Source organism: Pseudophryne corroboree, unplaced genomic scaffold (assembly GCF_028390025.1).
Source record: "Pseudophryne corroboree isolate aPseCor3 unplaced genomic scaffold, aPseCor3.hap2 scaffold_724, whole genome shotgun sequence".
In the NCBI taxonomy this organism is placed as follows: Eukaryota; Metazoa; Chordata; class Amphibia; order Anura; family Myobatrachidae; genus Pseudophryne; species Pseudophryne corroboree.
Genome location: NW_026970305.1, coordinates 66082 through 138170, shown reverse-complemented (window position 1 = coordinate 138170; position 72089 = coordinate 66082). Strand labels below are relative to the sequence as shown.

Below are 72089 nucleotides of genomic sequence, written 5' to 3'. Positions count from 1 at the left end.
AAAGGATTTACCGGTAGGTATTAAAATCCTATTTTCTCTAACGTCCTAGAGGATGCTGGGGACTCCGTAAGGACCATGGGGATAGATAGGCTCCGCAGGAGACATGGGTACTTTAAGAAAGACTTTAGTTCTGGGTGTGCACTGGCTCCTCCCTCTATGCCCCTCCTCCAGACCTCAGTTTGATACTGTGCCCAGTGGAGACTGGGTGCTTTTCAGGAGCTCTCCTGAGCTTTCTGACAGAAAGTATTTTGTTAGGTTTTTAATTTTCAGGGAGCACTGCTGGCAACAGACTCCCTCATCGAGGGACTGAGGGGAGAGAAGCAGCCCTACTCTCTGAGTTGCAAGGTCCTGCTTCTTAGGCTACTGGACACCATTAGCTCCAGAGGGATTGGTACGCAGGATCTCACCCTCGCCGTCCGTCCCAGAGTCGCGCCTCCGTCCCCCTTGCAGAGCCGGAAGATAGAAGCCGGGTGAGTATGAGAAGGAAAGAAGACTTCAGAGGCGGCAGAAGACTTCATGATCTTCACTGAAGTAACGCACAGCACTGCAGCTGTGCGCCATTGCTCCCATACACCTCACACACTCCGGTCACTGTAAGGGTGCAGGGCGCAGGGGGGGGGGGGGCACCCTGGGCAGCAATATAAACCTCTTTTTGGCAAAAATATAACACATATACAGCGGGGCACTGTATATATGTATGAGCCCCCGCCAATTTTACAGTTTAAGCGGGACAGAAGCCTGCCGCCGAGGGTGCGGGGCTTCTCCCTCAGCACTCACCAGCGCCATTTTTTCTTCACAGCACCGCTGAGAGGAAGCTCCCCGGACTCTCCCCTGCTTATACCACGGTAGACAAGAGAGTTGAAAAGAGGGGGGGGGGGGCACATAATTTGGCGCAAATTACATGCTGCAGTACTACTGGGCAAACATTAAGTTACTGTGTATTCCTGGGTTATATAGCGCTGGGGTGTGTGCTGGCATACTCTCTCTCTGTCTCTCCAAAGGGCCTTGTGGGGAAACTGTCTTCAGAAAAAGCATTCCCTGTGTGTGTGGTGTGTCGGTACACATGTGTCGACATGTCTGAGGAAGAAGGCTATATTAGAGAGGAGCAGGAGCAAATGAATGTGGTGTCTCCGCCGACAGCTGATTGGATGGATATGTGGAATGTTTTAAATGCTAGTGTAAACTCATTGCACAAAAGATTAGACAAGGCTGAAGCTTTGGGACAGTCAGGGTCTCAACCCATGCCTGATCCTATGTTGCAGGGACTGTCAGGGTCTCATAAGCGCCCACTATCCCAGATTGTTGACACAGATACAGACACGGATTCTGACTCCAGTGTCGATTACGATGATGCAAAGTTACAGCCAAAATTGGCAAAATCCATTCGATATATGATTATGGCAATAAAAGATGTTTTGCACATCAGAGAGGAACCCCCTGTCCCTGACAAGAGGTTACATATGTACAAGGTGAAAAAGCCTGAGGTAACCTTTGAGGGGGTCACACGAGCTGAACGAGTTATGTGAAAAAGCTTGGGAATCTCCAGATAAAAGACTGCAGATTTCCAAAAGGATTCTTATGGCGTATCCTTTCCCATCAATGGATAGGTTACGATGGGAATCCTCCCCTAGGGTGGACAAAGCATTAACACGCTTATCCAAGAAGGTAGCCCTCCCGTCCCAGTATACGGCTACCCTCAAAGAGTCTGCTGACCGCAAACAGGAGATTACCCTGAAGTCCATTTATACACATTCAGGTACCTTACTCAGACCGGCAATTGCGTCGGCCTGGGTGTGTAGTGCTGTAGCGGCATGGACGGATACCTTATCTGAGGGGATGGATACCCTAGATAAGGATACTATTTTATTGACCCTGGGGCATATAAGAGATGCTGTCCTATATATGTGTGTATGCAAACTACAGGTGGTGCTGCAGGGCTCACACCCTTTTACTTGTCTTGTAGAGCAACTCTGGAGCTGTTTCTGGGTCCAGCTGCTGCAAGAAATCAGCTTGAATGCTTCAGGGGCTGGGGCATGGCCAACATGAGCCCACACTGATGGGGGGTGGGGGTGTATAAAGCGATTTAGGGGTCATCCAAGCGCAACCCCACAAAGGCCGCCATGCCCTGCGTGACCCTTTTCTCTTTTCATATGCAGACGAGGGTTGCAGCCAACTATGCCCACTGCTTGGATGACATCACTATATGCAAATCCATCTGCTGCAGGCCTTCCCCCAGGAATGCTTGCAGTAGTTGTTGCATTTGGTTTGTTGTTTGGGGGTGCTTCAGTATTAGGCAGCCTTCTGCCCTCCCACATTCGTCTGAAAATGTGTTCTCCCTGCAGTTGTTGTTCCCAGATGAGAGTTCCCTTGTGCTTCCTCAGTTGAATCTCCTTAACTTGACAGGGGTGTGCCCGAGCAGCCGCCCTCCACAGCCCTATCCCAACACATACTTATCTTGCATATGAGATCTCTTGATCATGAAGATAGTTCTCACAGGGTGAGGTTCATCCATTACATTTTAAAGTAGGAAGGTACAAATTACATATTCAAATTACATATATGTGCTGGATTCAAATGTTTTCCCCCCTTCCTTTCTCAATTGTGCCCATCAGCAGCTATTCTAATGTTGCTGCCAATGGGTGTGACGCATTCATTTCTTCTGTGGGGTACACTGGACTCCACAAGGATTCACATTGTATATGTACACCAGAGTAGGATCTTGATCTGAGGCACCAACAGGCTCAAAGCTTTTGACTGTTCCCAAGATGCTCAGCGCCCCCTCCTCTATAACCTCGCTTCCATGAACAGGGAGCTCAGTTTGTAGTTGGTGCCTTCAGTAGCAGGCCACTTAACAGGGGGCTGCCTCAGGCAGCCTATTCTTAGCTATTAATTTTGGCAAGAAAAGAAGAACTTTTTTTATAAGAATCTACAAGGGCTGCAGCAGGCTAGGTCTAATAGACCTCTTTACTGCAGCTCCATCACTCCCAGTGGCGCAGTATACTCCCGTGCCCCGGTTGCTGGGTCACTGCAGCGGAGGCTCCGGTTTCTTCCTAAGGTCAGTCACACACACACCGCCCTCCGGGATCACGAGGCCGCTGATGGGGGCGGGCCGTGTGCGCACTGGCGTGGACACTGATTACTGGGCAGCCGCTCCACTAGCCACCTTGACAGGCAGAGGCGGTCACTGGGCAGGAGGAGTCGGGCCAGCGGCGTTGTGCCGCCATTTTGGGGGCACAGTCAGGACAACGCAGACATGACCGGACCGTATGGGGGCGGGCTGTGACGGCTGCGTGACCCGGACAGCAACGGGCCTTATTTACTAAAATCTCAGATAAATTTTATGGCATTTATGTGCAGTCTAGTTTGCACAGTTGATAGAGTGTTGATCTTGCACTATCAATGTAAGCCTCACATAGGTTTGATACACATGTAAGTTTGTTTTTATTTTACTACATTGTGGTTTGTGGCTCTATACCATGTAATGCATGTCTTTTAACAGTAGTCAAGTCTTCCAATGTGCTTGTTAGTGAAACCCAATAGATAGCTTTATTTTATTTTGTTTCTTCAAATATTGAATGCATATGTCTTATAACTTTTTTTTTTTTCAATATACAGGTTGAGTATCTGTATATACATTTTTATTATAAGATTTTCAATGACAGAAGTACATCCAAGTTGCAGATTATGGATTGTGAAGGACAAATCAACCATATAAACAATTTAAGCAATTTAAATTGCATGCAGGTAGTAGAATATCAAACTCCTTGGATGAGAGTTGGTCGTAATAAACTAGGATAGAAAAGAATAAAGTAGAAAATAAGATTTTAAACCTACCGGTAAATCTTTTTCTCGTAGTCCGTAGAGGATGCTGGGGACTCCGTAAGGACCATGGGGATAGACGGGCTCCACAGGAGACATGGGCACTTTAAGAAAGACTTTAGTTCTGGGTGTGCACTGGCTCCTCCCTCTATGCCACAGTTAGAGAAACTGTGCCCAGAGGAGACGGACAGTATGAGGAAAGGATTTTGTTAATCCAGGGCAAGATTCATACCAGCCACACCAATCACACCGTATAACTTGTGATAAACTACCCAGTTATCAGTATGAAAAAACAACATAGCATCAGTGCAGGACCGATGCAACTATAACATAACCCTTATTGAAGCAATAACTATATACAAGTATTGCAGAAGTAGTCCGCACTTGGGACGGGCGCCCAGCATCCTCTACGGACTACGAGAAAAAGATTTACCAGTAGGTTTAAAATCTTATTTTCTCTAACGTCCTAGAGGATGCTGGGGACTCCGTAAGGACCATGGGGATTATACCAAAACGGGCGGGAGAGTGCGGATGACTCTGCAGCACCGATTGAGCAAACATGAGTTCCTCCTCAGCCAGGGTATCAAACTTATAGTATTTTGCAAAGGTGTGTGAACCCGACCAAGTAGCAGCTTGACACAGCTGTAGTGCCGAGACCCCTCGGGCAGCCGCCCAAGAAGAGCCCACTTTCCTCGTGGAATGGGCCTTGACCGATTTCAGTAACTGCAATCCAGCCATAGAATGCGCTTGCTGAATCGTGTTACAAATCCGGCGAGCAATAGCCTGCTTTGAAGCAGGGGCACCAATCTTGTTGGTTGCATACAGGACAAACAGCGCTTCAGTTTTCCTGACTCTAGCCGTCCTGGCCACGTAAATTTTCAAAGCCCTAACCACATCAAGTAACTCGGAATCCTCCAAGTCACGCGTAGCCACAGGCACCACAATAGGTTGGTTCATATGAAAAGATGAGACCACTTTTGGTAGGAATTGAGGACGGGTCTGCATTTCCGCTCTATCCACATGGAATACCAAATATGGGCTTTTATGTGACAAAGCCGCTAATTCCGACACTCGCCTAGCCGAAGCCAAGGCTAATAACATGACCACCTTCCATGTGAGATATTTTAACTCCACTGTTTTAAGTGGTTCAAACCAGTGTAATTTTAGAAAACTTAACACCACGTTAAGGTCCCAAGGTGCCACCGGAGGCACAAAAGGAGGCTGAATATGCAGCACTCCTTTTACAAAAGTCTGAACTTCTGGAAGAGAAGCCAATTCTTTTTGAAAGAAAATGGATAAGGCCGAAATCTGGACCTTAATAGAGCCTAATTTTAGGCCCAAATTCACTCCAGTTTGTAGGAAGTGAAGGAAACGGCCCAGATGGAATTCTTCCGTAGGAGCATTCCTGGCCTCACACCAAGAAACATAATTTCGCCATATACGGTGTAATGTTTTAACGTTACATCCTTCCTAGCCTTTATCAGCGTAGGGATGACCTCAACCGGAATGCTAGGATCCGGCATTCAACCGCCATGCCGTCAAACGCAGCCGCGGTAAGTCTTGGAACAGACAGGGCCCCTGATGCAACAGGTCCTGTCTTAGAGGGAGAGGCCACAGATCTTCTGTGAGCATTTCCTGCAGATCCGGATACCAGGTCCTCCGTGGCCAATCTGGAACAATGAGGATTGTTCTCACTCCTCTTTGTCTTATTATCCTCAACACCTTGGGTACGAGAGGAAGAGGAGGAAATACCGACCGGAACACCCACAGTGTCACTAGGGCGTCTACAGCTACTGCCTGAGGGTCTCTTGACCTTGCGCAATACCTCTGTAGCTTTTTGTTGAGCCGGGACGGCATCATGTCTATCTGTGGCAGTTCCCACCGACTTGTAATCTGTGCAAAGACTTCCTGATGAAGTCCCCACTCTCCCGGATGTAGGTCGTGTCTGCTGAGGATGTCTGCTTCCCAGTTGTCCACTCCCGGAATGAACACTGCTGACAGTGCGCTTGCGTGATTCTCCACCCAGCGAAGAATTCTGGTGGCTTGTGCCATCGCCACTCTGCTTCTTGTGCCGCCTTGGCGGTTTACATGAGCCACTGCGGTGACGTTGTCTGACTGGATCAGAACCGGTTGGTCGCAAAGTAAGGTCTCCGCTTGACGTAGGGCGTTGTATATGGCCCTTAGTTCCAGGATGTTGATGTGAAGACAAGTCTCTTGACTTGACCAAAGACCTTGGAAATTTCTTCCCTGTGTGACTGCTCCCCAACCTTGGAGGCTTGCGTCTGTGGTCACCAGGATCCAGCCCTGAATGCTGAATCTGCATCCCTCGAGAAGGTGAGCACTCTGCAGCCACCACAAGAGTGATACCCTGACCCTGGGGGACAGGGTGATCAACCAATGCATCTGTAAATGTGACCCGGACCACTTGTCCAGTAGGTCCCATTGGAAAGTCCTCGCATGGAACCTGCCGAATGGAATGGCCTCGTATGATGCCACCATCTTTCCCAGGACTCGAGTGCAGTGATGCACTGACACCTGTTTTGGTTTCAATAGGTTCCTGACAAGAGTCATGAGTTCCTGGGCCTTTTCTATCAGGAGATAAACCTTCTTCTGGTCTGTGTCCAGAATCATGCCCAAGAAAGACAGACGAGTAGTAGGAATCAACTGCGACTTCGGGATATTGAGAATCCAGCCGTGTTGCTGTAACACTTTCAGTGAAAGTGATACGCTGTTCAGCAACTGCTCTCTTGATCTCGCTTTTATGAGATCGCCCAAGTACGGGATAATTGTGACACCTTGCTTGCACAGGAGCACCATCATTTCCGCCATTACCTTGGTGAAAATTCTCAGGGCCATGGAGAGACCAAACAGCAACGTCTGAAATTGGCAATGACAGTCCTGTACCGCAAATCTGAGTTACGCCTGATGAGGTGGATAAATGGGGACATGAAGGTATGCATCCTGTACACAAATGCGGACAACAGGTGTCAAGCCGTGTGTTGCCTTTGTCAAGCTGTAATAAGTAGGGATAAGGACGTTAACCACCTCGGAACATCCTCCCTTATACGTCACCTGCAGCGCATTCATCATAAGTCAGTGACAAGTTCAAAAACTTTGGATGACAGCGGAAGCAGTCCACTAACCACTAAATCCCTTCCTCTTGTAACCAAGCTCCTGCAAACCACACCACCAACTCCCTCAGTGTCAATTTCCTCCTTAGACAGGAGAGCCAATAGTCCTGCAGGCCATGTCACTGGCAAGTCTGACGAGTCCTCTCCTGCCTGGGATTCCTCCGATGCATCCTTGAGTGTAACGCCTACTGCTGCTGGCGCTGCTGTTGTTGCTGCTGGGAGTCGATCGTCATCCCAGAGGGGAAGTCGGAAGACCACTTGTACTTCTTCCAGTAAGCAATTGACTGTCCAACAGTCCTTTGCGAGGAAGATGAAATATCACAGCAGTCATCCTGCTGCAAAGCGGATAACTCAGGTCTGGGTGGTGAAAAACGTGGTTCCGGTATCCATCGTTAATTTAGAGGCAACTAGAGACTTGATTGAGGTACTGTGTCCACGGTACCAAATACCCTCTAGGTTCCATTTCTCTAGGCAGGCGATACCGAAAATGTACACAGACCTCAGAAAAAGAGTCACCAGTGTCCTAAAAAATGCAGTTGTACCCAATGTCCACTTGTCTGTGGTTAAGTGGAGCAGGGCAGACTCAGGACTATATGACTGTGACAGCCCACTGGGTAGATGTATTGCCTCCCGCAGCAAGAACAGCAGCGGCGGCACCAGTAGCAGCATCTCGCAATTGCCAACTCGTTCCTAGGCAGGCTACGCTTTGTATCACCGCTTTCCATAAGAGGCACACAGCTGACAACCTCTTACGGAAACTGAGGAACATCATCGCAGAATGGCTTACCCCAATTGAACTCTCCTGGGGATTTGTGACATCGGACAACGCCACCAATATTGTGCGTGCATTACATCTGGGCAAATTCCAGCACGTCCCATGTTTTGCACATACATTGAACTTGGTGGTGCAGAATTATTTAAAAAACGACAGGGGCGTGCAAGAGATGCTGTCGGTGGCCCGAAGAATTGCGGGCCACTTTCTGCCTTCAGCCACCGCATGCCGAAGACTGGAGCACCACCAAACATTCCTGAACCTGCCCTGCCATCATCTGAAGCAAGAGGTGGTAACGAGGTGGAATTCAACCCTCTATATGCTTCAGAGGATGGAGGAGCAGCAAAAGGCCATTCAAGCCTATACATCTGCCCACGATATAGGCAAAGGAGGGGGAATGCACCTGACTCAAGCGCAGTGGAGAATGATTTCAACGTTGTGCAAGGTTCTGCAACCCTTTGAACTTTCCACACGTGAAGTCAGTTCAGACACTGCCAGCCTGAGTCAGGTCATTCCCCTCATCAGGCTTTTGCAGAAGAAGCTGGAGACATTGAAGGAGGAGCTAAAACAGAGCGATTCAACTAGGCATGTGGGACTTGTGGATGGAGCCCTTAATTTGCTTAACCAGGATTCAATCTGTTGAAATCAGAGCACTACATTTTGGCCGCCGTGCTCGATCCTAGATTTAAAACCTACATTGTATCTCTCTTTCCGGCAGACACAAGTCTGCAGAGGTTCAAAGACCTGCTGGTGAGAAAATTGTCAAGTCAAGCGGAACGTGACCCGTCAACAGCTCCTCCTTCACATTCTCCCGCAACTGGGGGTGCGAGGAAAAGGCTAAGAATTCCGAGCCCACCCGCTGGCGGTGATGCAGGGCAGTCTGGAGTGAGTGCTGACATCTGGTCCAGACTGAAGGACCTGGCAACGATTACTGACATGTCGTCTACTGTCACTGCATATGATTCTGTCACCTTTGAAAGAATGGTGGAGAAAAAGAGGCAATTTGGAGGCCCTTGCACAAACTGGCTTTATTCTACCTAAGTTGCCCTCCCTCCAGTGTGTACTCCGAAAGAGTGTTTAGTGCGGCCGCTCACCTTGTCAGCAATCGGCGTACAAGGTTACTTCCAGAAAATGTGGAGAAGATGATGATCATCAAAATTAATTATAATCAATTCCTCCGTGGAGACATTCACCAGCAATTGCCTCCAGAAAGTACACAGGGATCTGAGATGGTGGATTCCAGTGGGGACGAATTAATAATCTGTGAGGAGGGGGATGTACACAGTGAAAGGGGTGAGGAATCGGAGGATGATGAGGTGGACATCTTGCCTCTGTAGAGCCAGTTTGTGCAAGGAGAGATTGATTGATTCTTTTTTGGTGGGGGCCCAAACCAACCAGTCATTTCAGTCAGTCGTGTGGCAGACCCTGTCGCTGAAATGATGGGTTCGTCAATGTTTTTCTTTTCAATCTAAACCCCTGCAGTTTTCTGTAAGCATCTGCTTCGCTATGATGATCAACAAGTCACAAGGGAAAACACTCAGGGCTGGAGGCGTAGATCTTAGGACCAGCTGCTACAAGCATGGCAGAGGTGTCACTATCACTGGTGACACCCAGAGAGGCGGCGAGGGAGATTGTAATGCAGTGCGCGCAGATAAGCAGCGCAATGGTAAAAAGGAGGCATGGTCTCATAGGTAGGGGCGTGGCCTGAATCACCATTTTGTTGCTGCGGGTATCCCGGGGGTTGGGGGCTGTACCCGGGGACTAGTGTGTGAGTGGTGCTGGCTCCTGCACAGTGACAGAAACTGGGTATTGCACGTAATGTCACAGTGAAACACCCATATTCTGTCACTGAAGAAGAGCCGGCACTTTTGTGTCACCCCACTTGGCGGGTGACACTCGGGTGTGTGCCGCAACCCCGTTGTGATGCCACTGACCCATGGTAAGCTTTACGTGGCTTACCCATGTGTTAGTAGCCCCAAGCATCTTTTGTGTTAGTCCCTGAAGAAAAACTTCAAATATTGTTTACAATTTTGTAATCAATGGCCTAATTCAGTAAGGATTGCAAATTCTGCTAAGTAACAGAATTTGCAATCCTTTGGTTCGCATGCTGGGGCCACCCATCACAGGGCATGGCCTCCCAGCATGCCGCCTCCCTTCTTGACCACGCTGAAATTGCAGTCTCAGTGCAGTTCAGCGTGATCATAAAAAATGGGTTAGCCTCCTGTTGGTGCAGACTGTACGTGTGCGCAGGAAGCCGCCACCATTTTTGTGATCGCAACGGCTGCATGTGATGTCATGCAGCCGCTCTGACCACGCATCCTGTTTCTCCGTTGAAGCCCTGCCCCCGCACCGCTCCATCTCCGACTTTGAAATGGAGTGTTGCTGACCCCCCCCCCCCAGCATTTTTTTTTTGCCAGCATATTTTTTTTCTCTGCAACCCACTACTAAATTGTGCTTCCTAGCTGTTTTTTATAAAATCACTGAATCAAATCTAACTCTGATTACATCAGAGAAGGCCAGGTACCCTACACAATAAGAGGGGGTTTGAAATTTTGACTTGTCTACTTAAATATCACCAAAATCTGATCACAAGGTCAATTACATTCCTGGGTGGGATTGAACCACCAACCTTTTGGTTAATAGCCTTACACACTAACCAATTGCACCACAGAGACACTTTGCAAAAAGTACATACTGACAAAGGCTAATAAGCATTCATCAAGAACGTTTCCTAGAAAAACTTTAAAAAGTCAATAATCTGGAGAGTTTTTGTAAGATGTTTCTTCCATCAACCAATGAAGAAACACATTGGTACTTTCCCATGATGAGTGAGTGCTTCAGGATCTCTTGCACTTACATGTGCAGCAGAGTACTGCAATGGAAGCATGCTGGGCCCATAACCCAGAGATAGGCAGATTGAAACTATCCTTTGCTATATGCATTTTTTTTGTTAATTAAAGTAATCCAAAACTGGGATTGATATTTTTGCTCTTTTATTTTTACTTAAAGTACAATAACTTTTACCATTTTAATTTGTTTTAATAGTATATTGACAGTATTGTTTTCTTTCAAAAATCCACTTAATTTTCTTTACCCTATTATTAAAATGGTAATTGACAAAAACAAACTACATTGTCACCAGAAGAGCAATACAAAATGTACAAGTGATATATTAAAATCATCTTTCCAGCTTGAATTTCAATGATGCATTTGGGCAACGATTTTGTGAGAAACATCTTCACCCTTAAATAAAGATTTTCTTAATTCCTTACCTGTGTGCTAATTAGATATCACCTTGTTTTCACATTAAACAGACTTCCACATGAGAAAGCAGCAAGGATGCAGTGGCGTTAATGTTTCCTGGTGTCAACCTGTATTATTTCAGTAGACATTGAAATGAGGATGCATCTTGCTGCCTTTCCAATGAAGCAAGTTTAATTTAGTAATAGGTGAAAAACCATCCCTACAAAGGTGTTAATCAGAGACTTGGCTTTGTGGACACTTTTCAGAGAACAAATTTGTTATCATAAAAATAAACCAGAAAATGAAGAGCTGTTTAATCACTCAATTGGATTTTTTTGCCAGCATATTTTTTTTCTCTGCAACCTACTGCTAAATTGTGCTTCCTAGCTGTTTTTTATAAAATCACTGAATCAAATCTAACTCTGATAACATCAGAGAAGGCCAGGTACCCTACACAATAAGAGGGGGTTTGAAATTTTGACTTATCTACTTAAAGATCACCAAAATCTGAACACAAGGTCAATTACGTCCCTGGGTGGGATTGAACCACCAACCTTTTGGTTAATAGCCTTACACACTAACCAATTGCGCCACAGAGACACTTTGCAAAAGTACATACTGACAAAGGCTAATAAGCATTCATCTAGAACGTTTCCTAGAAAAACTTTAAAAAGTCAATAATCTGGAGAGTTTTTGTAAGATGTTTCTTCCATCAACCAATGAAGAAACACATTGGTACTTTCCCATGATGAGTGAGTGCTTCAGGATCTCTTGCACTTACATGTGCAGCAGAGTACTGCAATGGAAGCATGCTGGGCCCATAACCCAGAGGTAGGCAGATTGAAACTATCCTTTGCTATATGCATTTTTTTTGTTAATTAAAGTAATCCAAAACTGGGATTGATATTTTGGCTCTTTTATTTTTACTTAAAGTACAATAACTTTTACCATTTTAATTTGTTTTGATAGTATATTGACAGTATTGTTTTCTTTCAAAAATCCACTTAATTTTCTTTACCCTATTATTAAAATGGTAATTGACAAAAACAAACTACATTGTCACCAGAAGAGCAATACAAAATGTACAAGTGATATATTAAAATCATCTTTCCAGCTTGAATTTCAATGATGCATTGGGGCAACGATTTTGTGAGAAACATCTTCACCCTTAAATAAAGATTTTCTTAATTCCTTACCTGTGTGCTAATTAGATATCACCTTGTTTTCACATTAAACAGACTTCCACATGAGAAAGCAGCAAGGATGCAGTGGCGTTAATGTTTCCTGGTGTCAACCTGTATTATTTCAGTAGACATTGAAATGAGGATGCATCTTGCTGCCTTTCCAATGAAGCAAGTTTAATTTAGTAATAGGTGAAAAACCATCCCTACAAAGGTGTTAATCAGAGACTTGGCTTTGTGGACACTTTTCAGAGAACAAATTTGTTAGCATAAAAATAAAGCCAGAAAATGAAGAGCTGTTTAATCACTCAATTGGATTTTTTTGCCAGCATATTTTTTTTATCTGCAACCCACTGCTAAATTGTGCTTCCTAGCTGTTTTTTATAAAATCACTGAATCAAATCTAACTCTGATTACATCAGAGAAGGCCAGGTACCCTACACAATAAGAGGGGGTTTGAAATTTTGACTTGTCTACTTAAATATCACCAAAATCTGATCACAAGGTCAATTACATTCCTGGGTGGGATTGAACCACCAACCTTTTGTTAATAGCCTTACACACTAACCAATTGCGCCACAGAGACACTTTGCAAAAGAACATACTGACAAAGGCTAATACATTCATCTAGAACGTTTCCTAGAAAAACTTTAAAAAGTCAATAATCTGGAGAGTTTTTGTAAGATGTTTCTTCCATCAACCAACGAAGAAACACATTGGTACTTTCCCATGATGAGTGAGTGCTTCAGGATCTCTTGCACTTACATGTGCAGCAGAGTACTGCAATGGAAGCATGCTGGGCCCATAACCCAGAGGTAGGCAGATTGAAATTATCCTTTGCTATATGCATTTTTTTGTTAATTAAAGTAATTCAAAACTGGGATTGATATTTTTGCTCTTTTATTTTTACTTAAAGTACAATAACTTTTACCATTTTAATTTGTTTTAATAGTATATTGACAGTATTGTTTTCTTTCAAAAATCCACTTAATTTTCTTTACCCTATTATTAAAATGGTAATTGACAAAAACAAACTACATTGTCACCAGAAGAGCAATACAAAATGTACAAGTGATATATTAAAATCATCTTTCCAGCTTGAATTTCAATGATGCATTGGGGCAACGATTTTGTGAGAAACATCTTCACCCTTAAATAAAGATTTTCTTAATTCCTTACCTGTGTGCTAATTAGATATCACCTTGTTTTCACATTAAACAGACTTCCACATGAGAAAGCAGCAAGGATGCAGTGGCGTTAATGTTTCCTGGTGTCAACCTGTATTATTTCAGTAGACATTGAAATGAGGATGCATCTTGCTGCCTTTCCAATGAAGCAAGTTTAATTTAGTAATAGGTGAAAAACCATCCCTACAAAGGTGTTAATCAGAGACTTGGCTTTGTGGACACTTTTCAGAGAACAAATTTGTTAGCATAAAAATAAAGCCAGAAATGAAGAGCTGTTTAATCACTCAATTGGATTTTTTTGCCAGCATATTTCTTTTTCTCTGCAACCCACTGCTAAATTGTGCTTCCTAGTTGTTTTTCTAAAATCACTGAATCAAATCTAACTCTGATTACATCAGAGAAGGCTAGGTACCCTACACAATAAGAGGGGGTTTGAAATTTTGACTTGTCTACTTAAATATCACCAAAATCTGATCACAAGGTCAATTACGTCCCTGGGTAGGATGTAACCACCAACCTTTTGGTTAATAGCCGTACACACTAACCAATTGCGCCACAGAGACACTTTGCAAAAAGTACATACTGACAAAGGCTAATAAGCATTCATCTAGAACATATCCTAGAAAAACTTTAAAAAGTCAATAATCTGGAGAGTTTTTGAAAGATGTTTCTTCCATCAACCAACAAAGAAACACATTGGTACTTTCCCATGATGAGTGAGTGCTTCAGGATCTCTTGCACTTACATGTGCAGCAGAGTACTCCAATGGAAGCATGCTGGGCCCATAACCCAGAGGTAGGCAGATTGAAACTATCCTTTGTTATATGCATTTTTTTTGTTAATTAAAGTAATCCAAAACTGGGATGGATATTTTTGCTCTTTTATTTTTACTTAAAGTACAATAACTTTTACCATTTTAATTTGTTTTAATAGTATATTGACAGTATTGTTTTCTTTCAAAAATCCACTTAATTTTCTTTACCCAATTATTAAAATGGTAATTGACAAAAACAAACTACATTGTCACCAGAAGAGCAATACAAAATGTACAAGTGATATATTAAAATCATCTTTCCAGGTTGAATTTCAATGATGCATTGGGGCAACGATTTTGTGAGAAACATCTTCACCCTTAAATAAAGATTTTCTTAATTCCTTACCTGTGTGCTAATTAGATATCACCTTGTTTTCACATTAAACAGACTTCCACATGAGAAAGCAGCAAGGATGCAGTGGCGTTAATGTTTCCTGGTGTCAACCTGTATTATTTCAGTAGACATTGAAATGAGGATGCATCTTGCTGCCTTTCCAATGAAGCAAGTTTAATTTAGTAATAGGTGAAAAACCATCCTTACAAAGGTGTTAATCAGAGACTTAGCTTTGTGGACACTTTTCAGAGAACAAATTTGTTAGCATAAAAATAAAGCCAGAAAATGAAGAGCTGTTTATTCACTCAATTGGATTTTTCTGCCAGCATATTTTTTTTCTCTGCAACCTACTGCTAAATTGTGCTTCCTAGCTGTTTTTATAAAATCACTGAATCAAATCTAACTCTGATTACATCAGGGAAGGCCAGGTACCCACACCATAACAGGGGGTTTGAAATTTTGACTTGTCTACTTAAATATCACCAAAATCTGATCACAAGGTCAATTACATTCCTGGGTGGGATTGAACCACCAACCTTTTGGTTAATAGCCGAACACACTAACCGATTGCGCCACTGAGACACTTTGCAAAAAGTACATACTGACAAAGGCTAATAAGCATTCATCTAGAACGTTTCCTAGAAAAACTTTAAAAAATCAATAATCTGGAGAGTTTTTGTAAGATGTTTCTTCCATCAACCAACGAAGAAACACATTGGTACTTTCCCACGATGAGTGAGTGCTTCAGGATCTCTTGCACTTACATGTGCAGCAGAGTACTGCAATGGAAGCATGCTGGGCCGATAACCCAGAGGTAGGCAGATTGAAACTATCCTCTGCTATATGCATTTTTTTTTAATTAAAGTAATCCAAAATTGGGATTGATATTTTGGCTCTTTTATTTTTACTTAAAGTACAATAACTTTTACCATTTTAATTTGTTTTAATAGTATATTGACAGTATTGTTTTCTTTCAAAAATCCACTTAATTTTCTTTACCCTATTATTAAAATGGTAATTGACAAAAACAAACTACATTGTCACCAGAAGAGCAATACAAAATGTACAAGTGATATATTAAAATCATCTTTCCAGCTTGAATTTCAATGATGCATTTGGGCAACGATTTTGTGAGAAACATCTTCACCCTTAAATAAAGATTTTCTTAATTCCTTACCTGTGTGCTAATTAGATATCACCTTGTTTTCACATTAAACAGACTTCCACATGAGAAAGCAGCAAGGATGCAGTGGCGTTAATGTTTCCTGGTGTCAACCTGTATTATTTCAGTAGACATTGAAATGAGGATGCATCTTGCTGCCTTTCCAATGAAGCAAGTTTAATTTAGTAATAGGTGAAAAACCATCCCTACAAAGGTGTTAATCAGAGACTTGGCTTTGTGGACACTTTTCAGAGAACAAATTTGTTAGCATAAAAATAAAGCCAGAAATGAAGAGCTGATTAATCACTCAATTGGATTTTTTTGCCAGCATATTTCTTTTTCTCTGCAACCCACTGCTAAATTGTGCTTCCTAGCTGTTTTTATAAAATCACTGAATCAAATCTAACTCTGATAACATCAGAGAAGGCCAGGTACCCTACACAATAAGAGGGGGTTTGAAATTTTGACTTATCTACTTAAAGATCACCAAAATCTGAACACAAGGTCAATTACGTCCCTGGGTGGGATTGAACCACCAACATTTTGGTTAATAGCCTTACACACTAACCAATTGCGCCACAGAGACACTTTGCAAAAGTACATACTGACAAAGGCTAATAAGCATTCATCTAGAACGTTTCCTAGAAAAACTTTAAAAAGTCAATAATCTGGAGAGTTTTTGTAAGATGTTTCTTCCATCAACCAATGAAGAAACACATTGGTACTTTCCCATGATGAGTGAGTGCTTCAGGATCTCTTGCACTTACATGTGCAGCAGAGTACTGCAATGGAAGCATGCTGGGCCCATAACCCAGAGGTAGGCAGATTGAAACTATCCTTTGCTATATGCATTTTTTTTGTTAATTAAAGTAATCCAAAACTGGGATTAATATTTTGGCTCTTTTATTTTTACTTAAAGTACAATAACTTTTACCATTTTAATTTGTTTTGATAGTATATTGACAGTATTGTTTTCTTTCAAAAATCCACTTAATTTTCTTTACCCTATTATTAAAATGGTAATTGACAAAAACAAACTACATTGTCACCAGAAGAGCAATACAAAATGTACAAGTGATATATTAAAATCATCTTTCCAGCTTGAATTTCAATGATGCATTGGGGCAACGATTTTGTGAGAAACATCTTCACCCTTAAATAAAGATTTTCTTAATTCCTTACCTGTGTGCTAATTAGATATCACCTTGTTTTCACATTAAACAGACTTCCACATGAGAAAGCAGCAAGGATGCAGTGGCGTTAATGTTTCCTGGTGTCAACCTGTATTATTTCAGTAGACATTGAAATGAGGATGCATCTTGCTGCCTTTCCAATGAAGCAAGTTTAATTTAGTAATAGGTGAAAAACCATCCCTACAAAGGTGTTAATCAGAGACTTGGCTTTGTGGACACTTTTCAGAGAACAAATTTGTTAGCATAAAAATAAAGCCAGAAAATGAAGAGCTGTTTAATCACTCAATTGGATTTTTTTGCCAGCATATTTTTTTTATCTGCAACCCACTGCTAAATTGTGCTTCCTAGCTGTTTTTTATAAAATCACTGAATCAAATCTAACTCTGATTACATCAGAGAAGGCCAGGTACCCTACACAATAAGAGGGGGTTTGAAATTTTGACTTGTCTACTTAAATATCACCAAAATCTGATCACAAGGTCAATTACATTCCTGGGTGGGATTGAACCACCAACCTTTTGTTAATAGCCTTACACACTAACCAATTGCGCCACAGAGACACTTTGCAAAAGTACATACTGACAAAGGCTAATACATTCATCTAGAACGTTTCCTAGAAAAACTTTAAAAAGTCAATAATCTGGAGAGTTTTTGTAAGATGTTTCTTCCATCAACCAACGAAGAAACACATTGGTACTTTCCCATGATGAGTGAGTGCTTCAGGATCTCTTGCACTTACATGTGCAGCAGAGTACTGCAATGGAAGCATGCTGGGCCCATAACCCAGAGGTAGGCAGATTGAAATTATCCTTTGCTATATGCATTTTTTTTGTTAATTAAAGTAATTCAAAACTGGGATTGATATTTTTGCTCTTTTATTTTTACTTAAAGTACAATAACTTTTACCATTTTAATTTGTTTTAATAGTATATTGACAGTATTGTTTTCTTTCAAAAATCCACTTAATTTTCTTTACCCTATTATTAAAATGGTAATTGACAAAAACAAACTACATTGTCACCAGAAGAGCAATACAAAATGTACAAGTGATATATTAAAATCATCTTTCCAGCTTGAATTTCAATGATGCATTGGGGCAACGATTTTGTGAGAAACATCTTCACCCTTAAATAAAGATTTTCTTAATTCCTTACCTGTGTGCTAATTAGATATCACCTTGTTTTCACATTAAACAGACTTCCACATGAGAAAGCAGCAAGGATGCAGTGGCGTTAATGTTTCCTGGTGTCAACCTGTATTATTTCAGTAGACATTGAAATGAGGATGCATCTTGCTGCCTTTCCAATGAAGCAAGTTTAATTTAGTAATAGGTGAAAAACCATCCTTACAAAGGTGTTAATCAGAGACTTGGCTTTGTGGACACTTTTCAGAGAACAAATTTGTTAGCATAAAAATAAAGCCAGAAAATGAAGAGCTGTTTATTCACTCAATTGGATTTTTCTGCCAGCATATTTTTTTTTCTCTGCAACCTACTGCTAAATTGTGCTTCCTAGCTGTTTTTATAAAATCACTGAATCAAATCTAACTCTGATTACATCAGGGAAGGCCAGGTACCCACACCATAACAGGGGGTTTGAAATTTTGACTTGTCTACTTAAATATCACCAAAATCTGATCACAAGGTCAATTACATTCCTGGGTGGGATTGAACCACCAACCTTTTGGTTAATAGCCGAACACACTAACCGATTGCGCCACTGAGACACTTTGCAAAAAGTACATACTGACAAAGGCTAATAAGCATTCATCTAGAACGTTTCCTAGAAAAACTTTAAAAAGTCAATAATCTGGAGAGTTTTTGTAAGATGTTTCTTCCATCAACCAACGAAGAAACACATTGGTACTTTCCCACGATGAGTGAGTGCTTCAGGATCTCTTGCACTTACATGTGCAGCAGAGTACTGCAATGGAAGCATGCTGGGCCGATAACCCAGAGGTAGGCAGATTGAAACTATCCTCTGCTATATGCATTTTTTTTTTATTAAAGTAATCCAAAATTGGGATTGATATTTTGGCTCTTTTATTTTTACTTAAAGTACAATAACTTTTACCATTTTAATTTGTTTTAATAGTATATTGACAGTATTGTTTTCTTTCAAAAATCCACTTAATTTTCTTTACCCTATTATTAAAATGGTAATTGACAAAAACAAACTACATTGTCACCAGAAGAGCAATACAAAATGTACAAGTGATATATTAAAATCATCTTTCCAGCTTGAATTTCAATGATGCATTTGGGCAACGATTTTGTGAGAAACATCTTCACCCTTAAATAAAGATTTTCTTAATTCCTTACCTGTGTGCTAATTAGATATCACCTTGTTTTCACATTAAACAGACTTCCACATGAGAAAGCAGCAAGGATGCAGTGGCGTTAATGTTTCCTGGTGTCAACCTGTATTATTTCAGTAGACATTGAAATGAGGATGCATCTTGCTGCCTTTCCAATGAAGCAAGTTTAATTTAGTAATAGGTGAAAAACCATCCCTACAAAGGTGTTAATCAGAGACTTGGCTTTGTGGACACTTTTCAGAGAACAAATTTGTTATCATAAAAATAAACCAGAAAATGAAGAGCTGTTTAATCACTCAATTGGATTTTTTTGCCAGCATATTTTTTTTCTCTGCAACCTACTGCTAAATTGTGCTTCCTAGCTGTTTTTTTATAAAATCACTGAATCAAATCTAACTCTGATTACATCAGAGAAGGCCAGGTACCCTACACAATAAGAGGGGGTTTGAAATTTTGACTTGTCTACTTAAATATCACCAAAATCTGACCACAAGGTCAATTACATTCCTGGGTGGGATTGAACCACCAACCTTTTGTTAATAGCCTTACACACTAACCAATTGCGCCACAGAGACACTTTGCAAAAGTACATACTGACAAAGGCTAATACATTCATCTAGAACGTTTCCTAGAAAAACTTTAAAAAGTCAATAATCTGGAGAGTTTTTGTAAGATGTTTCTTCCATCAACCAACGAAGAAACACATTGGTACTTTCCCATGATGAGTGAGTGCTTCAGGATCTCTTGCACTTACATGTGCAGCAGAGTACTGCAATGGAAGCATGCTGGGCCCATAACCCAGAGGTAGGCAGATTGAAATTATCCTTTGCTATATGCATTTTTTTTGTTAATTAAAGTAATTCAAAACTGGGATTGATATTTTTGCTCTTTTATTTTTACTTAAAGTACAATAACTTTTACCATTTTAATTTGTTTTAATAGTATATTGACAGTATTGTTTTCTTTCAAAAATCCACTTAATTTTCTTTACCCTATTATTAAAATGGTAATTGACAAAAACAAACTACATTGTCACCAGAAGAGCAATACAAAATGTACAAGTGATATATTAAAATCATCTTTCCAGCTTGAATTTCAATGATGCATTGGGGCAACGATTTTGTGAGAAACATCTTCACCCTTAAATAAAGATTTTCTTAATTCCTTACCTGTGTGCTAATTAGATATCACCTTGTTTTCACATTAAACAGACTTCAACATGAGAAAGCAGCAAGGATGCAGTGGCGTTAATGTTTCCTGGTGTCAACCTGTATTATTTCAGTAGACATTGAAATGAGGATGCATCTTGCTGCCTTTCCAATGAAGCAAGTTTAATTTAGTAATAGGTGAAAAACCATCCCTACAAAGGTGTTAATCAGAGACTTGGCTTTGTGGACACTTTTCAGAGAACAAATTTGTTAGCATAAAAATAAAGCCAGAAATGAAGAGCTGTTTAATCACTCAATTGGATTTTTTTGCCAGCATATTTCTTTTTCTCTGCAACCCACTGCTAAATTGTGCTTCCTAGCTGTTTTTATAAAATCACTGAATCAAATCTAACTCTGATTACATCAGAGAAGGCTAGGTACCCTACACAATAAGAGGGGGTTTGAATTTTTGACTTGTCTACTTAAATATCACCAAAATCTGATCACAAGGTCAATTACGTCCCTGGGTAGGATGTAACCACCAACCTTTTGGTTAATAGCCGTACACACTAACCAATTGCGCCACAGAGACACTTTGCAAAAAGTACATACTGACAAAGGCTAATAAGCATTCATCTAGAACATATCCTAGAAAAACTTTAAAAAGTCAATAATCTGGAGAGTTTTTGAAAGATGTTTCTTCCATCAACCAACAAAGAAACACATTGGTACTTTCCCATGATGAGTGAGTGCTTCAGGATCTCTTGCACTTACATGTGCAGCAGAGTACTCCAATGGAAGCATGCTGGGCCCATAACCCAGAGGTAGGCAGATTGAAACTATCCTTTGTTATATGCATTTTTTTTGTTAATTAAAGTAATCCAAAACTGGGATGGATATTTTTGCTCTTTTATTTTTACTTAAAGTACAATAACTTTTACCATTTTAATTTGTTTTAATAGTATATTGACAGTATTGTTTTCTTTCAAAAATCCACTTAATTTTCTTTACCCAATTATTAAAATGGTAATTGACAAAAACAAACTACATTGTCACCAGAAGAGCAATACAAAATGTACAAGTGATATATTAAAATCATCTTTCCAGGTTGAATTTCAATGATGCATTGGGGCAACGATTTTGTGAGAAACATCTTCACCCTTAAATAAAGATTTTCTTAATTCCTTACCTGTGTGCTAATTAGATATCACCTTGTTTTCACATTAAACAGACTTCCACATGAGAAAGCAGCAAGGATGCAGTGGCGTTAATGTTTCCTGGTGTCAACCTGTATTATTTCAGTAGACATTGAAATGAGGATGCATCTTGCTGCCTTTCCAATGAAGCAAGTTTAATTTAGTAATAGGTGAAAAACCATCCTTACAAAGGTGTTAATCAGAGACTTGGCTTTGTGGACACTTTTCAGAGAACAAATTTGTTAGCATAAAAATAAAGCCAGAAAATGAAGAGCTGTTTATTCACTCAATTGGATTTTTCTGCCAGCATATTTTTTTTCTCTGCAACCTACTGCTAAATTGTGCTTCCTAGCTGTTTTTATAAAATCACTGAATCAAATCTAACTCTGATTACATCAGGGAAGGCCAGGTACCCACACCATAACAGGGGGTTTGAAATTTTGACTTGTCTACTTAAATATCACCAAAATCTGATCACAAGGTCAATTACATCCCTGGGTGGGATTGAACCACCAACCTTTTGGTTAATAGCCGAACACACTAACCGATTGCGCCACTGAGACACTTTGCAAAAAGTACATACTGACAAAGGCTAATAAGCATTCATCTAGAACGTTTCCTAGAAAAACTTTAAAAAGTCAATAATCTGGAGAGTTTTTGTAAGATGTTTCTTCCATCAACCAACGAAGAAACACATTGGTACTTTCCCACGATGAGTGAGTGCTTCAGGATCTCTTGCACTTACATGTGCAGCAGAGTACTGCAATGGAAGCATGCTGGGCCGATAACCCAGAGGTAGGCAGATTGAAACTATCCTCTGCTATATGCATTTTTTTTAATTAAAGTAATCCAAAATTGGGATTGATATTTTGGCTCTTTTATTTTTACTTAAAGTACAATAACTTTTACCATTTTAATTTGTTTTAATAGTATATTGACAGTATTGTTTTCTTTCAAAAATCCACTTAATTTTCTTTACCCTATTATTAAAATGGTAATTGACAAAAACAAACTACATTGTCACCAGAAGAGCAATACAAAATGTACAAGTGATATATTAAAATCATCTTTCCAGCTTGAATTTCAATGATGCATTTGGGCAACGATTTTGTGAGAAACATCTTCACCCTTAAATAAAGATTTTCTTAATTCCTTACCTGTGTGCTAATTAGATATCACCTTGTTTTCACATTAAACAGACTTCCACATGAGAAAGCAGCAAGGATGCAGTGGCGTTAATGTTTCCTGGTGTCAACCTGTATTATTTCAGTAGACATTGAAATGAGGATGCATCTTGCTGCCTTTCCAATGAAGCAAGTTTAATTTAGTAATAGGTGAAAAACCATCCCTACAAAGGTGTTAATCAGAGACTTGGCTTTGTGGACACTTTTCAGAGAACAAATTTGTTATCATAAAAATAAACCAGAAAATGAAGAGCTGTTTAATCACTCAATTGGATTTTTTTGCCAGCATATTTTTTTTCTCTGCAACCTACTGCTAAATTGTGCTTCCTAGCTGTTTTTTATAAAATCACTGAATCAAATCTAACTCTGATTACATCAGAGAAGGCCAGGTACCCTACACAATAAGAGGGGGTTTGAAATTTTGACTTGTCTACTTAAAGATCACCAAAATCTGAACACAAGGTCAATTACGTCCCTGGGTGGGATTGAACCACCAACCTTTTGGTTAATAGCCTTACACACTAACCAATTGCGCCACAGAGACACTTTGCAAAAGTACATACTGACAAAATCTAATAAGCATTCATCTAGAACGTTTCCTAGAAAAACTTTAAAAAGTCAATAATCTGGAGAGTTTTTGTAAGATGTTTCTTCCATCAACCAATGAAGAAACACATTGGTACTTTCCCATGATGAGTGAGTGCTTCAGGATCTTTTGCACTTACATGTGCAGCAGAGTACTGCAATGGAAGCATGCTGGGCCCATAACCCAGAGGTAGGCAGATTGAAACTATCCTTTGCTATATGCATTTTTTTTGTTAATTAAAGTAATCCAAAACTGGGATTGATATTTTGGCTCTTTTATTTTTACTTAAAGTACAATAACTTTTACCATTTTAATTTGTTTTGATAGTATATTGACAGTATTGTTTTCTTTCAAAAATCCACTTAATTTTCTTTACCCTATTATTAAAATGGTAATTGACAAAAACAAACTACATTGTCACCAGAAGAGCAATACAAAATGTACAAGTGATATATTAAAATCATCTTTCCAGCTTGAATTTCAATGATGCATTGGGGCAACGATTTTGTGAGAAACATCTTCACCCTTAAATAAAGATTTTCTTAATTCCTTACCTGTGTGCTAATTAGATATCACCTTGTTTTCACATTAAACAGACTTCCACATGAGAAAGCAGCAAGGATGCAGTGGCGTTAATGTTTCCTGGTGTCAACCTGTATTATTTCAGTAGACATTGAAATGAGGATGCATCTTGCTGCCTTTCCAATGAAGCAAGTTTAATTTAGTAATAGGTGAAAAACCATCCCTACAAAGGTGTTAATCAGAGACTTGGCTTTGTGGACACTTTTCAGAGAACAAATTTGTTATCATAAAAATAAACCAGAAAATGAAGAGCTGTTTAATCACTCAATTGGATTTTTTTGCCAGCATATTTTTTTTCTCTGCAACCTACTGCTAAATTGTGCTTCCTAGCTGTTTTTATAAAATCACTGAATCAAATCTAACTCTGATTACATCAGGGAAGGCCAGGTACCCACACCATAACAGGGGGTTTGAAATTTTGACTTGTCTACTTAAATATCACCAAAATCTGATCACAAGGTCAATTACATCCCTGGGTGGGATTGAACCACCAACCTTTTGGTTAATAGCCGAACACACTAACCGATTGCGCCACTGAGACACTTTGCAAAAAGTACATACTGACAAAGGCTAATAAGCATTCATCTAGAACGTTTCCTAGAAAAACTTTAAAAAGTCAATAATCTGGAGAGTTTTTGTAAGATGTTTCTTCCATCAACCAACGAAGAAACACATTGGTACTTTCCCACGATGAGTGAGTGCTTCAGGATCTCTTGCACTTACATGTGCAGCAGAGTACTGCAATGGAAGCATGCTGGGCCGATAACCCAGAGGTAGGCAGATTGAAACTATCCTCTGCTATATGCATTTTTTTTTAATTAAAGTAATCCAAAATTGGGATTGATATTTTGGCTCTTTTATTTTTACTTAAAGTACAATAACTTTTACCATTTTAATTTGTTTAATAGTATATTGACAGTATTGTTTTCTTTCAAAAATCCACTTAATTTTCTTTACCCTATTATTAAAATGGTAATTGACAAAAACAAACTACATTGTCACCAGAAGAGCAATACAAAATGTACAAGTGATATATTAAAATCATCTTTCCAGCTTGAATTTCAATGATGCATTGGGGCAACGATTTTGTTAGAAACATCTTCACCCTTAAATAAAGATTTTCTTAATTCCTTACCTGTGTGCTAATTAGATATCACCTTGTTTTCACATTAAACAGACTTCCACATGAGAAAGCAGCAAGGATGCAGTGGCGTTAATGTTTCCTGGTGTCAACCTGTATTATTTCAGTAGATATTGAAATGACGATGCATCTTGCTGCCTTTCCAATGAAGCAAGTTTAATTTAGTAATAGGTGAAAAACCATCCCTACAAAGGTGTTAATCAGATACTTGGCTTTGTGGACACTTTTCAGAGAACAAATTTGTTAGCATAAAAATAAAGCCAGAAAATGAAGAGCTGTTTAATCACTCAATTGGATTTTTTGCCAGCATATTTCTTTTTCTCTGCAACCCACTGCTAAATTGTGCTTCCTAGCTGTTTTTTTTATAAAATCACTTAATCAAATCTAACTCTGATTACATCAGAGAAGGCCAGGTACCCTACACCACAAGAGGGGGTTTGAAATTTTGACTTGTCTACTTAAAGATCACCAAAATCTGATAACAAGGTAAATTACGTCCCTGGGTGGGATTGAACCACCAACCTTTTGGATAATAACCAAGCACGCTAACTGATTGCGCCACAGAGACACTTTGCAAACGTACATTCTGACAAACGCTAATAAGCATTCATCTAGAACGTTTCCTAGAAAAACTTTAAAAAGTCAATAATCTGGAGAGTTTTTGTAAGATGTTTCTTCCATCAATCAACGAAGAACATTCAAGCTGATTTCTTGCAGCAGCTGGGCACTGTAACAGCTCCAGAGCTGCTCTGTAAGGCAACTAAAAGGGTGTGGGCCCTGCAGCACTACCTGTAGTTCGCATTGTGCGTTGGAAGGCACAAAGTAAGCAGACGGGAGAAGTCAGGATAGTGCGCAAGGGCATAGAAGGGAGCGGCTCAAGAAAAGAGAAGTGGAAACAAACAGCAAACTAGGCTGGAGAGAGACCTGAGACAAAGAGATCTGAATTATACGAGAGCCGACCAGGGGAAACACAAATTATGCAGTCGAGTTTCCCACATTTGGGGAAATAGCTGGAGCAGCACACACAGAGTGCAATGGGTGAGCCTTGCCCTGGGAGAAGCACCTTCATGATCATAGTATCTCACCTGGCAGGTAAGTAGGAGTTGGGCAAGAGCTGAGGAGGGTCGCTGCTCGGGCACCCCCCTGTCAAGTGAAGGAGATCCAACTGAGGCAGCACAAGAGAACTCTCGAAAGAAGAACAAGGCTAGAGGAAGATCTGAGACACAGAAATCTGGCTTTTACCAGAGCTGACCAGAGGAAAGCACAAACACAGTCCCCCACTACCACAAATAATGCAGTCGAGTTTCCCACATTTGGGGAAATCATAGGAGTCAGCATACCCAGAATGCAATGAATGAACCTCACCCTGGGAGAACAATCTTCATGACCATGGTATCTCCTATGCAAAATAAGTATGATTTGGGATAGAGCTGGGGAGGGCCGCTGCTCAGGCACATCTCTGTCAAGTAAAGGAGATTCAACTGAGGCAGCACAAGGGAACTCTCATCTGGGGACAACAACTGCTGGGAGAACACATATTTTCAGATGAACATGGGAGGGCAGAAGGCTGCCTAATACTGAAGCACCCCCAAACAACAAACCAAATGCAACAACTAGTACAAGCATTCCTGGGGGAAGGCCTACAGCAGATGGATTTGCATATGGTGATGTCATCCAAGCAGTGGGTCAAAGTTGGCTTCAACCCTCGTCTGCATATGAAAAGAAAAAAGGGATGTGCAGGGCATGGCGTCCTTTTGTGGCGCTTGGATGACCCCTAATTCACATTAAACATCTCCACCCTCCTTCGGTGTGGGTCTCATGTTGGCTATGCCCCAGCCCCTGAAGCATTCACGCTGATTTCTTACAGCAGCTGGGCACTGTAACAGCTCCAGAGCTGCTCTGTAAGGCAAGTAAAAGGGTGTGGGCCCTGCAGCACTACCTGTAGTTTGCATTGTGCATTGGAAGGCACAAAGTAAGCAGACGGGAGAAGTCAGGATAGTGCGCAAGGGCATAGAAGGGAGCGGCTCAAGAAAAGAGAAGTGGAAACAGACAGCAAACTAGGCTGGAGAGAGACCTGAGACAAAGAGATCTGAATTATACGAGAGCCGACCAGGGGAAACACAAATTATGCAGTCAAGTGTCCCACATTTGGGGAAATTGCAGGAGCAGCACACCCAGAGTGCAATGGGTGAGCCTTGCCCTGGGAGAAGCACCTTCATGATCATAGTATCTCACCTGGCAGGTAAGTAGGAGTTGGGCTAGAGCTGGGGAGGGTCGCTGCTCGGGCACCCCCCTGTCAAGTGAAGGAGATCCAACTGAGGCAGCACAAGGGAACTCTTGAAAGAGGAACAAGGCTAGAGGAAGATCTGAGACAAAGAAATCTGACTTTTACCAGAGCTGACCAGAGGAAAGCACAAACACAGTCCCCCTCTACCACAAATAATGCAGTCGAGTTTCCCACATTTGGGGAAATCACAGGGGTCAGCATACCCAGAATGCAATGAATGAACCTCACCCTGGGAGAACAATCTTCATGACCATGGTATCTCCTATGCAAAATAAGTATGATTTGGGATAGGGCTGGGGAGGGCCGCTGCTCAGGCACATCTCTGTCAAGTAAAGGAGATTCAACTGAGGCAGCACAAGGGAACTCTCATCTGGGGACAACAACTGCAGGGAGAACACATATTTTCAGATGAACATGGGAGGGCAGAAGGCTGCCTAATACTGAAGCACCCCCAAACAACAAACCAAATGCAACAACTAGTACAAGCATTCCTGGGGGAAGGCCTGCAGCAGATGGATTTGCATATGGTGATGTCATCCAAGCAGTGGGTCAAAGTTGGCTTCAACCCTCATCTGCATATGAAAAGAGAAAAGGGGCGTGCAGGGCATGGCGGCCTTTTGCGGCGCTTGGATGACCCCTAGTTCGCATTAAACACCTGCACCCTCATTCGGTGTGGGGCTCATGTTGGCTATGCCCCAGCCCCTGAAGCATTCAAGCTGATTTCTTGCAGCAGCTGGGCACTGTAACAGCTCCAGAGCTGCTCTGTAAGGCAAATAAAAGGGTGTGGGCCCTGCAGCACTACCTGTAGTTCGCATTGTGCGTTGGAAGGCACAAAGTAAGCAGACGGGAGAAGTCAGGATAGTGCGCAAGGGCATAGAAGGGAGCGGCTCAAGAAAAGGGAAGTGGAAACAGACAGCAAACTAGGCTGGAGAGAGACCTGAGACAAAGAGATCTGAATTATATGAGAGCCGACCAGGGGAAACACAAATTATGCAGTCAAGTATTGGAAAATTCAGGGCTATGTCGTGTAGATGATGGCCTAACAGGAGGCTTTAAAATTTTCTTTCTAGTGTCCTTCGTTTGGGAGAAAAATGCAAAGGTACAAGACAGCTTTTCCTTGCCAATATCTCTCTTTTGCAAAGAGCTACGCATTGGAAAATTCAGGGCTATGTCGTGTAGATGATGGCCTAACAGGAGGCTTTAAAATTTTCTTTCTAGTGACCTTCGTTTGGGAGAAAAATGCAAAGGTACAAGACAGCTTTTCCTTGCCAATATCTCTCTTTTGCAAAGAGCTGCGCATTGGAAAATTCAGGGCTATGTCGTGTAGATGATGGCCTAACAGGAGGCTTTAAAATTTTCTTTCTAGTGTCCTTCGTTTGGGAGAAAAATGCAAAGGTACAAGACAGCTTTTCCTTGCCAATATCTCTCTTTTGCAAAGAGCTACGCATTGGAAAATTCAGGGCTATGTCGTGTAGATGATGGCCTAACAGGAGGCTTTAAAATTTTCTTTCTAGTGACCTTCGTTTGGGAGAAAAATGCAAAGGTACAAGACAGCTTTTCCTTGCCAATATCTCTCTTTTGCAAAGAGCTGCGCATTGGAAAATTCAGGGCTATGTCGTGTAGATGATGGCCTAACAGGAGGCATTAAAATTTTCTTTCTAGTGTCCTTCATTTGGGAGAAAAATGCAAAGGTACAAGACAGCTTTTCCTTGCCAATATCTCTCTTTTGCAAAGAGCTACGCATTGGAAAATTCAGGGCTATGTCGTGTAGATGATGGCCTAACAGGAGGCTTTAAAATTTTCTTTCTAGTGACCTTCGTTTGGGAGAAAAATGCAAAGGTACAAGACAGCTTTTCCTTGCCAATATCTCTCTTTTGCAAAGAGCTGCGCATTGGAAAATTCAGGGCTATGTCGTGTAGATGATGGCCTAACAGGAGGCTTTAAAATTTTCTTTCTAGTGTCCTTCGTTTGGGAGAAAAATGCAAAGGTACAAGACAGCTTTTCCTTGCCAATATCTCTCTTTTGCAAAGAGCTATGCATTGGAAAATTTAGGGCTATGTCGTGTAGATGATGGCCTAACAGGAGGCTTTAAAATTTTCTTTCTAGTGTCCTTCGTTTGGGAGAAAAATGCAATGGTACAAGACAGCTTTTCCTTGCCAATATCTCTCTTTTGCAAAGAGCTGCGCATTGGAAAATTCAGGGCTATGTCGTGTAGATGATGGCCTAACAGGAGGCTTTAAAATTTTCTTTCTAGTGTCCTTCGTTTGGGAGAAAAATGCAAAGGTACAAGACAGCTTTTCCTTGCCAATATCTCTCTTTTGCAAAGAGCTGCGCATTGGAAAATTCAGGGCTATGTCGTGTAGATGATGGCCTAACAGGAGGCTTTAAAATTTTCTTTCTAGTGTCCTTCGTTTGGGAGAAAAATGCAATGGTACAAGACAGCTTTTCCTTGCCAATATCTCTCTTTTGCAAAGAGCTGCGCATTGGAAAATTCAGGGCTATGTCGTGTAGATGATGGCCTAACAGGAGGCTTTAAAATTTTCTTTCTAGTGTCCTTCGTTTGGGAGAAAAATGCAAAGGTACAAGACAGCTTTTCCTTGCCAATATCTCTCTTTTGCAAAGAGCTACGCATTGGAAAATTCAGGGCTATGTCGTGTAGATGATGGCCTAACAGGAGGCTTTAAAATTTTCTTTCTAGTGTCCTTCGTTTGGGAGAAAAATGCAAAGGTACAAGACAGCTTTTCCTTGCCAATACTGAAGACATTTTCCCCACAAGGCCCTTTGGAGAGACAGAGAGAGAGTATGCCAGCACATACCCCAGCGCTATATAACCCAGGAATAGCACAGTAACTTAATGTTTGAACAATCGGTGAGGGGGAACATCTTGAAACCCCAGTTTGTACCCTTGGGACACTATTTGTAAAACACACGAGTCCATGTCCGAATGAATCCAGAACTGACTGAAGAGTTTTAGACGTGCCCCCACTGGTGCGGGCTCCTGCAAGAGAGCCCCAGCGTCATGCAGTGGATTTGGCAGAAGCAGAGGATGATCTCTGCTCCTGCGATCTTGAAGAGGATGCAGACCTCTTCTCTCTTCTCCTTCCTCTACCTGCAAAGAAAGGGGAATCTTAACTTTTTGCATATCTATTGGGCCGAAATGACTGCATCAGAGAATGATGCGTCTTCATCCGTTGGGAGGGAACATAGGGCAAGAAGGTTGACTTACCTGCGGGAGCTGCCGAGATCAAATTAACTAGGCAGTCACCAAACAAGGCTTCACCTTCATAGGGAAGAGACTCCCTTTCTTCTTGGAGTCAGCATCAGCATTCTCTTGGTGAATCCACAATGCCCTCCTATCCGACACTGCCATGAAATTGGCCCGTGAACTCAAGAGTCCTATATCCCTTGCAGTCTCACGTAAGTATGCTGCAGTGTCCTTGATATGATACAACGTAAGGAGTATCCCATCTCTCCAGGGTATCTATATCGGATGACAAGGTATTCGACCAATTCTTGAATACTACTACTCACCCATGCACATGTAATGGCAGGTCTAAGTAATGTACCCGTGGTTACATAACTAGAAATAATGTAGCTTCCTGCATACGATCCGCTGGATTTGTGACAGGGCCCCGTGCAGAACAGGGGGTGACTCCCACTTTATTCTGTCCGCGGCGGGAAATGAATAAACAACCAGAATCCTTTTGGGGATTTGAAACCATCTTGTCGAGCTGGCCCAGACTTTCTCAAACAGAGATGGAGGAACGTTACATCAGCTTTCATTATATATCTATATATACATACATATAGACCCCTTTGTCAGGAACAGCAGGGTCTTCAGTGATTTTAATATGTCCTTAATATCCACAATCATGTACTGAATGCTCCTTGCCAATATTGGATCTAATCAGGAAACATTATGGTCGACATAAGTATCAGTATCCGTGTCAGTATCAGTGTGTAGTAACTGGGCAAAATAACATTTTTGCGACCCAGCGGGGCCTGAGGGAAAAGAAACATAGCCATGAATATCACATCTATTCTCTACGTCTGTGTCTGGGACACAGATTTATCCAACCTTACTCTGATATTACTGAAACATTTACCCAGTCAGTTATTGGTGGTGCCAACAGGGCCACCATCATATGTCTGCATTCCTAATATAGTTTCCTCTTGGGAAAAACATTCAGCCACCGACATGTTGACACACATATACCAAGTACCCACAGACACACCGGCTTATGGGGGACAGACCGTCAGTAAATCTGTCAGAGGGACACAGAGGATTTTTCAGCTCACAATCCAGCGCCAAAAGTACACAGTCTGGGAAATAATAAACTCTATAGTGATAGACTTGTAATGCTCTAAAGATGTTCTGGTGAGGTGAGGAAGAAGCCCCGCCGCTGTAATGGCGCGTATCTGTCCCGCTCAGAAATAATTAATTACGCTATTGGGGTAAGGACAGTGCCCAGGCACTAATGTCCACTTTTTCCAGCCTTTTGTGAAACATTAAGTTACTGTGTTATTCCTGGGTTATATAGCGCTGGGGAGTGTGCTGGCATACTCTCTCTCTGTCTCTCCAAAGGGCCTTGTGGGGAAACTATCTTCAGAAAAAGTATTCCCTGTGTGTGTGGTGTGTCGGTACACGTGTGTCGACATGTCTGAGGAAGAAGGCTATATTAGAGAGGAGCGGGAGCAAATGAATGTGGTGTCTCCGCTGACACCTGATTGGATGGATATGTGGAATGTTTTAAATGCTAGTGTAAACTCATTGTACAAAAGATTAGACAAGGCTGAAGCTTTGGGACAGTCAGGGACTCAACCCATGCCTGATCCTATGTTGCAGGGACTGTCAGGGTCTCATAAGCGCCCACTATCCCAGATTGTTGACACAGATACCGACACGGATTCTGACTCCAGTGTCGATTACGATGATGCAAAGTTACAGCCAAAATTGGCAAAATCCATTCGATATATGATTATGGCAATAAAAGATGTTTTGCACATCACAGAGGAACCCCCTGTCCCTGACAAGAGGGAACATATGTACAAGGGAAAGAAGCCTGAGGTAACCTTTGAGGGGGTCACACGAGCTGAACGAGTTATGTGAAAAAGCTTGGGAATCTCCAGATAAAAGACTGCAGATTTCCAAAAGGATTCTTATGGCGTATCCTTTTCCATCAACGGATAGGTTACGATGGAAATCCTCCCATAGGATGGACAAAGCATTAACACGCACAGCTACAGTTGGAAAATCAAATTTTTTACCTTATGTTCCCTCACAGCATAAGAAAGCTCCGCATTATCAAATGCAGTCCTTTCGGTCACAAAGAAACAAGAAAGTGCGAGGTGCGTCCTTTCTTGCCAGAGGTAGGGGCAGAGGAATAAAGCTGCACAACACAGCTAGTTCCCAGGAACAGAAGTCCTCCCCGGCCTCTACAAAATCTACCTCATGACGCTGGGGCTCCACTGGCAGAGTCCGGCCCATGTGATGTCATGCAGCTGCTCTGACCACGCCTCCTGTTTCTCCGTTGCCGACCCCATTTTGAAACCGTGCCCCCGCACCGCTCCATCTCCGACTTGGAAATGGAGTGTTGTTGACCCCCCTCCCCCCCCCCTTCACCGATTCACAGGCAGAGGTGATCGCATTATCTGCGGGGTGCCGCAGAAAATGCAGGCGGATGCGTATGCTCTTAGCAGTTTTTGCAGTTGGATTGCGATCCAACCTGAATCAGGCCCTATTACCTATCACAATGCACTGCGGGTAGTACAAAATGGGGTTAATATAGGAGAAAAAACCCCAGAGCTGTGCTCCTTAATTGTCCCTGGTGGCTAGTGGAGCGGCTGCCCAGTAATCAGTGTCCACGCCAGTGCGCACACGGCCCGCCCCCATCAGCGGCCTCGTGATCCCGGAGGGCGGTGTGTGTGTGACTGACCTTAGGAAGAAACCGGAGCCTCCGCTGCAGTGACCCAGCAACCGGGGCACGGGAGTATACTGCGCCACTGGGAGTGATGGAGCTGCAGTAAAGAGGTCTATTAGACCTAGCCTGCTGCAGCCCTTGTAGATTCTTATAAAAAAAGTTCTTCTTTTCTTGCCAAAATTAATAGCTAAGAATAGGCTGCCTGAGGCAGCCCCCTGTTAAGTGGCCTGCTACTGAAGGCACCAACTACAAACTGAGCTCCCTGTTCATGGAAGCGAGGTTATAGAGGAGCATCTTGGGAACAGTCAAAAGCTTTGAGCCTGTTGGTGCCTCAGATCAAGATCCTACTCTGGTGTACATATACAATGTGAATCCTTGTGGAGTCCAGTGTACCCCACAGAAGAAATGAATGCGTCACACCCATTGGCAGCAACATTAGAATAGCTGCTGATGGGCACAATTGAGAAAGGAAGGGGGGAAAACATTTGAATCCAGCACATATATGTAATTTGAATATGTAATTTGTACCTTCCTACTTTAAAATGTAATGGATGAACCTCACCCTGTGAGAACTATCTTCATGATCAAGAGATCTCATATGCAAGATAAGTATGTGTTGGGATAGGGCTGTGGAGGGCGGCTGCTCGGGCACACCCCTGTCAAGTTAAGGAGATTCAACTGAGGAAGCACAAGGGAACTCTCATCTGGGAACAACAACTGCAGGGAGAACACATTTTCAGACGAATGTGGGAGGGCAGAAGGCTGCCTAATACTGAAGCACCCCCAAACAACAAACCAAATGCAACAACTACTGCAAGCATTCCTGGGGGAAGGCCTGCAGCAGATGGATTTGCATATAGTGATGTCATCCAAGCAGTGGGCATAGTTGGCTGCAACCCTCGTCTGCATATGAAAAGAGAAAAGGGTCACGCAGGGCATGGCGGCCTTTGTGGGGTTGCGCTTGGATGACCCCTAAATCGCTTTATACACCCCCACCCCCCATCAGTGTGGGCTCATGTTGGCCATGCCCCAGCCCCTGAAGCATTCAAGCTGATTTCTTGCAGCAGCTGGACCCAGAAACAGCTCCAGAGTTGCTCTACAAGACAAGTAAAAGGGTGTGAGCCCTGCAGCACCACCTGTAGTTTGCATACACACATATATAGGACAGCATCTCTTATATGCCCCAGGGTCAATAAAATAGTATCCTTATCTAGGGTATCCATCCCCACAGATAAGGTATCCGTCCATGCCGCTACAGCACTACACACCCAGGCCGACGCAATTGCCGGTCTGAGTAAGGTACCTGAATGTGTATAAATGGACTTCAGGGTAATCTCCTGTTTGCGGTCAGCAGACTCTTTGAGGGTAGCCGTATACTGGGACGGGAGGGCTACCTTCTTGGATAAGCGTGTTAATGCTTTGTCCACCCTAGGGGAGGATTCCCATCGTAACCTATCCATTGATGGGAAAGGATACGCCATAAGAATCCTTTTGGAAATCTGCAGTCTTTTATCTGGAGATTCCCAAGCTTTTTCACATAACTCGTTCAGCTCGTGTGACCCCCTCAAAGGTTACCTCAGGCTTTTTCACCTTGTACATATGTACCCTCTTGTCAGGGACAGGGGGTTCCTCCCTGATGTGCAAAACATCTTTTATTGCCATAATCATATATCGAATGGATTTTGCCAATTTTGGCTGTAACTTTGCATCATCGTAATCGACACTGGAGTCAGAATCCGTGTCTGTATCTGTGTCAACAATCTGGGATAGTGGGCGCTTATGAGACCCTGACAGTCCCTGCAACATAGGATCAGGCATGGGTTGAGACCCTGACTGTCCCAAAGCTTCAGCCTTGTCTAATCTTTTGTGCAATGAGTTTACACTAGCATTTAAAACATTCCACATATCCATCCAATCAGCTGTCGGCGGAGACACCACATTCATTTGCTCCTGCTCCTCTCTAATATAGCCTTCTTCCTCAGACATGTCGACACATGTGTACCGACACACCACACACACAGGGAATGCTTTTTCTGAAGACAGTTTCCCCACAAGGCCCTTTGGAGAGACAGAGAGAGAGTATGCCAGCACACACCCCAGCGCTATATAACCCAGGAATACACAGTAACTTAATGTTTGCCCAGTAGTACTGCAGCATGTAATTTGCGCCAAATTATGTGCCCCCCCCCCCCTCTTTTCAACTCTCTTGTCTACCGTGGTATAAGCAGGGGAGAGTCCGGGGAGCTTCCTCTCAGCGGTGCTGTGAAGAAAAAATGGCGCTGGTGAGTGCTGAGGGAGAAGCCCCGCACCCTCGGCGGCAGGCTTCTGTCCCGCTTAAACTGTAAAATTGGCGGGGGCTCATACATATATACAGTGCCCCGCTGTATATGTGTTATATTTTTGCCAAAAAGAGGTTTATATTGCTGCCCAGGGTGCCCCCCCCCCCCCTGCGCCCTGCACCCTTACAGTGACCGGAGTGTGTGAGGTGTATGGGAGCAATGGCGCACAGCTGCAGTGCTGTGCGTTACTTCAGTGAAGATCATGAAGTCTTCTGCCGCCTCTGAAGTCTTCTTTTCTTCTCATACTCACCCGGCTTCTATCTTCCGGCTCTGCAAGGGGGACGGAGGCGCGGCTCTGGGACGGACGGCGAGGGTGAGATCCTGCGTACCAATCCCTCTGGAGCTAATGGTGTCCAGTAGCCTAAGAAGCAGGACCTTGCAACTCAGAGAGTAGGGCTGCTTCTCTCCCCTCAGTCCCTCGATGAGGGAGTCTGTTGCCAGCAGTGCTCCCTGAAAATTAAAAACCTAACAAAATACTTTCTGTCAGAAAGCTCAGGAGAGCTCCTGAAAAGCACCCAGTCTCCACTGGGCACAGTATCAAACTGAGGTCTGGAGGAGGGGCATAGAGGGAGGAGCCAGTGCACACCCAGAACTAAAGTCTTTCTTAAAGTACCCATGTCTCCTGCGGAGCCTATCTATCCCCATGGTCCTTACGGAGTCCCCAGCATCCTCTAGGACGTTAGAGAAAATAGGATTTTAATACCTACCGGTAAATCCTTTTCTCTTAGTCCGTAGAGGATGCTGGGCACCCGTCCCAGTGCGTACTGTGTCTGCAGTTATTAAATGGCCCTTAACTCCAGAACATTTATGTGGAGAAAACTTTCCTGACTTGACCATCTTCCTTGGATGTTTTCCCCCTGTGTGACTGCTCCCCAGCCTCGGAGGGTTGCATCCATGGTCCCTAGGATCCAGTCCTGGATCCCGAACCATCGCCCCTCTAGGAGGTGAGAACTGTGCAGCCACCAATGGAGTAAGATTCTGGTCTTGGAAGACAGGATTATCCTCCGGTGCATGTGTAGGTGGGATCCGGACCACTTGTCCAACAGGTCCCACTGGAACACTCTGGCATGGAACCTGCCAAACTGAATGGCCTCGTAGGCCGCAACCATCTTCCCCAGCAACAGAATGCATTGATGGATTAACACTCTTGCTGGTTTCAGAATTTGTTTGACCAGACTCTGGAACTCCATAGCCTTTCCACTGGAAGAAAGCCTCTTCTGTGTCCAGTATGACTCCCAGAAACAACAACCGCGTCATTGGGACCAACTGCGATTTTGGCAAGTTTAGGAGCCAACCATGTTGTTGAAGAACTGTCAGGGAGAGTAGATGTTTTGCACCAACTGGTCCCTGGATCTCGCCTTTATCAGGAGATCATCCAAGTACTGCATAATTGTGACTCCTTGCTTGCGAAGGAGAACCATCATTTCCACCATCACCCTGGGGAAAATCCTCGGAGCCGTGGACAGACCAAACGGCAACGTCTGAAATTGGTAATGACAATCCTGAATTGCAAACCTTAGGTAGCTTGATGCAGTGGCTAAACGGGAACATGTAATTAGGCATCCTTATGTCTACCAAAACCATGAAATCTCCTTCCTCCGGACTGGAGATCCCTACCCTGAGAGATTCCATCTTGAAATTGAATTTCTTCAGGTAGAAATTGAGGGATTTCAAATTTAAGATTGGTCTGACTGAGCCGTCCGGCTTCGGGAGCACGAAGAGGCTTGAATAAAAACCTTCTCCCTGATGACTAAGGCCGATTTGAACAATCGGTGAGGGGGAACGTCTTGAAACCCCAGTTTGTACCCTTGTGACACTATTTGTAAAACCCACGAGTCCATGTCCAAATTAATCCAGAACTGACTGAAGTGTTTTAGACGTGCCCCCACTGGTGTGGGCTCCTGCAAGAGAGCCCCAGCGTCATGCAGTGGATTTGGCAGAAGCAGAGGACGATCTCTGCTCCTGCGATCTTGAAGAGGCTACAGACCTCTTCCCTCTTCTCCTTCCTCTACCTGCAAAGAAAGGGGAATCTTAACTTCTTGCATATCTATTGGGACAAAATGACTGCGTTAGACAATGATGCGTCTTTATCCGTTGAGAGGGAACATAGGGCAAGAAGGTTGACTTACCTGCGGGAGCTGCCGAGATCAAATTAACTAGGCCGTTGCCAAACAAGGCTTCACCTTCAAAGGGAAGAGACTCCCTTTCTTCTTGGAGTCAGCATCAGCATTCCCTTGGTGAATCCACAATGCCCTCCTATCCGAGACTGCCATGAAATTGGCCCGTGAACTCAAGAGTCCTATATCCCTTGCAGTCGTAAGTATGCTGCAGTGTCCTTGATATGATCCAACGTAAGGAGTATCCCATCTCTCCAAGATATCTATATCGGAAGACAAGGTATTCGACCAATTCTTGAATACTACTACTCACCCATGCGCATGTAATGGCAGGTCTAAGTAATGTACCCATGGTTACATAACTAGAAATAATGTAGCTTCCTGCATATGATCCGCTGGATTTGTGACAGGGCCCCGTGCAGAACAGGGGGTGACTCCCACTTTATTCTGTCCGCAGCAGGAAATTAATAAACAATCGGAAACCTTTTGGGGATTTGAAACCATCTTGTCGAGCTGGCCCAGACTTTCTCAAACAGAGATGGAGGAACGTTACATCAGCTTTCATTATATATCTATATATACATACATATAGACCCCTTTGTCAGGAACAGCAGGGTCCTCAGTGATGTTAATATGTCCTTAATATCCACAATCATGTACTGAATGCTCCTTGCCAATATTGGATCTAATCAGGAAATATTATGGTCGACATAGGAATCAGTGTCCGAGTCAGTATCAGTGTGTAGTAACATTTTTGCGGGCCTGAGGGAAAAGAAGCATAGCCATGAACATCACATCTATTCTCTACGTCTGTGTCTGGGACACAGATTTATCCAACCTCACTCTGATATTATTGAAACTTTCACCCAGTCAGTTATTGGTGGTGCCAACAGGGCCACCATCATATGTCTGCATTCCTAATATAGTTTCCTCTTGGGAAAAACATTCAGCCACCGACATGTTGACACACATGTACCAAGTACCCACAGACACATCGGCTTATCGGGGATAGACCTACAGTAAATCTGTCAGAGGGACAGAGAGGATTTTTCAGCTCACAACCCAGCGCCAAAAGTACACAGTCTGGGAAATAATAAACTCTATAGTGATAGACTTGTAACGCTCTATAGATGTGCTGGTGAGGTGAGGAAGAAGCCCCGCCGCTGTAATGGCACGCTTCTGTCCCGCTCAGAAACAAATAATTAATTACGCTGGCGGGGTAAGGACAGTGCCCAGGCACTAATGTCCACTTTTGCCAGCCTTTTGTGAGGAATTTATGCTGCCCAGGGTGCCCCCCCCCCCCCACCCACATGCCCTGCACCCTGCAGTGCCTGTGTTTGTGTGGAAGCATGGCGCACAGCATTCCGCTCGCTGCGTGGTACCTCAGAATGCCGTCACTGGAGAAGAAGTCTTCTGTTCTTCTGCTACTCGCCTGTCTTCTGACTTCTGGCTCTGTAAGGGGGTGATGGCAGGCTACGGGAGTGGGCATCTAGGCGTACCCAGCGATCAGCACCCTCAGGAGCTAATGGTGTCCTGTCAGCCAGAAGCAGAGCCACTATCCCAGATTGTTGACACAGATACAGACACGGATTCTGACTCCAGTGTCGATTACGATGATGCAAAGTTACAGCCAAAATTGGCAAAATCCATTCGATATATGTAGGCCGGACACACAGCAGGTGAGGGGGGGGGTGGCTGGACACACAGCAGGGAGGGGGGGTAGGCAGGACACACAGCAGGGGAGGGGAGGGTGGCCGGACAAAAAGCAGGGAAGGGGGGGGGGTAGGCCGGACACACAGCAGGGGAGGGGGGGTGGCTGGACACACAGCAGGTGAGGGGGGGCTGGACACACAGCAGGTGAGGGGGGGGGGGGGCTGGACACACAGCAGGTGAGGGGGGGGGCTGGACGCACAGCAGGTGAGGGGGGGGGCTGGACACACAGCAGGTGAGGGGGGGGGGCTGGACACACAGCAGGTGAGGGGGGGGGCTGGACACACAGCAGGTGAGGGGGGGGGCTGGACACACAGCAGGTGAGGGGGGGGGTGGCTGGACACACAGCAGGGAGGGGGGGTAGGCAGGACACACAGCAGGGGAGGGGAGGGTGGCCGGACAAAAAGCAGGGAGGGGGGGGGTAGGCCGGACACACAGCAGGGGAGGGGGGGTGGCTGGACACACAGCAGGTGAGGGGGGGGGGGCTGGACACACAGCAGGTGAGGGGGGGGGGGCTGGACACACAGCAGGGGGGGGGGCTGGACACACAGCAGGTGAGGGGGGGGCTGGACACACAGCAGGTGAGGGGGGGGGCTGGACACACAGCAGGTGAGGGGGGGGGGCTGGACACACAGCAGGTGAGGGGGGGGGGCTGGACACACAGCAGGTGAGGGGGGGGGGGGCTGGACACACAGCAGGTGAGGGGGGGGCTGGACACACAGCAGGTGAGGGGGGGGTGGCTGGACACACAGCAGGGAGGGGGGGTAGGCAGGACACACAGCAGGGGAGGGGAGGGTGGCCGGACAAAAAGCAGGGAGGGGGGGGGGGTAGGCCGGACACACAGCAGGGGAGGGGGGGGTGGACACACAGCAGGTGAGGGGGGGGGGCTGGACACACAGCAGGTGAGGGGGGGGGGTGGACACACAGCAGGTGGGGGGGGGGGCTGGACACACAGCAGGTGAGGGGGGGGGGGGGCTGGACACACAGCAGGTGAGGGGGGGGCTGGACACACAGCAGGTGAGGGGGGGGGCTGGACACACAGCAGGTGAGGGGGGGGCTGGACACACAGCAGGTGAGGGGGGGTGGGCTGGACACACAGCAGGTGAGGGGGGGGGGCTGGACACACAGCAGGTGAGGGGGGGGGCTGGACACACAGCAGGTGAGGGGGGGGGGCTGGACACACAGCAGGTGAGGGGGGGGGGGCTGGACACACAGCAGGTGAGGGGGGGGGCTGGACACACAGCAGGTGAGGGGGGGGGCTGGACACACAGCAGGTGAGGGGGGGGGGCTGGACACACAGCAGGTGAGGGGGGGTGGGCTGGACACACAGCAGGGGAGGGGAGGGTGGCCGGACACACAGCAGGGGAGGGGAGGGTGGCCGGACACACAGCAGGGGAGGGGAGGGTGGCCGGACACACAGCAGGGGAGGGGAGGGTGGCCGGACACACAGCAGGGAGGGGAGGGGGTAGGGGGTGGCCGAACACAGCAGGAAGAGGGGGGAGTTGCCGAACACACAGCAGGGGAGGGGAGGGGATGGTGGCCAGACAAACAGCAGGGGAGGGGGGGGGAGGGTAGGCCGGACACACAGCAGGTGAGGGGGGGGGGTGGCTGGACACACAGCAGGGAGGGGGGGTAGGCAGGACACACAGCAGGGGAGGGGAGGGTGGCCGGACAAAAAGCAGGGAGGGGGGGGGGTAGGCCGGACACACAGCAGGGGAGGGGGGGTGGCTGGACACACAGCAGGTGAGGGGGGGGCTGGACACACAGCAGGTGAGGGGGGGGGGCTGGACACACAGCAGGTGAGGGGGGGGGCTGGACACACAGCAGGTGAGGGGGGGGGCTGGACACACAGCAGGTGAGGGGGGGGGCTGGACACACAGCAGGTGAGGGGGGGGCTGGACACACAGCAGGTGAGGGGGGGGGCTGGACACACAGCAGGTGAGGGGGGGGGGTGGCTGGACACACAGCAGGGAGGGGGGGTAGGCAGGACACACAGCAGGGGAGGGGAGGGTGGCCGGACAAAAAGCAGGGAGGGGGGGGGGTAGGCCGGACACACAGCAGGGGAGGGGGGGTGGCTGGACACACAGCAGGTGAGGGGGGGGCTGGACACACAGCAGGGGAGGGGAGGGTGGCCGGACAAAAAGCAGGGAGGGGGGGGGGTAGGCCGGACACACAGCAGGGGAGGGGGGGTGGCTGGACACACAGCAGGTGAGGGGGGGGCTGGACACACAGCAGGTGAGGGGGGGGGGCTGGACACACAGCAGGTGAGGGGGGGGGCTGGACACACAGCAGGTGAGGGGGGGGGCTGGACACACAGCAGGTGAGGGGGGGGGCTGGACACACAGCAGGTGAGGGGGGGGCTGGACACACAGCAGGTGAGGGGGGGGGCTGGACACACAGCAGGTGAGGGGGGGGCTGGACACACAGCAGGTGAGGGGGGGGCTGGACACACAGCAGGTGAGGGGGGGGGGCTGGACACACAGCAGGTGAGGGGGGGGGGGCTGGACACACAGCAGGTGAGGGGGGGGTGGCTGGACACACAGCAGGGAGGGGGGGTAGGCAGGACACACAGCAGGGGAGGGGAGGGTGGCCGGACAAAAAGCAGGGAGGGGGGGGTAGGCCGGACACACAGCAGGGGAGGGGGGGTGGCTGGACACACAGCAGGTGAGGGGGGGGCTGGACACACAGCAGGTGAGGGGGGGGGGGCTGGACACACAGCAGGTGAGGGGGGGGGCTGGACACACAGCAGGTGAGGGGGGGGCTGGACACACAGCAGGTGAGGGGGGGGGGCTGGGCACACAGCAGGTGAGGGGGGGGCTGGACACACAGCAGGTGAGGGGGGGGGGGGCTGGACACACAGCAGGTGAGGGGGGGGGGGCTGGACACACAGCAGGTGAGGGGGGGGGCTGGACACACAGCAGGTGAGGGGGGGGGGCTGGACACACAGCAGGTGAGGGGGGGGGGTGGCTGGACACACAGCAGGGAGGGGGGGTAGGCAGGACACACAGCAGGGGAGGGGAGGGTGGCCGGACAAAAAGCAGGGGGGGGGGGGGTAGGCCGGACACACAGCAGGGGAGGGGGGGTGGCTGGACACACAGCAGGTGAGGTGGGGGCTGGACACACAGCAGGTGAGGGGGGGGGGCTGGACACACAGCAGGTGAGGGGGGGGGCTGGACACACAGCAGGTGAGGGGGGGGGCTGGACACACAGCAGGTGAGGGGGGGGGCTGGACACACAGCAGGTGAGGGGGGGGGCTGGACACACAGCAGGTGAGGGGGGGGCTGGACACGCAGCAGGTGAGGGGGGGGGGGGCTGGACACGCAGCAGGGGAGGGGGGGTAGGCCGGACACACAGCAGGGGAGGGGAGGGTGGCCGGACACACAGCAGGGGAGGGGAGGGTGGCCGGACACACAGCAGGGGAGGGGAGGGTGGCCGGACACACAGCAGGGGAGGGGAGGGTGGCCGGACACACAGCAGGGAAGGGGAGGGTGGCCGGACAAACAGCAGGGAGGGGGGGGGGGGTAGGCCGGACACACAGCAGGGGAGGAGGGGGGGGGCTGGACACACAGCAGGTGAGGGGGGGGGCTGGACACACAGCAGGTGAGGGGGGGTAGGCCGGACACACAGCAGGGAGGGGGGGGGGGTAGGCCGCCGGACACACAGCAGGGGAGGGGAGGGTGGCCGGACAAACAGCAGGGAGGGGGGGGTAGGCCGGACACACAGCAGGTGAGGGGGGGGGGTGGCTGGACACACAGCAGGTGAGGGGGGGGGTCTGGACACACAGCAGGGAGGGGGGGGGGTAGGCCGGACAAACAGCAGGGAGGGGGTAGGCCGTAGGCCGGACACACAGCAGGGAGGGGGGGGGGCAGGACACACAGCAGGGGGGGGGTAGGCCAGACACACAGCAGGTGAGGGGGGGGGGGGCTGGACACACAGCAGGGAGGGGGGGGGGTAGGCTGGACACACAGCAGGTGAGGGGGGGGGGCTGGACACACAGCAGGTGAGGGGGGGGGCTGGACACACAGCAGGTGAGGGGGGGGGTAGGCCGGACACACAGCAGGTGAGGGGGGGGTGGCTGGACACACAGCAGGGAGGGAAGGGGGTAGCCTTATTATAATAACCGTGTGGGGGAGGAGTCTGCGGCGGTGGGTGAATGAGATGTGGGGGCAGGCTGCTAAGGGTGCAGGGGAGGAGGGGAAGGGAGCCGGATGGATCTGAATGTGAGCCGCACGTAAGGGACCATACTGATCCTCCCCACCTCAGCCCGCTGGTGCTGCTGCTGCTGCTGCCTGACTTCTTCCGTGCAGCACAGCTGTCTTCTCCGGCTGCCGCTGCCGCTCCCGCACCCGCTTCAGGTGTGGGGGTAAAACTAGAGATGAGCGGGTTCGGTTTCTCTGAATCCGAACCCGCCAGAACTTCATGTTTTTTTTCACGGGTCCGAGCGACTCGGATCTTCCCGCCTTGCTCGGTTAACCCGAGCGCGCCCGAACGTCATCATGACGCTGTCGGATTCTCGCGAGGCTCGGATTCTATCGCGAGACTCGGATTCTATATAAGGAGCCGCGCGTCGCCGCCATTTTCACACGTGCATTGAGATTGATAGGGAGAGGACGTGGCTGGCGTCCTCTCCGTTTAGACACTTGATTTACTAATTTTGGGGAGCATTAGGAGTACTCAGTAGTGTACAGTGCAGAGTTTTGCTGATAGTGACCAGTGACCACCACTTTTATTTATAATCCGTTCTCTGCCTGAAAAAAGCGATACACAGCACACAGTGACTCAGTCACATACATACCATTTCTGTGTGCACTGCTCAGGCTCAGGCCAGTGTGCTGCATCATCTATATATATTATATATCTGTCTGACTGCTCAGCTCACACAGCTTATAATTGTGGGGGAGACTGGGGAGCACTACTGCAGTGCCAGTTATAGGTTATAGCAGGAGCCAGGAGTACATAATATTATATTAAAATTAAACAGTGCACACTTTTGCTGCAGGAGTGCCACTGCCAGTGTGACTAGTGACCAGTGACCTGACCACCAGTATATAATATTAGTAGTATACTATCTCTTTATCAACCAGTCTATATTAGCAGCAGACACAGTACAGTGCGGTAGTTCACGGCTGTGGCTACCTCTGTGTCGGCACTCGGCAGCCCGTCCATAATTGTATATACCAGTGACCTAACCGTGGTTTTTTTTTCTTTCTTTATACATACATACTAGTTACGAGTATACTATCTCTTTATCAACCAGTCTATATATTAGCAGCAGACACAGTACAGTGCGGTAGTTCACGGCTGTGGCTACCTCTGTGTCGGCACTCGGCAGCCCGTCCATAATTGTATATACCACCTAACCGTGGTTTTTTTTTCTTTCTTTATACATACATACTAGTTACGAGTATACTATCTCTTTATCAACCAGTCTATATATTAGCAGCAGACACAGTACAGTGCGGTAGTTCACGGCTGTGGCTACCTCTGTGTCGGCACTCGGCAGCCCGTCCATAATTGTATATACCACCTAACCGTGGTTTTTTTTTCTTTCTTTATACATACATACTAGTTACGAGTATACTATCTCTTTATCAACCAGTCTATATATTAGCAGCAGACACAGTACAGTGCGGTAGTTCACGGCTGTGGCTACCTCTGTGTCGGCACTCGGCAGCCCGTCCATAATTGTATATACCACCTAACCGTGTTTTTTTTTTCTTTCTTTATACATACATACTAGTTACGAGTATACTATCTCTTTATCAACCAGTCTATATATTAGCAGCAGACACAGTACAGTGCGGTAGTTCACGGCTGTGGCTACCTCTGTGTCGGCACTCTGCAGCCCGTCCATAATTGTATATACCACCTAACCGTGGTTTTTTTTTCTTTCTTTATACATACATACTAGTTACGAGTATACTATCTCTTTATCAACCAGTCTATATATTAGCAGCAGACACAGTACAGTGCGGTAGTTCACGGCTGTGGCTACCTCTGTGTCGGCACTCGGCAGCCCGTCCATAATTGTATATACCACCTAACCGTGGTTTTTTTTTCTTTCTTTATACATACATACTAGTTACGAGTATACTATCTCTTTATCAACCAGTCTATATATTAGCAGCAGACACAGTACAGTGCGGTAGTTCACGGCTGTGGCTACCTCTGTGTCGGCACTCGGCAGCCCGTCCATAATTGTATATACCACCTAACCGTGGTTTTTTTTTCTTTCTTTATACATACATACTAGTTACGAGTATACTATCTCTTTATCAACCAGTCTATATATTAGCAGCAGACACAGTACAGTGCGGTAGTTCACGGCTGTGGCTACCTCTGTGTCGGCACTCGGCAGCCCGTCCATAATTGTATATACCACCTAACCGTGGTTTTTTTTTCTTTCTTTATACATACATACTAGTTACGAGTATACTATCTCTTTATCAACCAGTCTATATATTAGCAGCAGACACAGTACAGTGCGGTAGTTCACGGCTGTGGCTACCTCTGTGTCGGCACTCGGCAGCCCGTCCATAATTGTATATACCACCTAACCGTGGTTTTTTTTCTTTCTTTATACATACATACTAGTTACGAGTATACTATCTCTTTATCAACCAGTCTATATATTAGCAGCAGACACAGTACAGTGCGGTAGTTCACGGCTGTGGCTACCTCTGTGTCGGCACTCGGCAGCCCGTCCATAATTGTATACTAGTATCCAATCCATCCATCTCCATTGTTTACCTGAGGTGCCTTTTAGTTGTGCCTATTAAAATATGGAGAACAAAAATGTTGAGGTTCCAAAATTAGGGAAAGATCAAGATCCACTTCCACCTCGTGCTGAAGCTGCTGCCACTAGTCATGGCCGAGACGATGAAATGCCAGCAACGTCGTCTGCCAAGGCCGATGCCCAATGGCATAGTACAGAGCATGTCAAAACCAAAACACCAAATATCAGTAAAAAAAGGACTCCAAAACCTAAAATAAAATTGTCGGAGGAGAAGCGTAAACTTGCCAATATGCCATTTACCACACGGAGTGGCAAGGAACGGCTGAGGCCCTGGCCTATGTTCATGGCTAGTGGTTCAGCTTCACATGAGGATGGAAGCACTCAGCCTCTCGCTAGAAAACTGAAAAGACTCAAGCTGGCAAAAGCACCGCAAAGAACTGTGCGTTCTTTGAAATCCCAAATCCACAAGGAGAGTCCAATTGTGTCGGTTGCGATGCCTGACCTTCCCAACACTGGACGTGAAGAGCATGCGCCTTCCACCATTTGCACGCTCCCTGCAAGTGCTGGAAGGAGCACCCGCAGTCCAGTTCCTGATAGTCAGATTGAAGATGTCAGTGTTGAAGTACACCAGGATGAGGAGGATATGGGTGTTGCTGGCGCTGGGGAGGAAATTGACAAGGAGGATTCTGATGGTGAGGTGGTTTGTTTAAGTCAGGCACCCGGGGAGACACCTGTTGTCCGTGGGAGGAATATGGCCGTTGACATGCCAGGTGAAAATACCAAAAAAATCAGCTCTTCGGTGTGGAGGTATTTCACCAGAAATGCGGACAACAGGTGTCAAGCCGTGTGTTCCCTTTGTCAAGCTGTAATAAGTAGGGGTAAGGACGTTAACCACCTCGGAACATCCTCCCTTATACGTCACCTGCAGCGCATTCATAATAAGTCAGTGACAAGTTCAAAAACTTTGGGTGACAGCGGAAGCAGTCCACTGACCAGTAAATCCCTTCCTCTTGTAACCAAGCTCACGCAAACCACCCCACCAACTCCCTCAGTGTCAATTTCCTCCTTCCCCAGGAATGCCAATAGTCCTGCAGGCCATGACACTGGCAAGTCTGACGAGTCCTCTCCTGCCTGGGATTCCTCCGATGCATCCTTGCGTGTAACGCCTACTGCTGCTGGCGCTGCTGTTGTTGCCGCTGGGAGTCGATGGTCATCCCAGAGGGGAAGTCGTAAGCCCACTTGTACTACTTCCAGTAAGCAATTGACTGTTCAACAGTCCTTTGCGAGGAAGATGAAATATCACAGCAGTCATCCTACTGCAAAGCGGATAACTGAGTCCTTGACAACTATGTTGGTGTTAGACGTGCGTCCGGTATCCGCCGTTAGTTCACAGGGAACTAGACAATTTATTGAGGCAGTGTGCCCCCGTTACCAAATACCATCTAGGTTCCACTTCTCTAGGCAGGCGATACCGAGAATGTACACGGACGTCAGAAAAAGACTCACCAGTCTCCTAAAAAATGCAGTTGTACCCAATGTCCACTTAACCACGGACATGTGGACAAGTGGAGCAGGGCAGGGTCAGGACTATATGACTGTGACAGCCCACTGGGTAGATGTATGGACTCCCGCCGCAAGAACAGCAGCGGCGGCACCAGTAGCAGCATCTCGCAAACGCCAACTCTTTCCTAGGCAGGCTACGCTTTGTATCACCGCTTTCCAGAATACGCACACAGCTGAAAACCTCTTACGGCAACTGAGGAAGATCATCGCGGAATGGCTTACCCCAATTGGACTCTCCTGTGGATTTGTGGCATCGGACAACGCCAGCAATATTGTGTGTGCATTAAATATGGGCAAATTCCAGCACGTCCCATGTTTTGCACATACCTTGAATTTGGTGGTGCAGAATTTTTAAAAAAACGACAGGGGCGTGCAAGAGATGCTGTCGGTGGCCAGAAAAATTGCGGGACACTTTCGGCGTACAGGCACCACGTACAGAAGACTGGAGCACCACCAAAAACTACTGAACCTGCCCTGCCATCATCTGAAGCAAGAAGTGGTAACGAGGTGGAATTCAACCCTCTATATGCTTCAGAGGTTGGAGGAGCAGCAAAAGGCCATTCAAGCCTATACAATTGAGCACGATATAGTAGGTGGAATGCACCTGTCTCAAGTGCAGTGGAGAATGATTTCAACGTTGTGCAAGGTTCTGATGCCCTTTGAACTTGCCACACGTGAAGTCAGTTCAGACACTGCCAGCCTGAGTCAGGTCATTCCCCTCATCAGGCTTTTGCAGAAGAAGCTGGAGGCATTGAAGAAGGCGCTAAAAGGGAGCGATTCCGCTAGGCATGTGGGACTTGTGGATGCAGCCCTTAATTCGCTTAACAAGGATTCACGGGTGGTCAATCTGTTGAAATCAGAGCACTACATTTTGGCCACCGTGCTCGATCCTAGATTTAAAGCCTACCTTGGATCTCTCTTTCCGGCAGACACAGGTCTGCTGGGGTTGAAAGACCTGCTGGTGACAAAATTGTCAAGTCAAGCGGAACGCGACCTGTCAACATCTCCTCCTTCACATTCTCCCGCAACTGGGGGTGCGAGGAAAAGGCTCAGAATTCCAAGCCCACCCGCTGGCGGTGATGCAGGGCAGTCTGGAGCGACTGCTGATGCTGACATCTGGTCCGGACTGAAGGACCTGACAACGATTACGGACATGTCGTCTACTGTCACTGCATATGATTCTCTCAACATTGATAGAATGGTGGAGGATTATATGAGTGACCGCATCCAAGTAGGCACGTCACACAGTCCGTACTTATACTGGCAGGAAAAAGAGGCAATTTGGAGGCCCTTGCACAAACTGGCTTTATTCTACCTAAGTTGCCCTCCCACAAGTGTGTACTCCGAAAGAGTGTTTAGTGCCGCCGCTCACCTTGTCAGCAATCGGCGTACGAGGTTACATCCAGAAAATGTGGAGAAGATGATGTTCATTAAAATGAATTATAATCAATTCCTCCGCGGAGACATTGACCAGCAGCAATTGCCTCCACAAAGTACACAGGGAGCTGAGATGGTGGATTCCAGTGGGGACGAATTGATAATCTGTGAGGAGGGGGATGTACACGGTGATATATCGGAGGGTGAAGATGAGGTGGACATCTTGCCTCTGTAGAGCCAGTTTGTGCAAGGAGAGATTAATTGCTTCTTTTTTTGGGGGGGTCCAAACCAACCCGTCATATCAGTCACAGTCGTGTGGCAGACCCTGTCACTGAAATGATGGGTTGGTTAAAGTGTGCATGTTCTGTTTTGTTTATACAACATAAGGGTGGGTGAGAGGGCCCAAGGACAATTCCATCTTGCACCTCTTTTTTCTTTTCTTTTTCTTTGCATCATGTGCTGATTGGGGAGGGTTTTTTGGAAGGGACATCCTGCGTGACACTGCAGTGCCACTCCTAGATGGGCCCGGTGTTTGTGTCGGCCACTAGGGTCGCTAATCTTACTCACACAGTCAGCTACCTCATTGCGCCTCTTTTTTTCTTTGCGTCATGTGCTGTTTGGGGAGGGTTTTTTGGAAGGGCCATCCTGCGTGACACTGCAGTGCCACTCCTAGATGGGCCCGGTGTTTGTGTCGGCCACTAGGGTCGCTAATCTTACTCACACAGCTACCTCATTGCGCCTCTTTTTTTCTTTGCGTCATGTGCTGTTTGGGGAGGGTTTTTTGGAAGGGCCATCCTGCGTGACACTGCAGTGCCACTCCTAGATGGGCCCGGTGTTTGTGTCGGCCACTAGGGTCGCTTATCTTACTCACACAGCGACCTCGGTGCAAATTTTAGGACTAAAAATAATATTGTGAGGTGTGAGGTATTCAGAATAGACTGAAAATGAGTGTAAATTATGGTTTTTGAGGTTAATAATACTTTGGGATCAAAATGACCCCCAAATTCTATGATTTAAGCTGTTTTTTAGTGTTTTTGGAAAAAAACACCCGAATCCAAAACACACCCGAATCCGACAAAAATAATTTGGTGAGATTTGCCAAAACGCGTTCGAACCCAAAACACGGCCGCGGAACCGAACCCGAAACCAAAACACAAAACCCGAAAAATTTCAGGCGCTCATCTCTAGGTAAAACACCGCTCAGTAGGCAAGCGCTGTCAGTCAGGAGTCAGCGCTGCACCGGATGTCTCTTCTGGATGTCCTCTGACTTTCTCCTGCGGCGCAACTCCAGCTATTCCTCCCGCTGCGGCTCCCACTTCGGGTAAGGGGACCATATTGCTCAGTAGTGAGCACTTTCGGTAAGCCTGCGGCTGCTATGCCGCTACCCCTCTCCTCCACAGTCCTAATGGGTCGCTGCAGTCTGTAAGGGACCGCAGGTGCACACACCCAGGAACCGCTGGCTCTCCTCCCGCCGCCAGCAGCTACTTTTATAACCTCAGCCTGCACAAGACCCCTTCCCTCACTCACTCTCGCTCTCCTGGCGGCCACTGCGCAGCCGCAACAAATTGAAAAGCCCTATCTCTATAATGGGGCATATTTCTCTTAATTAAAAAAACCCTATAACTTTCTGAAAAACCACAACCCCAAAAGGCACTACACTGGGGCATACTCTATCTAGTAAAACAAACCCCAAGTCTTAATTCGTCCTCTATCCGGAGTTATGCCTTCCCAAAAAATATCTAATTCACTCTATAGGAAAACGGTGTCAAAAAGCCACAAAGGAAGTCACAGAAAAAAACTGACAGTTGGAACTTTAGGTTACTCCCAATTCCTCATTTTTTATTATTTTGCCCTGAAATTTGGCATGCAGCACCGGGTGACGATTCTACACGCCCATGCCAAATTTCAGCTCAGTACGTCCAATCAGTTTTGAGGTGTAGCCCCTCAAACACCATGCCCCCATCTCAGAAGTTCCCTATGGGAGAATTCCGTTTGTTCGATTCAGCCTTAATATAAGGGCACGACCGTGCCCTTATAATATGTATCTATCTATCTATCTATCTATCTATCTATCTATCTATCTATCTATCTATCTCTCTATCTATCTATCTATCTATCTATCGTATGTGTGTGTATATATACATCTATACATACATGCGCTAACACCTGGACATACACTGATGTACCCACACCTAATATCCATACATACACGCCCTGACACCTGGACATACACCAACATTCCCACACCTGCATCTATACATACACATGCTGACACCGGGACATACACCAACGTACAAGCACCTGCATCTATATATACACGCGCTGACAAATGGACATACACCGACGTACCCACACTTGCATCTATACATACAAAAACTCTCCAGATTATTGATTTTTTAATGTTTTTCTAGGAAACGTTCTAGATGTATGCTTATTAGCAGTTGTCCACTCCCGGAATGAATACTATTGACAGTGCTATCACATGATTTTCCGCCCAGCGAAGAATCCTTGCAGCTTCTGCCATTGCCCTCCTGCTTCTTGTGCCACCCTGTCTGTTTACGTGGGTGACTGCCATGATGTTGTCCGACTGGATCAACACCGGCTGACCTTGAAGCAGAGGTCTTGCTAAGTGTTAAAATGGCCCTTAGCTTCAGGATATTTATGTGAAGTGATGTATCCCGGCTTGACCCTAAGCCCTGGATATTCCTTCCCTGTGTGACTGCTCCCCAGCCTCGCAGGCTGGCATCCGTGGTCACCAGGACCCAGTCCTGAATGCCGAATCTGCGGCCCTCTAGAAGATGAGCACTCTGCAACCACCACAGGATGGATACCCTTGTCCTTGGTGACAGGGTTATCCGCTGATGCATCTGAAAATGCGACCCGGACCATTTGTCCAGTAGGTTCCACTGGAAAGTTCTTGCGTGGAATCTAACGAATGGGATTGCTTCGTATGAAGCCATCATTTTTTCCCAGAACCCTTGTGCATTGATGCACTGAGACTTGGTTCGGTTTTAGGAGGTTCCTGATTAGCTCGGATAACTCCCTGGCTTTCTCTTCCGGGAGAAACACCTTTTTTCTGGACTGTGTCCAGGATCATCCCTAGGAAACAGAAGACAAGTCGTCGGAACCAGCTGCGATTTTGGAATATTGAGAATCCAATCGTGCTGCCGCAACACTACCTGAGATAGTGCTACACCGACCTCCAACTGTTCCCTGGATCTTACCCTTATCAGGGAATCGTCCAAGTAAGGGATAACTAAAATTCCCTTCCTTCGAAGGGATATCATTTCGTCCATTACCTTGGTAAAGACCCGGGGTGCCGTGGACCATCCCTACGGCAGCGTCTGAACTGATAGTGACAGTTCTGTACCATAACCTGAGGTACCCTTGGTGAGAAGGGTAAATTTTGACATGAAGGTAAGCATCCTTGATGTCCCGAGACATCATGTAGTCCCCTTCTTCCAGGTTCGCAATCACTACTCTGAGTGACTCAATCTTGAATTTGAACCTCTGTATGTAAGTGTTCAAAGATTTTAGATTTTAGATTTAGAATCGGTCTCACCGAGCCGTCTGGCTTCGGTACCACAATAGTGTGGAATAATACCCCGTTCCCTGTTGCAGGAGGGGTACCTTGATTATCACCTGCTGGGAATACAGCTTGTGAATGGCTTCCAAAACTGCCTCCCTGTCAGAGGGAGACGTCGGTAAAGCCAACTTTTGGAAACGGCGAGGGGGAGACGTCTCGAATTCCAATATGTACCCCTGAGATATTACCTGAAGGATCCAGGGGTCTACTTGCGAGTGAGCCCACTGCGCACTGAAATTCATTGAGAACGGGCCCCCACCGTGCCTGAGCTTGTATAGCCCTAGCGTCATACTGAGGGCTTGGCAGAGGCGGGAAAGGGTTTCTGTTCCTGGGAACTGGCTGATCTCTGCAGCCTTTTTCCTCTCCGTCTGTCACGAGCAGAAAAAAGGAACCTTTTGTCCGCTTGCCAACAAAGGACTGCGCCTGATAATACGGCGTCTTATTTTGAGAGGCGACCTGGGGTACAAACGTGGATTTCCCAGCTGTTGCCGTGGCCACCAGGTCTAAAGGACCGACCCCAAATGTCCCCTTTCAAAGGCAATACTTCCAAATGCCGTTTGGAATCCGCATCACCTGACCATTTTACTGGTAGAATTGGACAACGCACTTATACTTGATGCCAGTCGGCAATTATTCCGCTGTGCATCATGCATATATAGAAATGCATCTTTTAAATGCTCTATAGGCAATAATATACTATCCTTATCTAGGATATCAATATTTCCAGTCAGGGAATCCGACCATGCCAACCCAGCACTGCACCTCCAGGCTGAGGCGATAGCTGGTCGCAGTATAACACCAGTATGTGTGTAAATACATTTTTGGATACCCTCCTGCTTTCTATCAGCAGGATCCTTAAGGGCGGCCATCTCATGAGAGGGTAGAGCCCTTGTTCTTACAAGCGTGTGAGCGCCTTATCCCCCCTAGGGGGTGTTTCCCAACGCACCCTAACCTCTGGCGGGAAAGGGTATGCAGCCAATACTTTTTAAGAAATTATCAAGTGTTATCGGGGGGAAACCCACGCATCATCACACACCTCATTTTATTTTTCAGATTTAGGAAAACTACAGGTAGTTTTTCCCCCACCGAACATAATACCCCTTTTTGGTGGTACTCGTATTATCAGAAATGTATAAAAACATTTTCCATTGTATCAATCATGTAACGTGTGGCCCTACTGGAAATCACGGTTGTCTCTTCACCGTCGACACAGGAGTCAGTATCCATGTCGGCGTCTGTATCTGCCATCTGAGGTAACGGCCGCTTTAGAGCCCCTGACGGCCTATGAGACGTCTGGACAGGCACAAGCTGAGTAGCCGGCTGTCTCATGTCAACCACTGTTTTTATATAGAGCTGACACTGTCACGTAATTTTCAACAGTACATCCACTCAGGTGTCGACCCCCTAGGGGGTGACATCACTGTTACAGACACTCCGTCTCAACATCATTTTTCTCCTCATATATGTCGACACAAACGTACCGACACACAGCACACACACAGGGAATGCTCTGATAGAGGACAGGACCCCACTAGCCCTTTGGGGAGACAGAGGGAGAGTATGCCAGCACACACCAGAGCGCTATATATATACAGGGATAACCTTATATAAGTGTTTTTCCCCTTATAGCTGCTGTATGTTTTAATACTGCGCCTAATTAGTGCCCCCCTCTCTTTTTTAACCCTTTCTGTAGTGTAGTGACTGCAGGGGAGAGCCAGGGGAGCTTCCCTCCAACTGAGCTGTGAGGGAAAATGGTGCCAGTGTGCTGAGGAGATAGGCTCCGTCCCCTTTCCGGCGGCCTTATCTCCCGGTTTTTTGTATATTTTGGCAGGGGTTAAATGCATCCATATAGCCCAGGAGCTATATGTGATGTATTTTTTGCCATGTAAGGTATTTCTGTCGTGTTTTATTGCGTCTCAGGGCGCCCCCCCCAGCGCCCTGCACCCTCAGTGACCGGAGTATGAAGTGTGCTGAGAGCAATGGCGCACAGCTGCAGTGCTGTGCGCTACCTTATTGAAGACAGGAACGTCTTCTGCCGACGATTTTTCCGGACCTCTTCGCTCTTCTGGCTCTGTAAGGGGGCCGGCGGCGCGGCTCCGGGACCCATCCAGGCTGGACCTGTGATCGTCCCTCTGGAGCTAATGTCCAGTAGCCAAGAAGCCCAATCCACTCTGCACGCAGGTGAGTTCGCTTCTTCTCCCCTTAGTCCCTCGATGCAGTGAGCCTGTTGCCAGCAGGTCTCACTGAAAATAACAAACCTAAACTAAAACTTTCACTAAGAAGCTCAGGAGAGCCCCTAGTGTGCACCCTTCTCGTCGGGCACAGAAATCTAACTGAGGCTTGGAGGAGGGTCATAGGGGGAGGAGCCAGTGCACACCAGCTAGTCCTAAAGCTTTCTTTAGATGTGCCCAGTCTCCTGCGGAGCCGCTATTCCCCATGGTCCTTACGGAGTCCCCAGCATCCACTTAGGACGTTAGAGAAAATAAGGATAAAGTGGACTACAGAAACTGATGCTCTAACCAAAGGAGAGAGAGAGAGAGAGAAAAGCACAAGGGAAAGTGAGCAATCGGAACACCATAGAGAGAGGAGAGATAGAAATGCCTGAAAAAGTAAAGGGGGTTGGGTATGGCATCCGGCGCTCGGGATTCCAGCAGTCACATGATACCTAATCCTAATCCTAACCCTCTGGGGGGGGTGGCGGATAGGGCTAACCCTCAGGGGGTGGCAGCTAGGACTAACCCCCCCCCCCCACCTCCTAGTGCCTTCCCTAACACCCCCTCCTCCGGTCCTAACCCTCCCTCCAATACTCGCCTTCGGGATGTTGGCTGTCTGTGTGCCGGCATCAGTCTCCCAAGTGGTGTCAGGATTCCAACATCGGTCAAATGACCGCCGGTATACCGTCTGCCGGGATGGTAAATGTATCCTGAGGACAGGTAGTGAGTGTGGAGGGATAGGTGGTTCAGTAAAATGTAACAGCTCAAACTGCGATCATTCACTGATAAATTGATTTATATCTCTCCCTTTTTAACCATTGCAGTCATAAAAGCAATGTTTTTTAAACTTTTAAATAAAGCTTGTTAGCATCCCCAGCACACTGTATATGCTGGGAGATGTAGTTCTCAATATGAAAACATTTAATTACTGTATGAACTCTAATTCCCCAACTGAAACCTCTCACAAACACACACTCCTAAATCTAGTACACACACACACATTTCCCCAGTACTGACAACTCTCATCACTTCCACACACTGACAACTCCCTCCTGCTCCTCTCCCCACTGACACTGACAGCTCCCTCACAGTCACACACATCCTCCACCCCCCCACACACACACTGATAGCACACATGCACAAATCCCCCCCTCCTCGACACTAACTGTCACGGACTGCTTGGGCAGCAGGGGGCAGGCTCTGACTTGAAGTGCTGAAATTCAACAGCTCTCTCGAACTTGCAAGGCATGGCTGTGCAGCTGTCTCCAGCCATCTCCTTGCCCACTGTGTAATTTGTGGCGTTCTCTGATGTTCCCCGCTCTGCCTCTACAACCGGCACATAATGTACAGCAGTGGTGACTCCAGAGTATGGGCCTGGAGAACTCTGCCTACCGGGGGGTAGGGATTAATAATTTCAAAGGGGCAGAGCTAGGAGTGAAGCAGTGGACAGCAGTTGAGGGGCGTTTCAAACTGTAACAGGGTTGGGACAATTTCAGTATCCTTCCCTCACCGTCTAATTGGTCAGTCCCACGCTGATTGCCATAGCGCCCTTTCGAGACTGCAGAACTCTATCCCTTAGCCACGGTTGGCACAGCTGGATGGTGCCCCTGGCAAGTGCCATCCTGGCCAAGGGGTAGATACGCCCCTGAGGGTCAGGGCCAGCAACAGAAATCTCGGGGCCCAGTACACTGATATCTCTGGGGCCCCCTCAACCCCCCCTTAACTTGGCAGAGGGATCTTTAAAAAAAAATGGAGCCTTTGACTCGGACCGTCAGTGAGGCCGGCAGGTGGTTTTCATACTGGGCTATCCAGCTCTTCGGTGGCGGTGGCAGGGACATTCAGAAAAGGGCCAGCACAGCAACATGCATAATAATGGCAATACAGTATGGACCACAGGGACTGGACAAAGTGATGGGGTAAAAGGAGGGGGGAGGGTTTAGTTGGCCTGTTAATTGTTTTCCTGCTTAAATTGAGCAGTTGGTGGATACACTTTAAAAAGCAATATTGGCACTGTGGCCCCATTATTTCTGTTCTCAATACTTGGAGCCCTGAACAAGTGTCCCCTTTGTCCCCCCTGTCACCGGGCCTGTTCAGGCGTTACCTATGGAGAAGCTGCGACATGACATCCTAGGACACGATACTGCACCATGCATCACCATTATATTTCAGTGTGCCATGTCAATATTTAAATCTTGTTCTGTGTGACGTGAGTTGTAAATGGTTGAAAATCTCTGTGCTACAGTATCGTCACCATGTAGTTATAACAACACCGCAAAACCACCAAAAGACGTGTTTTGGTAGAGGGACTGCTGGAGGGGCCCATTGGGGCCCCCAGTTTGCTACCCCACCCCAGTATACCTGTGCTGTAGCCAGTGGAAGGGGCACTATCTTCCCGGTGATCTCTTCGGGAAGATGGTGCCGCACATAGAAAGCAAAGACTCTGGCTGCACTCTCCTGCCCTCGCTCTAAGCAAGGTGATCGGGCCACAAAAGGACCCCTGTCGGACCCCGGCCTGTGGGCCACAAAAGGATGCATTGGGGGCGGCATGCGGCCCATGGGTTTGACACCCCTGCCCTAGAGTATCACAATTTGTTTCACGGCACCCCTAGGCCAAAGTTTTTTTTATTGAGAAATTCAGAAAAAAATATAAAATTAAGTAAATTGTGTTTATAGCATGTCATCCTCAGGTTCAGTTATGTTGTGAGGGAATGGTTTTGCCAATTTAATAAAGTATAAATAATTTTAATTGGTCCTGGACCACCAAACTATGCTACCAGTGCAAGAACCCCAGTTTGGAAACTACTGCCATAAAATAAACCTTTTTTGTTTTTTTTAAACTACATGTAATACACCTTAGATCTCAGTTCCTAAAAGGTTTTAAACCTTTGCATACAGTAAACTACACATATTTAAAAATCCTACACCGGGCACAAGTGCTCACGGGCCAATTTCATGGCAGTCTCGGATAGGAGGGCATTGTGGATTCACCAAGGGAATGCTGATGCTGACTCCAAGAAGAAAGGGAGTCTCTTCCCTATGAAGGTGAAGCCTTGTTTGGCGACGGCCTAGTTAATTTGATCTCGGCAGCTCCCGCAGGTAAGTCATCCTTCTTGCCCTATGTTCCCTCTCAACGGATGAAGACGCATCATTATCTGACGCAGTCATTTCGGCCCAATAGATATGCAAGAAGTTAAGATTCCCCTTTCTTTGCAGGTAGAGGAAGGAAAAGAGGGAAGAGGTCTGTAGCCTCTTCAAGATCGCAGGAGCAGAGATCGTCCTCTGCTTTTACCAAATCCACTGCATGACGCTAGGGCTCTCTTGCAGGAGCCCGCACCAGTGGGGGGCACGTCTAAAACTCTTCAGTCAGTTCTGGATTCATTGGGACCTGGACTCGTGGGCTTTACAAATAGTGTCCCAAGGGTACAAACTGGGGTTTCAAGACGTTCCCCCTCACCGATTGTTCAAATCAGCCTTAGTCAGCAGGGAGAAGGTTTTTATTCAAGCCTCTTCGTGGTCCCGAAGCCGGACGGCTCAGTCAGACCAATCTTAAATCTGAAATCCCTTAATTTCTACCTAAAGAAATTCAATTTCAAGATGGAATCTCTCAGGGTAGTGATCTCCAGTCCGGGGGATAAAGGAGATTTCATGGTTTTGGTAGACATAAAGGATGCCTACTTATATGTTCCCATTTAGCCACTGAATCAAGCTACCTGAGGTTTGCAATTCAGGATTGTCATTACCAATTTCAGACGTTGCCGTTTGGTCTGTCCACGGCTCCGAGGATTTTCACCAGGGTGATGGCGGAAATGATGGTTCTCCTTCGCAAGCAAGGAGTCACAATTATCCCGTACTTGGATGATCTCCTGATAAAGGCGAGATCCAGGGACCAGTTGGTGCAAAACATCTACTCTCCCTGACAGTTCTTCAACAACATGGTTGGCTCCTAAACTTGCCAAAATCGCAGTTGGTCCCAATGACGCGGTTGTTGTTTTTGGGAGTGATACTGGACACAGAAGAGGTTTTCTTCTAGTGGAAAGGCTCTGGAGATCCAGAGTCTGGTCAAACAAATTCTGAAACCAGCAAGAGTGTTAATCCATCAATGCATTCAGTTGCTGGGGAAGATGGTTGCGGCCTACGAGGCCATTCAGTTTGGCAGGTTCCATGCCAGAGTGTTCCAGTGGGACCTGTTGGACAAGTGGTCCGGATCCCACCTACACATGCACCGGAGGATAATCCTGTCTTCCAAGACCAGAATCTCACTCCATTGGTGGCTGCACAGTTCTCACCACCTAGAGGGGCGATGGTTCGGGATCCAGGACGGGATCCTAGGGACCACGGATGCAACCCTCTGAGGCTGGAGAGCAGTCACACAGGGGGAAAACATCCAAGGAAGATGGTCAAGTCTTCCTTGGATGTTTTCATCTCCACATAAATGTTCTGGAGTTAAGGGCCATTTAATAACTGCAGACACAGTACGCACTGGGACGGGTGCCCAGCATCCTCTACGGACTAAGAGAAAAGGATGTACCGGTAGGTATTAAAATCCTATTTTCTCTACCGTCCTAGAGGATGCTGGGGACTCCGTAAGGACCATGGGGATAGACGGGCTCCGCAGGAGACATGGGCACTTTAAGAAAGACTTTAGTTCTGGGTGTGCACTGGCTCCTCCCTCTATGCCCCTCCTCCAGACCTCAGTTTGATACTGTACCCAGTGGAGACTGGGTGCTTTTCAGGAGCTCTCCTGAGCTTTCTGACAGAAAGTATTTTGTTAGGTTTTTAATTTTCAGGGAGCACTGCTGGCAACAGACTCCCTCATCGAGGGACTGAGGGGAGAGAAGCAGCCCTACTCTCTGAGTTGCAAGGTCCTGCTTCTTAGGCTACTGGACACCATTAGCTCCAGTGGGATTGGTACGCAGGATCTCACCCTCGCCGTCCGTCCCAGAGCCGCGCCGCCGTCCCCCTCGCAGAGCCGGAAGATAGAAGCCGGGTGAGTATGAGAAGAAAAGAAGACTTCAGAGGCGGCAGAAGACTTCATGATCTTCACTGAGGTAACGCACAGCACTGCAGCTGTGCGCCTTTGCTCCCATACACCTCACATACTCCGGTCACTGTAAGGGTGCAGGGCGCAGGGGGGGCGCCCTGGGCAGCAATATAAACCTCTTTCGCAAAAATATAACATATATACAGCTGGGCACTTTATATATGTATAAGCCCCCACCAATTTTACAGTTTAAGCGGGACAGAAGCCCGCCTCCGAGGGGGCGGGGCTTCTCCCTCAGCACTCACCAGCGCCATTTTTTCTCCACAGCACCGCTGAGAGGAAGCTCCCCGGACTCTACCCTGCTTATACCACGTTAGACAAGAGGGTTGAAAAGAGGGGGGGGGGGGGGGCACATAATTCGCAGATTACATACAGCAGCACCACTGGGCAAACATTAAGTTACTGTTTTATTCCTGGGTTATATAGCGCTGGGGGGTGTGCTGGCATACTCTCTCTCTGTCTCTCCAAAGGGCCTTGTGGGGAAACTGTCTTCAGAAAAAGCATTCCCTGTGTGTGAAGTGTGTCGGTACACGTGTGTCGACATGTCTGAGGAAGAAGGCTATATTAGAGAGGAGCGGGAGCAAATGAATGTGGTGTCTCCGCCGACAGCTGATTGGATGGATATGTGGAATGTTTTAAATGCTAGTGTAAACTCATTGCACAAAAGATTAGACAAGGCAGAAGCTTTGGGACAGTCAGGGTTTCAACCCATGCCTGATCCTATGTTGCAGGGACTGTCAGGGTCTCATAAGCGCCCACTATCCCAGATTGTTGACACAGATACCGACACGGATTCTGACTCCAGTGTCGATTACGATGATGCAAAGTTACAGCCAAAATTGGCAAAATCCATTCGATTTATGATTATGGCAATAAAAGATGTTTTGCACATCACAGAGGAACCCCCTGTCGCTGACAAGAGGGTACATATGTACAAGGGAAAGAAGCCTGAGGTAACCTTTCCCCCCTCACACGAGCTGAACGAGTTATGTGAAAAAGCTTGGGAATCTCCAGATAAAAGACTGCAGATTTCCAAAAGGATTCTTATGGCGTATCCTTTCCCATCAACGGATAGGTTACGATGGGAATCCTCCCCTAGGGTGGACAAAGCATTAACACGCTTATCCAAGAAGGTAGCCCTCCCGTCCCAGGATACGGCTACCCTCAAAGAGTGTGCTGACCGCAAACAGGAGATTACCCTGAAGTCCATTTATACACATTCAGGTACCTTACTCAGACCGGCAATTGCGTCGGCCTGGGTGTGTAGTGCTGTAGCGGCATGGACAAATACCTTATCTGAGGGGATGGATAGCCTAGACAAGGATACTATTTTATTGACCCTGGGGCATATAAGAGATGCTGTCCTATATATGTGTGTATGCAAACTACAGGTGGTGCTGCAGGGCCCACACCCTTTTACTTGTCTTGTAGAGCAGCTCTGAAGCTGTTACAGTGCCCAGCTGCTGCAAGAAATCAGCTTGAATGCTTCAGGGGCTTGGGCATGGCCAACATGAGCCCCACACCGAAGGAGGGTGGGGGTGTTTAATGCAAACTTGGGGTTATCCAAGCGCCGCAAAAGGCCGCCATGCCCTGCATGCCCCTTTTCTCTTTTCATATACAGATGAGGGTTCCAGCCAACTTTGGCCCACTGCTTGGATGACATCACCGTATGCAAATCCGTCTGCTGCAGACCTTCCCCCAGGAATGCTTGCAATAGTTGTTGCATATGGTTTAATGTCCGACACATGTCCTAACTTGTGGTCTCCCTGCAGTTGTTGTCCCCAGACGAGAGTTCCCTTGTGCTTCCTCAGTTAAATCTCCTTAACTTGACGGGGGTGTGCCCGAGCAGCCACCCTCCCCAGCCCTATCCCAACACATACTTATCTTGCATATGAGATCTCTTGATCATGAAGATAGTTCTCACAGGTTGAGGTTCATCCTGGCCCCGCTCCCCGCTGGAGAGGGCTTCAGCAGAAGGGTGAGTACGTGTGGCCAGAGACCTCCCTTCCCATGTGCAGGCCTGCAGAGTCTGCCGCGCAGGATGGGGCATGTGGCACTCTCCCTCCCAGGGGCTCTTCCAGATGTAGCTCCTCAGCAGTATTTTTCCCGGGCTGCGCGGCGCTCTCCCCGACTGGCATCCGCCCTGGAACACTGCCTTCCTCAACGCAACATCAGCAGGGGGCCCTGGCCTCATCTTTCTCATGTATGTATCATGTATGTGTGTGTGATATATGTATGAATCATATATGTTTGTGATATATCTATCTATCTATCTATCTATCTATCTATCTATCTATCTATCTATCTATCTATCTATCTATCTATCGTATGTGTGTGTATATATATGTATCTATCATGTATGTATGTATGTATGTATGTATCTATCTTGTATGTATGTGTTCTATCTATCTATCTATCTATCTATCTATCTATCTATCGTGTGTGTGATATATGTATGTATCTATCATGTATGTGTTATATGTATGTATCACACCTTCCTCTATACATATACATACATACATACATACATACATACATACATACATACACACACACACACCTATATCTGTACGTACACTGACATACACACACCAACATCTATACATTAACACGCTGACCCCTAAACGTACACCAACGTACCCACACCTGCATCTATACCTACACATGCTGACACGTGGACGTACACCGGCTTACCCACATGTGAATCTATACATACATGTGCTGACACCTGGACATACACTGATGTACCCACACCTAACATCTATACATACACATGCTAACACCTGGACGTATACAGACGTACCCACATTTGCATCCATGCATATATAGATGTAGGTGTGTGTACGTCAGTGTACGTCCAGGTGTCAACGCGTGTATGTATAGATGCAGGTGTGGGTACGTCTGTGTATGTCCAGGTGTCAGAATGTGTATGTATAGATGCAGGTGTGGGAAGGTCAGTGTAGGTTCAGGTGTCAGCGCGTGTATGTATAGATGCAGGTGCTTGTATGTCCAGATGTCAGTGCATGTATGTATAGATGCAAGTGTGGGTACGTCGGTGTATGTCCATTTGTCAGCGCGTGTATATATAGATGCAGGTGCTTGTACGTTGGTGTATGTCCAGGTGTCAGCATGTTTATGTATAGATGCAGGTGTGGGAATGTTGGTGTATGTCCAGGTGTCAGGGCGTGTATGTATGGATATTAGGTGTGGGTACATCAGTGTATGTCCAGGTGTTAGCGCATGTATGTATAGATGTATATATACACACACATACGATAGATAGATAGATAGATAGATAGATAGATAGATAGATAGATAGATAGATAGATAGATAGATATTATAAGGGCACGGTCGTGCCCTTATATTAAGGCTGAATCGAACAAACGGAATTCTCCCATAGGGAACTTCTGAGATGGGGGCATGGTGTTTGAGGGGCTACACCTCAAAACTGATTGGACGTACTGAGCTGAAATTTGGCATGGGCGTGTAGAATCGTCACCCGGTGCTGCATGCCAAATTTCAGGGCAAAATAATAAAAAATGAGGAATTGGGAGTAACCTAAAGTTCCAACTGTCAGTTTTTTTCTGTGACTTCCTTTGTGGCTTTTTGACACCGTTTTCCTATAGAGTGAATTAGATATTTTTTGGGAAGGCATAACTCCGAATAGAGGACGAATTAAGACTTGGGGTTTGTTTTACTAGATAGAGTATGCCCCAGTGTAGTGCCTTTTGGGGTTGTGGTTTTTCAGAAAGTTATAGGGTTTTTTTAATTAAGAGAAATATGCCCCATTATAGAGATAAGGCTTTTCAATTTGTTGCGGCTGCGCAGTGGCCGCCAGGAGAGCGAGAGTGAGTGAGGGAAGGGGTCTCGTGCAGGCTGAGGTTATAAAAGTAGCTGCTGGCGGCGGGAGGAGAGCCAGCGGTTCCTGGGTGTGTGCACCTGCGGTCCCTTACAGACTGCAGCGACCCATTAGGACTGTGGAGGAGAGGGGTAGCGGCATAGCAGCCGCAGGCTTACCGAAAGTGCTCACTACTGAGCAATATGGTCCCCTTACCCGAAGTGGGAGCAATAGCTGGAGTTGCGCCGCAGGAGAAAGTCAGAGGACATCCAGAAGAGACATCCGGTGCAGCGCTGACTCCTGACTGACAGCGCTTGCCTACTGAGCGGTGTTTTACCCCCACACCTGAAGCGGGTGCGGGAGCGGCAGCGGCAGCCGGAGAAGACAGCTGTGCTGCACGGAAGAAGTCAGGCAGCAGCAGCAGCAGCACCAGCGGGCTGAGGTGGGGAGGATCAGTATGGTCCCTTACGTGCGGCTCACATTCAGATCCATCCGGCTCCCTTCCCCTCCTCCCCTGCACCCTTAGCAGCCTGCCCCCACATCTCATTCACCCACCGCCGCAGACTCCTCCCCCACACGGTTATTATAATAAGGCTACCCCCTTCCCTCCCTGCTGTGTGTCCAGCCACCCCCCCCTCACCTGCTGTGTGTCCGGCCTACCCCCCCCCCCCTCACCTGCTGTGTGTCCAGCCCCCCCCCCCTCACCTGCTGTGTGTCCAGCCCCCCCCCCCTCACCTGCTGTGTGTCCGGCCTACCCCCCCCCCCCTCCCTGCTGTGTGTCCAGCCACCCCCCCCTCACCTGCTGTGTGTCTGGCCTACCCCCCCCTGCTGTGTGTCCAGCCCCCCCCCCCTCCCTGCTGTGTGTCCGGCCTACCCCCCCCCCTCCCTGCTGTTTGTCCGGCCTACCCCCCCCTCCCTGCTGTGTGTCCAGACCCCCCCCCTCACCTGCTGTGTGTCCAGCCACCACCCCCCTCACCTGCTGTGTGTCCGGCCTACCCCCCCATCCCTGCTGTTTGTCCGGCCACCCTCCCCTCCCCTGCTGTGTGTCCGGCGGCCTACCCCCCCCCTCCCTGCTGTGTGACCGGCCTACCCCCCCCTCACCTGCTGTGTGTCCAGCCCCCCCCCCTCACCTGCTGTGTGTCCAGCCCCCCCCTCCTCCCCTGCTGTGTGTCCGGCCTACCCCCCCCTCCCTGCTGTTTGTCCGGCCACCCTCCCCTTCCCTGCTGTGTGTCCGGCCACCCTCCCCTTCCCTGCTGTGTGTCCGGCCACCCTCCCCTCCCCTGCTGTGTGTCCGGCCACCCTCCCCTCCCATGCTGTGTGTCCGGCCACCCTCCCCTCCCCTGCTGTGTGTCCGGCCTACCCCCCCCTCCCCTGCTGCGTGTCCAGCCCCCCCCCCCTCACCTGCTGCGTGTCCAGCCCCCCCCCCCCTCACCTGCTGTGTGTCCAGCCCCCCCCTCACCTGCTGTGTGTCCAGCCACCCCCCCTCCCCTGCTGTGTGTCCGGCCTACCCCCCCCTCCCTGCTTTTTGTCCGGCCACCCTCCCCTCCCCTGCTGTGTGTCCTGCCTACCCCCCCTCCCTGCTGTGTGTCCAGCCACCCCCCCCTCACCTGCTGTGTGTCCGGCCTACCCTCCCCCCCCCTCCCCTCCCCTGCTGTTTGTCTGGCCACCATCCCCTCCCCTCCCCTGCTGTGTGTTCGGCAACTCCCCCCTCTTCCTGCTGTGTTCGGCCACCCCCTACCCCCTCCCCTCCCTGCCGTGTGTCCGGTCACCCTCCCCTCTCTGCTGTGTGTCCAGCCACCCCCCCCCCTCTCTGCTGTGTGTCCGGCCACCCCCCCCAGACACGCAGCGCCTGACACACAGACATGCAACGCCTGACACGCATACGCATATGCAGCGCCTGACGCACACGCACACAGCACCTGACACACACACACACACAGCACCTGACACACACGCACACACACAGCACCTGACACACACACACACAGCACCTGACACTCACACGGACCTGACACACGCGCACACACTCACACGCAGCACCTGACACACGCACACACAGACGCAGCACCTGACACTCACACGGACCTGACACACACGCACACACTCACACGCGGTGCCTGACGCACATAGACACGCGGCGCCTGACGCACACGCGGCGCCTGACGCACACGCGGCGCCTGACGCACACGCGGCGCCTGACAGACACGCGGCGCCTGACAGACACGCGGCGCCTGACACACACGCACAGGCAGCGCCTGGCACACACGCACAGGCAGCGCCTGACACACACGCAGCGCCTGACACACACAGACACGCAGCGCCTGACACACACAGACACGCAGCGCCTGACGCACAGGCAGCGCCTGACACACACGCGCCTGACACACGCAGCGCCTGACACACGCAGCGCCTGACACACGCAGCACCTGACACACACACGCACCTGACACTCACATGCTTCTGACACACGCAGCACCTGACATACTCACACGCAGCACCTGACACACACGCAGACACGCAGCATCTGACACACACACACGCAGCACCTGACACACACACGCAGCACCTGACACACAGACACGCAGCGCCTGACACACACGCAGACACGCAGCGCCTGACACACACGCAGACACGCAGCGCCTGACACACACGCAGACACGCAGCGCCTGACACACACGCAGCGCCTGACACACACGCAGCGCCTGACACACACGCAGCGCCTGACACACATGCAGCGCCTGACACACACGCAGTTAATATAGGAGAAAACCCCCCAGAGCTGTGCTTTGTGGACACTTTTCAGAGAACAAATTTGTTAGCATAAAAATAAAGCCAGAAAATGAAGAGCTGTTTAATCACGCAATTTGATTTTTTTGCCAGCATATTTCTTTTTCTCTGCAACCCACTGCTAAATTGTGCTTCCTAGATGTTTTTATAAAATCACTGAATCAAATCTAACTCTGATTACATCAGAGAAGGCCAGGTACCCTACACCATAACAGGGGGTATGAAATTTGACTTGTCTACTTAAAGATCACCAAAATCTGATAACAAGGTCAATTAGGTCCCTGGGTGGGATTGAACCACCAACCTTTTGGTTAATAGCCGTACATACTAACTGATTGCGCCACAGAGACACTTTGCAAAAGTTCATACTGACAAAGGCTAATAAGCATTCATCTAAAACGTTTCCTAGAAAAACTTTAAAAAGTCAATAATCTGGAGAGTTTTTGTAAGATGTTTCTTCCATCAACCAACGAAGAAACACATTGGTACTTTCCCATGATGAGTGAGTGCTTCAGGATCTCTTGCACTTACATGTGCAGCAGAGTACTGCAATGGAAGCATGCTAGGCCCATAACCCAGAGGTAGGCAGATTGAAACTATCCTCTGCTATATGCATTTTTTTTTTGTTAATTAAAGTAATCCAAAACTGGGATTGATATTTTGGCTCTTTTATTTTTACTTAAAGTACAATAACTTTTACCATTTTAATTTGTTTTAATAGTATATTGACAGTATTGTTTTCTTTCAAAAATCCACTTCATTTTCTTTACCCTATTATTAAAATGGTAATTGACAAAAACAAACTACATTGTCACCAGAAGAGCAATACAAAATGTACAAGTGATATATTAAAATCATCTTTCCAGCTTGAATTTCAATGATGCATTGGGGCAACGATTTTGTGAGAAACATCTTCACCCTTAAATAAAGATTTTCTTAATTCCTTACCTGTGTGCTAATTAGATATCACCTTGTTTTCACATTAAACAGACTTCCACATGAGAAAGCAGCAAGGATGCAGTGGCGTTAATGTTTCCTGGTGTCAACCTGTATTATTTCAGTAGACATTGAAATGAGGATGCATCTTGCTGCCTTTCCAATGAAGCAAGTTTAATTTAGTAATAGGTGAAAAACCATCCCTACAAAGGTGTTAATCAGAGACTTGGCTTTGTGGACACTTTTCAGAGAACAAATTTGTTAGCATAAAAATAAAGCCAGAAAATGAAGAGCTGTTTAATCACGCAATTTGATTTTTTTGCCAGCATATTTCTTTTTCTCTGCAACCCACTGCTAAATTGTGCTTCCTAGATGTTTTTATAAAATCACTGAATCAAATCTAACTCTGATTACATCAGAGAAGGCCAGGTACCCTACACCATAACAGGGGGTATGAAATTTGACTTGTCTACTTAAAGATCACCAAAATCTGATAACAAGGTCAATTAGGTCCCTGGGTGGGATTGAACCTCAACGCAACATCAGCAGGGGGCCCTGGCCTCATCACCATCCCAGGTCTTTCTCATGTATGTATCATGTATGTGTGTGTGATATATGTATGAATCATATATGTTTGTGATATATATATATATATATATATATATATATTCCATAGACAAAAAACCTTACGGTTTCACATGTCCCATTAAGGCTTCTTAGACATGATCGAAATTTCAGAAGCCTGTTGTAACTCTTCCACTCAAACTCCAAAAAGCAATGAAATTCCGATCATTAAGGCTGACGCCTTAATGGACGTGTTCCTTGCGCAATACAGATATGGTATGCCATCACAGCCTGTGGGTAAGTGCAGATTCAGCACTCTCACAGAGTGAGATTGCTGTCACTCACACAATGGTGGAGCTGCTAATTCACAGATTTGTGTGCTCATTGGAATACACACATGCAGTCTATGCAACTGAAGGTCTGAGCAGTTTTGTGGTGCTCCCATCCCACACAGTGCCCACAACCATCCCATTCAGTCAACACAACAAAGCCACCTTGTTACAACATCCTTCTAACTCCATACATCCATCTCACTTAGTATACACATTTAGCTCCCTCAAACATCTTGGTTAATTGCTAAACTATAATACCCCATCTACGGTCTATGCATCTACACTTACTTCCCCTATACACCACCATGCTGCCCGGTCTTCCCCAATCCCTACTGCTGTGTTCTCCCATCTGTGCTAGTCTGTACTAACTTATCTGTACCATCTGTCTTTCCCCACCTGTGCATTGTCTGTACCACCGTTTCCTTCTCTCTGTGCTGCTCAGTGTTTCCTTCTTCAACGTCACTCCGCCTCCTCCAGTACATGGCACACTGTCTTCTCTCCCATCTGCACCAGTTTTCTACCCATCCATGCCAGTGTTTTCAACCCATCTGCACCATTTCCCCCATCTGCACCGCTCTGTCTCCCTTCCCATACTTGCTGCTTAATCTACCCCCTATCCACACCACTCTTACCCTATTCATGTAGCTGACATCCTGAAGGTAAATTTAGTGGATCCTGCACTCTTGGCAGGGGGATAACCGCCACAGCCCACCCCCCAGTGGTCCGGAAACGCCTCCGTTGTGCAGACCATGCCCTGCCAATGGCATTCTAACGCTGTTTGCACGCCCCCCTCCTTCCCCGCAACCACCTCTGCCTATCAATCAGGCAGGGTGATAGCATCTCACTGGGCTCCTGGGGTACGCACGCGCAGTGCGGCCATTGCACGTGCGTACCTCACAAACTAATTCAGACTTCAATCGCTGCTGCTGCTGCGGTCTGAATTACCCCCTGTGTTTCTCTGTCCCCCCCATTAGTGCTGCTTAGTGTTCCCTCTATCCACACACTTCTGTTCCCCCATCCACACCGCTCTCCTCCCTCCAATCAACAACACTCTTACCTCATCTGAGCAGCTTTGTCTTCCGCTCAGACCTTCAGTTGCATAGACTGCATGTGTGTATTCCAATGAGCACACAAATCTGTGAATTAGCAGCTCCACCATTGTGTGAGTGACAGCAATCTCACTCTGTGAGAGTGCTGAATCTGCACTTACCCACAGGCTGTGATGGCATACCATATCTGTATTGCGCAAGGAACACGTCCATTAAGGCGTCAGCCTTAATGATTGGAATTTCATTGCTTTTTGGAGTTTGAGTGGAAGAGTTACAACAGGTTTCTGAAATTTCGATCATGTCTAAGAAGCCTTAATGGGACATGTGAAACCGTAAGGTTTTTTGTCTATGGAATTTCATCGCTTTTTTTAAATTTATTTTTTTTATTCAGAAATGTAAAATTTCACTTAAAGAATAAACATTTGATTTTTTAAATGTTTAATGAAAATGTTCGTATAACATCACTGTTCTGTGCAAAATTATTTTATTAACCAAACCAAATTGTTTAAGGTCCGTACACACTTAACGATTTAATGAGCGACGTCGCTCATTTTATCGTTAAGTGTGTATGCAGCCAGCGACAAACGATGCGCGGCCCCGCGGGTCGGCAACAATCTTCGCTGTCGGTAGGGCATGCAGGAAGGATGTGGACTGTCGTCCACGACCTTCATGCAGGGCTGGCGGGGGCGTGACGTCACTGAGCGATATGAGCGGTCATATCGCTCAGTGTGTACAGTCGGCCGCCGGCCGGCCCGGGAGGGGAAACATTAGACGATGTAGCTCACAGAGCGACATCGTTTAATGTGTACGGGCCTTTAGACTTTGGTCAAAATATTTTGCTGCCTTTGCAGCTGATGCAGGGAGGGGGGTAGGCGGCAGCAGCCTGTAACTGAGGCTGGAGGTAGGCGTGAAATGCATTGCTTGTACGTGTGAGTGCGTGGTGTCAGGTGCTGCGCGTGTATATGTGTGTGTGTGTCAGGTGCTGCCTGTGTATGTGTGTGTCAGCTCCTGTGTGTATGTGTGTGTCAGGTGCTGCGTGTATATATGAGTGTGTCTGATGGTGCGTGTGTATGCGTCAGCTGCCGCGTGCGTGTGTGTGTGTGTGTGTGTGTGTGTGTCAGGTGTTGCGGGTGTATATGTGTGTGAGTATCAGGTGCTCCGCGTGTGTACAAGTGTATGTCTGGTGCTGTGCATGAATACGTATGTCTGTGTCAGGTGATGCGCGTGTACATGAGTGTGCGTCAGGTGCTGCGCGTGTACATGAGTGTGCATTAGGTGCTGCGCGTGTACATGAGTGTGCGTCAGGTGCTGCGTGTGTACATGAGTGTGCGTCAGGTGCTGCGCGTGTACATGTGTGTGCGTCAGGTGCTGCGCGTGTACATGTGTGTACCTCAGGTGCTGCACGTGTCTATGTGTGTGTGAGTAAGGCACTGCGTGTGTATGTGTGTGTCTGATGGTGTGCGTGTATATGCATGTGTCAGGTGCTGCGTGTATATGCATGTGTCAGGTGCTGCGTGTATATGCATGTGTCAGGTGCTGCGTGTATATGCATGTGTCAGGTGCTGCGTGTATATGCATGTGTCAGGTGCTGCGTGTATATGCATGTGTCAGGTGCTGCATGTTTATTTTATTGTGTATAATGGTACGTGTGTGTGTCAGGTGCCGCACGTGTATGTGTGTGTGTGTCAGGTGTTGCGCGTGTATGTGTGGGTCAGGTGCTGCATGTTTATTTTATTGTGTCTGATGCTACGTGTGTGTGTGTCAGGTGCCGCACGTGTATGTGTGTGTGTCAGGTGTTGCGCGTGTATGTGTGTGTCAGGTGCCGCGCGTGTATGTGTGTGTCAGGTGCCGTTCCCCTTCTTCCCATCCCAGCTCTCTCTGTAGAATACAGCTCTGCACCCAGAGAGAGGGAAAGACTAGGGGGCTGATCACTGCACTGCTCACTTTTTGGTCATGAGTTCGGCCTCCTGTTTCTTCCAGTGCTGTGTTCCTGCAGCCTAGCCCTCCCTGTTGTGCCAGAGAATCAGCCCTTCCTTCCCCTGACAGAGAGAGAGAGCCCGAGGCAGATACACTCTTCCCGTAGCTGGCCTACCCCCAGTACTTCAGCACTGGCCATGCGGCAGTCAACAAAGGAGACCAGCAGGGGGTTCTGGCAGCATCAGCTGTGGCCGCAGCTGGATCGGGGAGGCCTGCAGTGTCTGAGGTGGGCAACACTTCCTCCGCCGCTGTCACCTTCCCCTGCCGGAGAGAAAGCCAGAGACATACCCTTCCCGCAGCTGGGATACCCCTAGTACCTCAGCGCTGGACAGGCAGAAGTCTATGGAGGGGACCGGCAGGGGTTTCGGGCCGCAGCAGTAGCAGCGGCCGCAGTCAGATCAGGGAGGCCTGCAGGGTCAGAACTGGGCAGCACTTCCACCAACACTGTCACCTCTGTGCTGGGCATGTACACCAGTCCGTACGGACGGAGGTGTCCACAACAGGCAGCAGTATAATGAGTCAGACAAACTCATTACACGCTGCCCACTGCTGCGCCGCATGCCCTCGATGGAGGAAGCCTAGATGCGGTCCCCAGCGGCAGCGAGGGAGAAGGGTGATCACATCACCCTTCAACCCGGCACCTCACAATCAGCTGGGGATCTGCAGTAGCTTCATCTCTCTCTTTCTCTCCCTCTCTGACAGCACAGCAGCCCCTCTGGGTCCCAT

General features: G+C 47.2%; 4 non-coding genes across 4 annotated transcripts; all 4 read right to left on the bottom strand.

The window, feature by feature from the left end:
* Positions 1–25926: 25926 nt before the first annotated feature.
* LOC135040045 (U1 spliceosomal RNA) lies at positions 25927–26089 on the bottom strand. The gene has a single exon (XR_010234005.1). It is a non-coding gene; the product is annotated as a U1 spliceosomal RNA (small nuclear RNA).
* A 152-nt stretch (positions 26090–26241) lies between these two features.
* Positions 26242–26405, bottom strand: LOC135040026 (U1 spliceosomal RNA). The gene has a single exon (XR_010233987.1). It is a non-coding gene; the product is annotated as a U1 spliceosomal RNA (small nuclear RNA).
* A 671-nt stretch (positions 26406–27076) lies between these two features.
* LOC135040036 (U1 spliceosomal RNA) lies at positions 27077–27239 on the bottom strand. The gene has a single exon (XR_010233997.1). It is a non-coding gene; the product is annotated as a U1 spliceosomal RNA (small nuclear RNA).
* Positions 27240–27391: 152 nt separating this feature from the next.
* LOC135040019 (U1 spliceosomal RNA) lies at positions 27392–27555 on the bottom strand. The gene has a single exon (XR_010233981.1). It is a non-coding gene; the product is annotated as a U1 spliceosomal RNA (small nuclear RNA).
* Between the last annotated feature and the right edge of the window lie 44534 nt (positions 27556–72089).